The sequence below is a fragment of the Panthera uncia genome (genome assembly GCF_023721935.1).
Source record: "Panthera uncia isolate 11264 chromosome C1 unlocalized genomic scaffold, Puncia_PCG_1.0 HiC_scaffold_4, whole genome shotgun sequence".
NCBI lineage: Eukaryota > Metazoa > Chordata > Mammalia > Carnivora > Felidae > Panthera > Panthera uncia.
The window spans coordinates 3,749,641-3,821,729 of NW_026057585.1; the positions used below are offsets into that span (position 1 = coordinate 3,749,641).

Genomic DNA, 72,089 nt, shown 5'->3' on the forward strand with positions numbered 1-72,089 from the left:
AAGCACAGAGCCTGACGCTGGGCTCAAACTCACGAGCTGTGAGATCACGACCTGAGCCAAAGTCAGATGCTCAACCAACTGAGCCACCAAGGCGCCCCTGTCTTTTTCTTTTTTTTAAAACATTTATTCTTGAGAGACAGAGACAGGGAGACAGAGGATCTGAAGCAGGCTCTGTGCTGACAGAAAGAGCCTGACACAGGGTTCAAACTCCCAAACTGAGAGATCATGACCTGAGCTGAAGTCAGGCACTTAACCGACTGAGCCACTCAGGCACACGGGCCTTTTTTCTTACAGTTGTGTGGAAGCTCTTCCCACATTTTAAATTTTAATCTTTTGAAGGGGCACCTGGGTGGCTCAGTCGGTTAAGTGTCCAACTTCGGCTCAGGTCATGATCTCACAGTTAGTGCTGACAGCTCGGAGCCTGGAGCCTGCTTCAGATTCCGTGTCTCCTTCTCTCTCTGCCCCTCCCTCGCTCATGCTCTATCTCTCAAAAATAAACATTAAAAAAATTTTTTTTGTAATTTTAATCTTTTGTTTAAAACATTGCAATATGTTTTCCTGCTTGTAGCTTTTCTATATCCCTCATTTAGTATTATTTGTGTACAGAAGTTTTGAATTTCCATGTGTAAAACTTTTCCCTTACTGTTCTTAGTTAAAAGGCCTCCCTTTTCTCTCAGATTATATTTCCCTGTATTTTCTCCTAGTATTTCTCCAGTTTGTTTTTACATTTATCTCTGGAATTTATTTTTCAATACGTTAGAAAGTCAGGACCTAACTTTAACTTTTTCCCTAAATAGGTAATAATTGATAATTCATCCTTTTCTCCAAGGATTTCAAATATCATCTTTACTACAAACTAAATTCCTTTATATAATATGAGGCCATCTCTGTCTACAGCAATATCACACCATTTCAGTCATTATAATGTTTTAGTTTGCTTTATTTCTTTCCAATTTTTGTGTTCCTTTTAATTTTTTATACATTTTCTTTTCCAGTATTGAAAATAAATTTGAGAATCAACTTGTCAAGGTCCATAAAAAATGCAACTGGAGTTATTTAAATTGCCTTGACATTACCAATTAATGTTGGAAGGCTGGGAAACTTAATAATCTTTACAATACTAAAGCACTCTATCTGGGAACAAGGTATTTATCCAAGTCATATTTTAGGTCTTTCAGTCAGGTTTTATTGTTTTCCTCATATAAGTCTTGCATATTACTTTCTTATTTAGGAAATGTTTAGTTTTTCGTGCTATTGTTAATGGGCTCCTGTATTCCATTACTTTTTTTAATTGGCATATAGGAAAGACATTGATTTGTGTATGTTAATCTTATATTTTGCTTCTTTATTGAACTCTGTTTTTAGTACAAATAGTTACCCAGTTGATTCTTTTGGACTTTTGAAATTTCCCCTTATAAGGAAATGTTACTAAATGTTACTGTGACCTTAAGTGTGTGGTTTAAAAAGGTAAGATAAATGTGTTTTCAGCGCAAGAATGAGTCCATTATACCTAATAGAATGACAGATAACCATTAAAAAAATGCTTGTATATATAAGACCAGAAAGGATAAATAGCAACCATCCTATTTTATGGCACTAAGAGACATAGAATTGTGGGCTGTGTGGACCTTCAGTTTGACCCAAGATGAGTCCAACCTCTAATATATTTCAACTAATTTATTGTTTTAAAATTTACATATGGCAAATTCATGTGGGTTGGGTTTTGTTTGTTTGTTTGTTTGGGGTTTTTTTTGGTTTACTGTTCTATCAGTCTTACTGCATAGATTGTTATAACCACCACTACAAACAGGATACAGAACAACTCTAACACTCCTTCATCAGTCTCTCACTCCATCTCTAACCCTTAGAAACAATTGATCTGTTCATCATCCCTATAGTTTTATCTTTTCCAGAATGTCACATAAATGGAAATATACTGGCTTTTGAACCTGGCTTCTTTCACTTAGTATAATGCATTTCAGGTTCATCCATGTTGTTTATGTATTAATAGTTCATTCATTCTTACTGCTGAGTAGCATTCCCTTGTGTGGATACATCACACTGTTTATCCATTCAAATGTGAAAGAATATTTTGGGTTATTTTTAGTTTTGAGCAGTTATGAGTAATACAACTATGAACCTTCATGTACAAGTTTTTGTATGGACCTGTTTTCATTTTTCTAGACTAAGTATGTAGAAGCAGGATTTCTGGGTCATGTGGTTGGTGTTTAACTTTATATAATATAAACCTACCAAATTGATTCCCAGAATGACTGCTCCATTTTGCATTCTCACCAGCAATGTATGAGAGATCCAGTTGTTCTAGATCCTTACCTGCACTGGATATTGTCAGTATTTTTCATTTTCGCCATTCTAATAGGCATGTAATCGTTTCCCATTTGGTTTTAATTTTCATTTCCCCAAATGACTAATGAGTTCATTCGTGGTATTTGCTATCCATATGTCTTCTTTGGTGACGTATCTGTCCAAATCTTTTGCCTACTTTTTTTTTTAAATTGGGGTGTTTTTTTTTTCCATTTTAAGAGTTTTTTTATATATTCTAGGTAGAAGTTCTTTGTGAGATATATGATTAGTAAACTTTTTATCTGATCCATAGCTTGTCTTTTAATTCTCTTAATGTTTTTTGAGGAGAAGCTTTAAATTTTGACAAAGTTGGGGGCGCCTGGGTGGCTCTGTCGGTTGAGCGTCCGACTTCGGCTCAGGTCATGATCTCGCGGTCCATGAGTCGAGCCCCGCGGCAGGCTCTGTGCTGACCGCTCAGAGCCTGGAGCCTATTTCGGATTCTGTGTCTCCTTCTCTCTCTGACCCTCCCCCGTTCATGCTCTGTCTCTCTCTGTCTCAAAAATAAATAAACATAAAAAATTTTTTTTTTTAAATTTTTTTGACAAAGTTGGATTTATTAATTTGTTCTTTTATGGATCATGCTTTTGGTTTTATAGCCAAGAAATCTTTGCCCTACTCAAGGTCATGAAGATTTTCTCCTATATTTTCTTCTAAGAGTTTTATGGTTTTATATTTTACACTTAGGTCTTCCGTCCATTTTGAATTAATTTTGCGTATGGTGTCAGATATAGGTCAGTGTTCACTTTTTGTGTCTAGATGTCTACTTTTTCCAGGGCCATTGGTTAAAAAGACTGTCTTTTCTCCATTGAATTGCCCTTGTACTTTCCTTTTTTAAAATGATTAAATTTATTAAGGTCTATATCTGCAGTCTGTTCTGTCCCACTGATATAAGTGTCTTTTCTTTCACCAATAACACATGGTCTTCTCTTCTGTAGCTTGATGGTAGGTCTTAATAACATGTAATGTGTTCCTTCAACTTTGTTCTTGTTTTACAAAGTTGTTTTGGCTACTTTAGTTTATTAGCTTGTCTACATCTGCAAAGAATTCTGCTAGAATTTTAATTGGTATTGCATTAAGTCTTTATATCAGTTTAGGGAAAAGTGACATCTCAACCATGTTGAATCTTCCAGTCCATGAAAAGGATATGTCTCACCATTTATTTAGGTCTTCTCTAATTTCTTTCATTTGGATTTTTAAATTTTCAAAATATAGATCCTGCATATCCTACTATTATTATACCTATTATTTCATTTATGAAGAGCTGTTATAAATGGTACTGTTTTTAACTTTTGGATTCTAATTTTTTACTGCTGGTATATAGAAATGCAAGTTGATTTAAGAAAAGACATTTATTCAGTGTCAGACTATTACATTTAGCAATCAACAGCATGGGTGCAAAAAAAAAAAAAATCTACATTAAAACCCCTTGTTGGAATGCTTTATACTTTCCACAGAACAGAAACTAAAATAACCTATTATACAATTAGTTACAAATACAATCCTTGAGTTTTTTTGCCCATACACATGAGAATTGCCTAAAACATGTCTTCTTTGTAGCAGTTAGGCCCTGCCACCACAACTAAAGCCAACCCTGCTTGGCTGAGTTCACAAATCTTTTGTAACCTGTAGCTTCCCTGTCACTTCTCTGGCTCTCCTCTCCTGCTAAGTTTGGTCTTCTGGCAGTAATTAAAACCTTCTGCCACCACCATTGCTACCACTGCTGCTGGAACCACCATACCAACCTTAGTTTCATGGTTTGGCAAAGTTTTGGGCTCCACCACCTTAGGGGCCAGAGCTTTCAAAAATTTCCTCCTTTCATGGATCCAAAATTTGAAGTGTGATTGTTGTAATTGCCAAAATTATTAAAGCTTCCGCCATTTCCAAGTTGCTGCCATTGTTACCAAATCCATTATAGCCATCCCTACTTCCACCATATCCACCACCACCTTGACTGCCACAAAAGCTACCTCACCCACTGAAGTTTCTTCAATAACCAGAGTTGTCATTCCCACCAAGACCACCCCCATGACCACCAACAAAGTTTCCAGAACCACTTCGACCTTCACTAGCCATCTCTTGCTTAGAGATATCCTTACTTCACAGCTCTGGCCATTCACAGAATGGCTTTTTGAATAATAATCTTGTCTACAGAGTCATGGTCATCAAACGTTACAAAAGCAAAGCCTCTCTTTTGCCACTGCCTCAGTCAGTTATGATTTCAATCACTTCAATTTTCCCACACTGTTCAAAATAATCTCTTAGATGATGTTCTAATGCCACCAACAAAAATCTTTGTCACAGTTAAGTGGGCACCAGGTCTTCAAGAATCCTCTCTTGAGACCACCCTCTTTGGTTCCACAACTCTTCCACCCCACCTCCTCCATAGTGGCATATGTGACAAACCTAAGCCTCTGGAGTGTGAGGTGTTTGGATCTGTCATTACCACACAGTCTGTAAGCATTCTCCATTGCTCAAAATGCTCATTAGTTGTTTCAAAACTCAAACCTCCAAAGAAGAGCTCTTTGAACACAGATGTTCAAGCTCTTCAAGGCGCAGCTGTTCACAATGGCAGTGGGAGGGGAGACTTTTTTCTTTTTTTAAGTTTATTTATTTATTTTGAAAGACAGAGAAAGACAGAAAATTCCAAGCAGTGCCGGAGACCAGCTCCAGCAACCAGGGGTTCCCGAAGGAAGAACGGCGTCGGTGAAAATAAAATAAAACTAAAATAAAAAACTGGAAAATAAAAAACTGAAACTAAAATAAAACAGACACAGACAACAGCAGTGTGTTGAACTGGCCGATTTATTGCAGCAAACGTGGCATTATATATGCTAGTGATTTTCTTGCAACATACGTCATCTATGTTTTTCTAACATTACCCAATTTTAAAGTTGTTCCTTTGTATAATCACCCAACAATGAATAACATGATTGTTTTGTCATAACGTTCCCTCCTGCCCTTTGCTTATTGATTAATTTCTTTTATTGTTTTTATTATGTATCTATGTTTATTTATAATTTACAAAATATTTGCTTTGCTGTTTTCATGAAAGGCCATTTATCTCTCAACACCTCAAGTGGAACAGTTACAGGGACATGACCTCTTAGTTGTTTCCCTGAACCATTCATGGTTTTGAAGAACAAAAGTGTTCGCTTGGGTCCAAGGTGCCAGGAAGGGGGCCAAGAGGGCCTTAGAAACCCACACCTTATACATTCTCAGAGAGACAATGCACCTAGGAACCAATGAACGATTCTGTACTTTAACCGACTAGGTTCAATCATCATCTGGAATGCCTCCAGATTTGGCCACTGGGGGCCAAGTGGGCCCAGGGGTCAGAGTGACCTGTGTCCATAGATACACTCCTTAGTTACCAGAGTGGAGCTCTCGGATCCATGTGTCTCTCCTTCGTTGGCTGCCTTTGCTGGCTATCAGATGCTTAATTGACTGAGCCAACCAGGTGCCCCTGGACATAAGTTTTCCATTCTTTTGGGTAAATACCAAGGGTCATGATTGCTGCATGTATGGTTAGAGCATATATAGTTTGTGAGAAACCACCAAACTGTCTTCCAAAGTGGCTGTGCTGTTATGCATTCCCACCAGCAATGAATCAGAGTTCCTGTCACGCCACAGCCTTGTCAGCATTCGGTGTTGTCAGTGGTGTAGATTTTGGCCATTCTAATAGATGTGTGGCATTATCTCATTGTCAGTTTAATCTGCATTTACCTGATGACACATGATGTGGAACATCTTTCCATATGCTTCTTTGCCACCTATTCATCTTCTTTAGTGAGTCTTGTTCTTTTTTGGATGTCTTGGCCAAGATTTTAAAATCAGCCTCACACACATGTGCATGTGCACACGCACTCTCCTACATGTTGAGGTTTGATTGGCATTGCATTGAATTTGAAGACTAAGTTGCAGCGACCTGACACCTTTACAATATTGACTCCTACAACTCACCAACATGGTGTCTCATCCATCAATGTAGGTTTTTAACATTTTTTCCAATATTTTTCTCCACATTCTGCCTAGAGAACTTGCACATCTTTGGGGGTTTATCCCCAGGAATGTAATATTTTGATATGAGACAAATGGCATTTTTTAAATTTTCATTTCAAATTCTTTTAAAAGACTGTCTGCCGTGTAAAACAAGAAGGTTGTCAATGTATTGTAGGTTTCATAACATGTTGAAGTGAAATATATGACGATAATAACGAAATTCGGGGGAAATAAAATTATGAGCATACTGTTGTAATACTCTTATGTTGTGGAGCAATTAAAGAATAATTCAAGATAGACAGTAATAAATTAGGGATGCTTATTGTAATCATTAGAATAACCACTAAAAATGTAAAAAAAAATGATTTAAAAAGATAATAAAAGAGGAAAAATGAAGAACTAAAACATACTTTTTTTTTTTTAACTTGTTATTCTTTGAGAAAGAGAGAGAGCAAGCAGGGAAGGGGCAGTAAGAGGGTAGAAGAGAATCTTAAGCAGGCTCCATGCTCAGCACAGAGCTCAGCATGGGAATTCATTTCATTACCACGAGATCATGACCTGAGCCAAAATCAAGAGTCAGATGCTTAACCAGCTGGGCCACCCAGGCATCCCTAAGAACTAAAACACACTTGGTTAAGCGAAAGGAAAGGAGGAACAAACAAAGAAGAGATGTAAAATTTAAAAAATAAATCAGTTTTGGGTGCCTGGTGGCTCAGTCGGTTAAGCGTCTGACTTCGGCTCAGGTCATGATCTCATGGTTCGTGGGTTCGAGGCCCCTGTTGGGCTCTGTGCTGACAGCTCAGAGTCTGAAGCCAGTTTCAGATTCTGTGTCTCTTTCTCTCTCTGCCCCTCCCCCACTCACATTCTGTCTCTCTCCCTCTCTCAAAAATAAACAAACATTTAAAAAATAATAATAATAAATTAAAAATAAAAATAAATCAATTTCCAGTAACTGTATCAGTAATCACAATAAATTTAAAAGGACTAATTAGTCTTTAAAGTTTATTTATCTATTTGAGAGAGAGCACTTGTGTGAGCAGGGGACAGGCAGAGAGAGAGGGAGAGAGAGAATCACCAGCAGGCTCCTCACTGTCTGTGCAGACCCCGACACAGGACTTAATCTCAAGAACCATGTGATCATGACCTGAGTGGAAATCAAGAGTCACTTAACTGACTGAGTCATCCAGGCACCACAGCACTAATTACTCTTTAAAAAAAAAGACTGTCAGGGTGCTGGCTGGATCAGTTGGTAGAGCATGTGGCTCTTGATCTCAGGGCCATGAGTTCAAGCCCCACCTTGGGTGTAGAGCTTACTTATAATATAATAATAAATCTTAAAAAAAGAAAAGAAGATTGTCAGACTATTAAAAAAAAAAAAAAGACCCAACAATATCCTGCCTACAAAAAAACACACTTTAAATATAAGCAATTGATTTAAATATGAGTAACTGGAAATAAAATGAGAAAAAATATTCCATGCAAATAGAAACCACATGAAAATTGATATGGTTATATTAATAAATGTCAAAGTAAGTTTGAAGGAAGAAGTGAAAGAAAAAAGAAGGAAATTTATAACTAGAAGATACATTCCATAGAAAGAAGCCATAATCCTGAGTGTGTATGTACTTAGTAATATGACTTCAAAATTTATGAAGCAAATAATTAACAGAACTATATGGGAAAGACAAATTTAGAATTACACATGGAGATTTAACATACCTCCTTGATAATCAATACAGCAAGCAGACAAAACATCACTAAGGTTATAGGATATTTGAGCAACAATATCAAACAACTTAACCTAAGTCACAGTTGCGGAAGGTTACACAGTCTCTTCAAATGTATGTGAAACACTGAACACGATATAACATATGCTAAGCCATTAAACTAGTAATCAATTTCAAAGGATTAAAATCATACAAATTACATTCTTTAAAGGCAACAAAATTAAGTTGGAAATCATTAATGATAGAGTATCTAGAAAATCCCCAATTATTTGAAAATTAAGTCACTTCTAGGGGCACCTGGGTGGCTCAGTGGGCTGAGTGTCTGACTTTGACTCAAGTCATGATCTCGCGGTTCATGAGTTCAAGCCCTGCTTTGGGCTCACTGCTGTCATCACAGAGCCAGCTTGGGATCCTCTCCCCCTCTCTCTCTGTCCCTCCCCTACTGGCTCTCTCTCTCTCTCTCTCTCTCTCTCTCTCTCAAAACTAAATAAACATTAAAAACTTTTTAATAAAAACAAAGAAGATAATCCATTCATCAAAGATGAAATTACAGTGGAAATTAGAAAATAGTTGAAAGTAATAGTAATGAAAATACAACATATGAAAATTTGTGGGATGCAGATATAGTAGTTCTCAGATGGAGATTTGATTAAGTAAATATCTCTACAAGCTTAAGAAAGAGTGAATGCAGAATGAAAGAAATAATAAACATAAAATCAGAAATTAATGAAATAGAAAATAGATATAAAACAGAGATTATTAATGGAGCCAAAAGATGGTTCTTTAAAAAGATTAATAAAATTGACAAAATTGATCAAGGAAAAGGAAGAGTGAAAAAAACAGAAATACCTAATATTAGGAAAGGCAGGGACAACATCACTCTAGATGCCACACACTTTAAGAGAATAATATGGGGATGTCATGACTAATTTTATGCCAATAAGTTTGACAGACTAGATGAAATGGGCAACTTCCTAGAAAAACATAACTTACAGAAATTAGCACAAGAAGAGAGAAAATTGGAACAATCCCGTATCTTTCAATGAAATTAAATCCATAATTCAAAACATTCCAACAACAAAATGCTAGATCCAGATGGCTACACTGGTAAATGCTACCAAACGTTTAAGGAAAAAGATCAACAATGCTATACAAAATCTTTCAGACAGGCCAGCATAACCTTGATACCAAAACCTATCAGGGATATTACAAGGAAAAATAATTAGAGCAATATTCCTTTAGAATATAGACAGAAAAAAACTCAAAGTGAAAATTTAACAAATAAAATACAACGTTATATAAGAACTATACACATTATGGTTATGTGAGTTTATTCTAGAAAGACATAGGTGGCTTAACATTAAAAAAATCATTCAATATAATTTTAACAACAGGATCATCTTATCAGACACAGAAAAAGCATTTTATAAAATTCAACCCCCATTCATAATAAAAAGCCTTAGTTAACTAAGCATAGAGAGAAACTTCCTCAATTTGATAAGATTATTTACCTAAAATATACAAATCACATCACACTCAATGATAAAATAATGAATATTTCCCCCTAACAAGACAAGAATGTTTATTATCACCACTTCTATTCGATACTGTATTAGTGGTCCTAACCAGTGCAATAAGGACAGAAAAAAAATTTTTAATAAAAAATTGGAAAGAAAACAGTAGCATTTTATTCATAAATGACATGATTGTGTACATAGACTATACAAGAAATCTACAAAGTACTGGAAGTAATAGGTGAATTTAGCAAAGCCATGTGAAATAAAGTCAATATGCAAATATCAATTGTATTTCTTCATACTTGCAAGAAACAATTGGAAGATGAAAATGTAAAAACAATACCATTTACAATAGGATTTTAAAAATAAAATACACAGGACTAAATAAAGCATGCAAGATTCCACACTGAAAATTATGAAACAACATGGGGAAAAATCAAAGAAGACCTAATAATAGGAAAAAGAGTCTATTTTACAGATTAGAAGACTTATTTGTTAGGATGTCAGTTCTCCCCAGGTTGGTCTACACAATCAATGTAATCCTAATCAAAAGCCAGGAGACTTTTTTTGGTAGAAATTGATAGGTTAAATTTAAAATTTATGTGGAATTGAAAAAAACCTAGAAGAGTCAAAATCATATTTAAAATCAGCACAGGGGCGCCTGGGTGGCTCAGTCAGTCAAACATCCAACTCTTGATTTCAGCTCAGGTCATGATCTCACAGTTCATGAGTTCCAGCCCCACATTGGGCTCTGTGCAGACAGCACAGAGGCTGCTTGGGATTCTCTCTCTCTCCCTCTCTCTCTGCCCCTCCTCTTCTCATGCACTCTCTCTCTCTCAAAAATAAATAAACATTAAAAAATAAAATAAAATATGGGGCACCTGGGTGGCTCAGTTGGTTAAGTGTTTGACTTCAGCTCAGGTCATAATCTCATGGCTTGTGAGTTTGAGCCCCACATCGGGCTCTGTGTTGGCAGCTCAGAGCCTGGATCCTGTTTTGGATTCTCTCTCTCTCTCTCTCTCTCTCTCTCTGCCCCTCCCTTGCTCATGTTCTGTCTATGTCTCTCAAAAATAAATAGACATTTAAAAAAAAAATATATATATATATAATTAAATTAAATAAGTACAAAGATGGAAGATATATATAACTACTCTTCAAATTTTAGATTAAAGGTAAGTAATTAATACAATATGGTATAGGTTTAGGATAAACAAATAGATCAATGGAATAGAACAGAGTCCAGATATAGGTTCATACATATATGACCAATGACAAAGACACCAATACAATTTAAGGGGAAAGAAAATTCATAGAATAATACTGTTGGAAGAATGCAATATCCAGATGGAAAAAAAATTCACTTTGACCCTTACACTTATACCATTCATATTAATTTAAAATGCATCATAGGGGCATCTGGGTGGCTCAGATGGTTAGCATCCAACTCTTGATTTAGGCTCAGGTCATGATCTCAAGGTCATGAGATAGAGGCCCATGTCAGGCTCCATGCTGGGCGTGGAGCCTGCTTAAGATTCTCTCCCTCTCCCTCTGCCTCTACCGCTCTCAAAAAAGAAATAAAACAGATCATAGATCTAAATTTGAAATCTAAAATTATGAATCTTCTAGCTGGAAACACAAGACACTATATGAGCTTCGGATGTCAAAAATTTCTTAAATAGGAGTAAAAAGTACTAACTGTAAAAGAAAAACTGTTAAATAAATTTCATCAAAATTTAAAACTTCTGCTCATCAAAAGACACAAAGTGAAAAGTTATGTCACAGACTGGGAGAAAATATTTGAAATGTATAGTTATGTGAAGGGTTTGTAAGCAGACTGCAGTCTTTCAAATCAATAATAAGGCAACCCAGCTTTTAAATAATGACCAAAAGATTTTCACAAACACTTGGCAAAAAATATATATACTGGGGTCCCTGGGTGGCTCAGTCTGTTAAGCGTCCATCTTCGGCTCAGGTCATGATCTCAGAGTTCATGAATTCAAGCCCCGCATCGGGCTCTGTGCTGACATCTTGGAGCCTGGAGCCTGCTTGGGATTCTGTGTCTCCCTCTCTCTCTGCCCCTCCCCCACTCTCACTCTGTGTCTCTCTCTAAAAAATAAATAAATATTACAAATAAAAATACACACACACACACATACACACAAATGGCCAAAAAATTAAATGGAAAGAATTTCAACATCTTTAGTCATTAGGGAAATTAAAACACCATGAGATAGTATCACACACCCACATCAATGGTAATACTGCCAAGGGCTGAGAGGCTATGTAGCTACTGGAACTTTCATATACTGCTGGTAGGTGTGTATAATAGTACAACTTCTTTTGAAAATTTTTTTGCATTTTCAGCTAAAATTAAACATATACTGGGGCGCCTGAGTGGCTCTGTCGGTTAAGCGTCTGACTCTTGATTTCTGCTCAGGTCATAATCTCAAGGTTGTGAGATAGAGCCCAGCATCTGGCTGTGGGCTCAGCATGGAGCCTGCTTGAGTTTCTCTCTCTCTCCTTCTCCCCCTGCCCCTCCCCTGCTTGCACGCTCTCTCAAAAAAAAAAAAAAAATTTAAACATATGCCTACGTGATGACCTAGCAATTCCACTCGGGCACACGAGAAAAATGAGAACACATGTTCACACACACACAAACACACACGTGTACTCATGCACACACACAGAGACTTACAGAAAAATAAAAAGCCTTCTTCATAATACCAAAAAGTGAATTAATCCAAATGCTCATTAATAAGAGAATGAATAAACAAATTGTATATTCATAGAAAAAAAAAGAGCGAACTACAGTTACATACAAACCACTTGGATAAATCTTAAAAACATTAAGTTGTATAACAATACTGAGCACAAAGAGTACATACTGTATAATTCTATTTAAATAAAGTTCAAGAACAAATAAGACTCCTGGATGTTAACTGAACTTACTGTGATCATTTCACAATATATAAACATCAAGTCACTCTGCTGCATACCTGAAACTAATACATGTCAATTCTACCTCAATTTTTAAAAAGACTATGGTAATAGAAATAAGAATATCTCTTACATCTGGAGGTGGGTATTGGCTGGAAACATGCACAAGAAAATGCTCTATATGACACCTCTGTTCCACATCCGTTATCACATTCTATCTCTGAACCATACCCAGGATCCTCTACTTCTCCTGATCTCCACTGGTCCCACCCTAGTCCAAGTCTCAACTGTCTCTGATGTACATGCCAGAAAAAGGACCCTTCTGCCTGAGGAGTAAATGAGAGGACTCGTTAGGTAAGAATGGTGTTCTCTATGTGAATGAGTTGGAGCCATTACCACAAAACTTTCATTCCCTATTGATTCAGGATTTTAACTTAACCTGATTGTCTTTTGTGCTACTTTAAGATTTTTATGACTCTTCTGGAGCCTTAAGCATAGAATGTAACATTGTTTCTATGGGAAAATGCATTTTGATTTTCAACAATTGTTTAGAAAACTTTTTAGAACCCAATCATTCCCTCATTGGGGAGTTGTCCCTTGTTTGTTTTGTTTTGTTTTGTTTTGTTTTAATAGTTTTTTTTTTTTTATTCGAGAGAGAGAGTGAGCAGGGGAGAGGGACAGAGGGAGAGAGAGAGAATCCTAAGCAGACTCCAAACTCAGTGTGGAGCCTGATGCGGGGCTCCATCCCACAACCCTGGAATCAGGACCTGAGCCGAAATCAAAAGTCCGATGCCTGGGTAGCTCAGTTGGTTAAGCACTCAGCTCTTGATTTTGGGTCAGGTCATGATATCACAGTTCCTGGGATCAAGCTACGCATAGGGTTCCATGCTGACAGTGCAGATCCTACTTGGATTTTCCTTCCCTCCCTCTCTTTCTCTCTCTCTCTCTCTCTCTCTCTCTCTGCACCCCTCCCCCACTTTGTCTCTAAAAAAGAAAAAAGAGTTGGACACTCAACCAACTGAGCCACCCAAGTGCCCCATTAATAGTATTTTAAAATATCTTTAAATCTTTTAAATGGATTTATAGTCTGTGTTTCTAACCATCTTTGAAAATCACGAAGGGCAGGGTCTTCCATTGCTCGTTCTATAACAGTATGGCGTGCAGCCAGGAGCCATGGGAAGCACAGCATGGCTGCTTGCCCCACGTTTCATCTCAAGTAAGCTGATTCACAGAATGTGTCCTTCAGATTACGCTTGAACGAATCTCTGTATCCGCATCTTGTGCAAGGGTTTACCACATCTGAATTTATTTCTTAGAGCAGCTCTAACTGCCATAAGTTTAGTGGCTTGAAACAATACAAATTTATTCTCTTACATTTCTGGAGACCAGAAACCCAAAATGGTATCTTTGCGCCCCAAATCACAGTGTCTGTACAGCTGTGCTCCCTCCAGAGGTTCTAGGGGAGAATCCGTGTCCTTACTTTTTCCAGCTTCTAGAGTTGCATTCTGTGGTTCCTGGGCCCTTCCTCCGTCTTCAAAGTCAGCAGCATACCATCCGCCTTCAACCATCCACGTGGCCTTCTGTCTCAAAAATCAAACCTTCCTCACTTTCCCTTTTATGGGGACACCTCTGATTACATTAGCCTCCCTGGATAATCCAGGATAATCTCATGATCTGAAAGATCCTTACCTTAACCGCATCTGCAAAGTCTCTTTTGTCATATAAGGTAACATCCACAGGTTCTTTGGATTAGAACATGGACCTCTTTGGGACCATGTTTTCAGTCTACCACAATGCCTGTGCTTTATCTCCTCAGGTCCTTTCGGTATGATTTTTCCCTCCCTCTTCTGTGCCTAACAAAAAACCTAGCCCACAGCAGGCGTAGAATAGCTGCTGCTATGCTGTAAGTGACTCCTGTACTAGCCAGGGTTAATTGATGCAAGCGTTACTACCATAACAAATCTCCAAGTGTTAATTCAACAAATGTATATTTCTCACTCATGTCACAGTCCGGTGCTGATCAGGCAGCTTTCCTTGGAAGTTCTTCAAACAAGATCTAAGCTAAGCTCCTTCTTTTACGGCTGCCATCTTAAAAGAAGTGGCCTCCAAAGCGCAATATTTATTGAATGAATGTAAAATGCAGACTTAACAGAAAGAATTAGGACATGGGAGAACCTCTGACTAGAGGTAAGGCTATGTTGTTCAAAAGCCCCTCCTGGGTTAGACCTTTGCAGAAACTCCTCTGGACAATTCCACATGTATGCACACACACATGCATACATGCATGTACACACACTCCTTCAAAAGCCTCATATATATTACCTTGGAATTAGTCACTGTCATCTATCCTGTTATTTGTGTTACTGTTCTTTCCCAATAGCATGAGTAACTGGGTAGAACCTACCCGTATTTTAGTTTGTACGTATTGTTACAGCCCAGTGAAGAAATCCTCTCATTTGCAGACTGGCAGTTAGATGAAACAGAATTTGAGTCAAGGTTTAAAACATTTTACAAGTAATTTAAAAATAATACAAAACGTATTTTCCAAATTTAAAAGTAATTGGGTGGCTCAGTTGGCTAAGCATCCAACTCTCGGTTTTGGCTTAGGTCATGATCTCACAGTTTCCTGAGTTTGAGGCCTGTGTGGGGCTCTGTGCTGACAGAGCAGAGTCTGCTTAGGATTCTCCCTCTTCTCCCTCTTTCTGCCCCTCCTCCGCTCATGCTGTCTCTGTCTCTAAATAAATAAATAAACTAAAAAAATTGTTTTTAAATGTTTATTTATTTTTGAGAGAGAAAGAGCACAAGCAGGGGAGGAGCGGAGAAAGAGGGAGACACAGAATCTGAAGCAGGCTCCACGTTCTCAGCTGTCAGCACAGAGCCCAAGGCAGGGCTTGAACTCACAAACTATGAGATCATGACCTGAGCTGAAGTCGGACGCTTAACCACTTAACAAACTGAGCCATCCAGGTGCTCCTAAAAAAAAATTGTTTTTTGAGTAATTGACCTAATTATTTGTAATTGACTGCAAAACACTAAGTAGTAAAGAACTAAAGTAAAATTACATTTTAAAATATTAAGTTTTAAAAGTAATTCTTGCATTGTTCTGAAATTGTAAAAGTAAATCAATAAGGGAGAGATTAATATGCAGTTTGTAAAAGTATTCACTCTTTTCCTGAACCTAGGCATCTCTAGTACATTCAAAATTATCCAATTTATGAATAACTCATTTGTAAATTAAACTGTGTGGTTTGCATCCTTGCCTTTCCACTTACTGGGAAGATGAGGGTGATGATATGCTTGCCTCATGGGGTTGCTGAGAAATTACATGGGTTCATTCCCATCAGGCTTTTTGAAACACACAAGGTGAGTCCTTGAGAAATGATAATTATTGGTCCATGGAGGATGCTTTGGGGGAGGCCAGCAAGTCAAAACCCAGGGCTGACATTATTGACATCAAACCATCTTAAGCCAAGTTGACTGAGGGAGTAAGTAGAAGGTAAACAGATGGATGGCATCAGCCACTGCTTATCTCCAACAACCCCTCACATCTATCAGAGCAGACTCCTGGGTTGGACAGGCGCTGATTCTGACTTGGTGTGTGAAATCCTACATCCCTTACACTGGCCTCCTCTGCATGATTTTATATTTGAAAAAAATTGTTTTTAATTTGTTTTTTTAATGTTTATTTTTGACAGACAGAGAGACAAAGCATGAGCAGGGGAGAGGTAGAGAGGGAGAGAGAGACAGAATCCAAAGCAGCTCCAGGCTCCAAGCTGTCAGCACAGAGCTGGATGCACGTGCAGGAGGGGCTAGAACTCACTGGCCTGATCTGTAAGATCATGACCTGACCCAAAGTCAGATTCTTGACCACCGACTGAGCCACACAGGCGCCCCTCAAGTTCTATTTTCAAAGTGGATATTTATGTTTTTAATCACATATGTAACTGTGTGAGAGAAACCACTTTTAAAAAGTTTTTCTATTTTATTGAAATTCTGTTTATGTTTGGACTTCTCTGCTAAACTATAAGCTTCTCTAAGGAGGAAACAATCCCTTTCTCACTGAACCCCAGCAGCCAGCTCAGTGCACAGGTATTGTAAGTAAATTTCTACCACCAGCGGGGAACTAAAGAGCCACTCTGTGAGGTGAGAGTGGGGTGGGAGGGGGAAGGAGGGTGCTGGGGTCTGTTTTAACAGATCTCCTGAAAGGCGTTCTCCACTCAAGCCTTTAGAGCGTGACTTGCTTTGGGGTTGTCGCTGGTTTCCCTTCACCAGGAGGAGTTTGTCACTTTAAGGCAGATACCAGGAAGTTAAAAGTGGATGTGGAAGGGCGGGGAGGGATAGAGACACAGGGCCACTCTGTCTCCAGGGAGGGTAGTTGCGTGTCTGGGCGGCCACAGCTGAAAAATAAAGGTTGTAGGATTTTTTTCTGCCCAAAGCAGGGTTGGCCCACGTTATATTTTCGCTGCAGGAGGGAGTGGGTGCCGCTGAGTGGCTGGGCTTTGGCTGGAGGGAGGTGGAGAGGAATGGCTCCTCTCCATTGGCTGTTGCTGTTTGCACTCACTTTATATGTCTTTGATAACAGCTGAAGTGCAGAGTAGCCCCTGCATGACAGCTGAAAGATCGGCCAAGTGCTGCAAAAGACAGTGAGATGGGTTACCGCAGTGGGGCTCTCAGCTCTGGGTCTTGCAAACGCAGGGCTCCCATATCCCTTGCGCAGCCATTCCCTACAGCCAAAGGGAAGGCAGAATCTGGCTTCCCCCAAAGCACCTGTTGAGGCAGCATTTATTTGGATGCGGAGACCAAGGTCTCTCTTCCTCGAAATGTGTTAACTGATGTGTGCTTTCTGTCTTTTGTCCGTTTTTTGTTTTTGTTTTTTGTTGTTGTTGTTGTTGTTGTTGTTGTTGTTGTTTTTGGACAGGTTACATTGATCCAGCCTGGTGAAGACATCTGGAGACCATGACCAAGAAAAGAATTGCTGTGATTGGAGGAGGTGCAAGCGGGCTCTCTTCTATCAAGTGCTGCCTGGAAGAAGGCTTGGAACCAGTCTGTTTTGAAAGGACTCATGACATCGGAGGACTCTGGAGGTTCCAGGTAAGTCTCCTGGTTCTTTAATACTTGTAAACCTCTCTGCCACTAAGGGCCCCACAGGAGTGTTAGTCTGCAACCTCAGGAGCTCCCCAGGTGCAATCTGAAACTTGAGCACACAGAAAGACCCAAAAAAGTGGCAGGCCACTCCAGGTTGGTAGGTGGCAGGTTTAAATAAGCAAGGGACCTTAAATATGAGGCTTGTCCTGGGCAGCAGTAATACACGTAGATCTCTGCACCCACCACATGTTAAAAATTCATATAGAGGCGTCAACTGGCTTCCATCAGTACCATGCACATGGTCTCAAAACCACATCACTAGGAAGGCAAGCAGAATACACATCCCAAGAAGTCTCTGAGGGTCCAATTTCTGGGTCAACCTGTGGTCACATCCTCTCGATGACCTCCTCCCAACATGCCACTTCTCCTGACCAGCTTTTACGGGGGGGGGGGGGGAGTGTCACACAACCCCCTCTTCCATAGTGTCCCCTAAGCAGTCAGCAAGGGGTTTCAGTATCACGGAGGTGGTTCATTTGGTGTCTGTCTGCACTGGGGGGCAGATACCATAGGAACAGTGCGGTTACATGCAAAAGAAAACACAGATTAAGATAATGATTCTCAAAACAATTATTTTTTCCACCAAGAGCTGCATGATTCCAACAACTGATTTATTAAGTTCCCTAGCTTGGGGGTGGCTCCTTCAGGGATTCACTTGTGTTCTCATGTGATTTAGTAAAGGTGATACATTAGCAGACTCATCAGGTATGAACACACAGCATACCTGTTCGGATAATGGCACGGGTGCCTCCTTTTGAGACAAAAATAATGCCCGAAGCCATTCTATTTTGGAGGGCAATTCTTCTCACTAGAGATATTTCAGTATTCAGTAAGGACAAGTTTTGTTGGTTATCATTTAATATTTCCTGGATGAATTTAGTAAGGGCATCTATATGTGCTATAACATCCACCGAACCAATGGAGGAAACAAAGACAACAGCCACAGCCAAATAATCCATGTCAGTGAAAGACACGGTGTACCTACCTAGTCTTGAGAAGAGAGAAATTGGCAACTATTGTTACCATGGTGGTGGGGAGGGGGGCGATTCTCCCCTGTGCCAAGGGAAAACCCACAGTGCAGTGGTCCCACCACCCAGGTGGGAGCCATAGCCAAAGATTTGTACCACTGAGCCCCTTTGGGTGGCTGCCCAATAAATACCCAGGTGATGTGACCAGTCAGTGCCAAACCAGTCACTTTCCCTTAATATGACAGGATGATTACACAGTTCCCATGATGTCTGTCTCATATTCCTGTTACAGCTGGGTTGGTTCTGTTTAGAATAACTTTTCTCTTACTAATAAAGGGGTGCCCAGGTGTTCGAATGCCCATAAACTCATCCCAGATCTGGCTCAGTGGTGGTATTTCTAGAACCAATCCATTCAGCAGTTCAATAAATGTGTAGTTTAATTCATAGAAAAAGAAGACCCATGCCCAGTGTTATTGATCGTGTGTGCCATGGGCCAGGTTTCCAGATTAGTACTGGTAACATCAGATGAAATCAAGAGTGCTAGTCCTAGCTCATCCTTCTTAATGTACTGTGTTAGGGCCTTTCAGTCCCTTTCCTGGAAAGGCGATACCCACCGTGGCAAGCCTGAGGAGCTAGAGGGGGACAGCTGCCCACATACCCATCGGTTGGATTGACTTCTTTGTTGGACATAGGAGTGGGCCCACTGTAGAAAGGTATTTCCATCAGGTGCCCATCCTGCAACTGGACACCAAAGGAGCAGCAGAGTCTAAGGTCAAACAGATGTTTAGTAGGAAATTGTATGGGGAGGTGTTTCCCTGCTACAAGAATGCCAAGGCCTCATCTTTAGATGTTAGTGTGGCTACAGTTTTAGGACTTTGACCAAGTCAGGTATACCATACATGTTGGCCAGGGGAGGCGGCACTGTCAGGCGTGAGATGGATTAGGGGTGGGTTATGCCAGAGCAAGACCCCCATCTTCTCCCCCTCTTTTAATGGTACCTGTTCCATTGCAGGTATAGTATGTTTCAACAACAGGTTAAGCTTATAGCAGAACAATGGGATCCCAGAGGAGACTGAGTAGTTCCTCCTCACCCAGGAGTGCAAAATAACCTACCAATCCCAGCAGAACTTCCCACTGCAAATTCCAGTAGATAATGCCTTTCCCAGGTGTGATGGGATTTGGTGTTTTCAGCAGCATAACTTGTTGATTCTTGGTATGAGTTGGGGCAACAGGTCTTACTGGTTGATCATGAAAATGTGTTAATGCCTGGAATGGTACCTTAGTCTACTTGGCCAAGGTGGTTTTACCTGTTAGTAATGTCATCTGCTCCTTTAATATTCCATTTTTCTTTTCTACCAACCCTGCTGCTTGGGAGCAGGAACCTCTTTTTACTGTCAAGACTCTTTTTTTAATGTTTATTTATTTTGAGAGGGAGAGAGAATCCCAAGCAGGCTCCATGCTGTCAGCACAGAGCCCGATGTGGGACTTGATCTCACAAACCATGAGCCAAAATCAAGAGTCAAATGCTTAACTGACTGAGCCACCCAGGCACTCCTCACTGTCATAACTTTGACCAGTCTTGCACATCATGACCCTTGAAATGGGACCCTCCCCCCCACCATCACATCTATTGATGAGGGTATCCATACATGATATTCAGTTTCTATAATCCCCTAATGGTGACAGCCTGGTTTGCATAGTGCCAGGGGAAAGTTTGGACTAGGCCAGACGCCAGTGTCCACACAAACCAGGGCATATGTACAACCTTCACACAGAGGGACGGAGATGATATAATCAATTTGCCAGTCCCATACTGGTTGAGAATGCTGGTGGGTGACTCAAGATTCCTTTGGTATTTACCTTTGGCATTGTTTAGAACACACAAAACATGAGTCACTATAGTTCAAGGGCAATACGGGCTAAGGTATCAGCTTCCTGATTGCCAGGGGATGTCATACTTTATAAGCAGGGATGTAGAAGACAGCCTGTACCACAGCCCCTTGTAGGTAGACCCAAACGTCTTTTTACATATCCTGATCCCCACAAGGGCTTATTTATAATCATCCACCCCTCGGCTTCCCAATGTCCAAGCCATGGGTCTCATCCCTTTAAAACAATCCAATTGTCAGTGCAAAGGGTTAACAAAGGATTAACAGCTAGAACTTACGAGCGATTGATCGCCAGCCAAGCATTCTGAGTTCAGCCCACTGGCTGCTGAACTTTGTTCTTTGTTCCTGTTTTCATCCAGATGGTGTCATTACTGGGTTAAGTAGTGACTGCAGTCCTCACAGAGGGATTTCCTGGACTAGACCCATCTGTGTACCAGACATCAGCCAAAATTTCCCCACTACCTCCCCACAGGCTACAGGGACACAACAGGTATAGGGGCAGGGGCACTTGGAGGATCGATATACCCCACAGGTCCTAACTGTACCTGCATTTCTAGTAGGCTGGTGGACAGGGCGCTCCTCTGCTGCAAACAGGCATGCCACTCAATCACAGTGGGAGTTTGAGCCATAGCAGAGGTGGGTCAATGGAACGTATTCTCAACCCATCCCTTCATAGGTAGGGAAGCTCTTACCACAATGTGCTGTTCCTTAGTGAGAGGCTTAACCTGAAGGGGACCTTGGTATGCTGATAGGAGCTGTTGCTCTATGGTGGTATGTCAGGTTGTTGCCTGCTTCCAGAGCTGAGACAAAATCCTAGGAGTACTCTCCCCTTCTCGTTTCTGCCAGTGTCCAGCTCATATATTCCGGAGTCACAGACCCATCTAATTCAAATGGCAGTCTTGCTTGAGCGATGCTCAGAACTAACCTGCCTTCTAGCATTTTGGCCTTTCAAAGACAGCTTACTGCTCTGATCCCCAGTTGGGGGGGGGGTGTCTTACTGTTCTTTACCAGGTGATATAGTCCTCCAAAGCCCCTAAATCCCTACAAAGACTGGCATCTCATTCACATTCTTAGGGGTTGGATAGGCTTGCACCTATCTGGGACAACAGAAGTCTTATACGACCAGACAACTCCCAAAAACTTTACAGTGATGTCTTGGCCTTGAATTTTGTGGGTTCACTGCCCATCCTCTCTCTCTCCAATAAAGCTTCCAGGGTGTCCTGCAGCAGAAGCAAGTCTTCCCATGTTAACATTGTATTATCAATGTAATGGGCCCATTTTAGTGATATGGAGAAGGAGACCAGGGTGGGTCTCAGGCTCCCATCCCATGACATAGGGTAGGGCTGTGCAGGTAACCTTGGAGAAGCACTTGGAAGGCCCATTGTTGCCTCTCCCATGTAAACGCCAATTGGTCTTGTGACTCAGTGGTCAGGGGTGTACTGAAAAAAGGCATTTGCTAAGTCCAGTGCAGCACAGTGCACTCCTAGGACTCTGGCCAAGGTATCTAAGATGGTGGCAATGTTGGGCACCGCTGTCTGGATGGGGACGCACTACCTTGTTCAATTCTAGGTAGTGTGCAGTCATTCACCATGAGCCATCTGACTCTTCCACTGGCAATGTTGGGCTGTTGAAAGCACTATGGTCACTTACTGCAGTTTTTGATTGCTTCTCCTAGTTCCTTGTGCCCCACAGGCAATTTATATTGTTTCACAGTTACCAGTCTGCAAGGATGACAGGCTTACTGGTTGCCAGTTGACCCTTCTCCTCAGCACTTGTTTGATTTACCCAGAATTCAATGGAGATTTGCCCAAAGATAGGAGAAGGGGTGAGGAGCCTCCAATTGCCTAAGCCTAGCCTTTTAGTCAACCAGTGATCATTACCTCTTGATGACCTCCTCCAACAACAAGATATTTTATCTTTCATCAGGAAATGTATGATGGGTTTAACAATGATTAAACTTGGAAGAATTCAACCTGCTGACCTCTTCTCAGCTGCTACCACCTCAGGTGCTATTCAGGTTCTTCTTTCCCTATGCTGGCAGCAAAATAGGACACAGGTTTCTTTACTGATGTCTATGAAAATGCCCCAGAGATCATTTTCATTTAATGAGTTTTGCTGCTATCTGAAAGAGAGTAACAATGTTGCGGGTGGGCAGTGTGAGGGTGGAGTGTAAAAAAATAACAAATATTAGAAAATGTAAAGTGGTGGGGTGCCTGGGTGGCTCAGTTGGTGAAGGGTCATTCACATGATCCCACGGTTCTTGAGTTCAAGCCCTACATCAGGCTCTGTGCTGACAGCTTGGAGCCTAGAGCCTGCTTCAGATTCTGTGTCTCCCTCTCTCTCTCTGCCCCTCTGCTGCACTTCCTCTCCGTCTTTCTGTTTCATATAAATAAACATTTTTAAAAAAGAAAAGAAAAGAAAATGTAAAGTAGTTAGAAAATTTAGAGTGGTTGCTCCTGGTCTGCATTAATAAGTAAGTGATCTTGAAATACCTGCTTACAACTCCTTCCAGGGATCCCCTTTTCAGTCCTAACTTTATGATCCTTCCACTCCCCTCTCGTCCCCTCTCCTTCTTTCAGTTCTGGTTCAATGTAAAAAACTTTTTTTATGTTTTTATAACTTATTTTTGAGAGAGAGAGACAGAGCATGAGCAGTGGGAGAGGCAGAGAGAGAGAGGGAGACAGAGTCCGAAGCAGGCTCCAGGTTCTGAGCTGTCAGCACAGAGTCCGATGTCACGGAGCCCGATGTTACAGAGCCTGATGCTCGAATCACAGACTGCTAGGTCATGAGCCGAAGTCAGAAGCTTAACCGACTGAGCCATCCAGGCGCCCCAAGGATTTATTTATAAAGCATAAATATATTTGCTGTGTGCTCCAAGTCAGCACAGAGCCCAATACGGGGCTCAAACTCACGGCCTGTCTTAAGAGGGCAGAGGGTGCCTGCAACTGGGATTTCTTGTCCTTGCATATATTCAGTTTTAAAATTGAGTTATTAATATGTACATCCAGTCCTACAACTTGTTACTAAGTTTAGGTATCATCTACTTAAAAGATAGTTAAAATAATTATATGCCAAAGAATACCAACCTCCTTTACTGATCTTCAAAGTGGCATGCATTTGGGTTTGCTTTTCAAATCACTTTTTAGGGGCACCTGGGTGGCTCAGTTGGTTAAGCGTCTGACTTCAGCTCAGGTCATGATCTCATGGTTTGTGAGTTTGAGCCCTGCATTGGGTGGGCTCTGTGCTGACAGCTCAGAGCCTGGAGCCTGCCTCCCTCTGTCTCTGCCCCTTCCCTGCTCACACTCAGTCTCTGTCTGTCTCTCAAAGATAAACAAACATTAAAAAATAAAATAAAATCACTTTCTAAACCAATGAATGGCATTAAGGTGTCCAGATGTGTTTCAGATTTCATAAAAGAAGACAATGTTGACCAACTGCTTAAAAATGGCTTTATAGCATCTTGACTGTCTTGAGGAACAAACTCTATTTGACAATAGTCCTTATTCAGACCTAGAGTGAATACTCCTTGGCAGAACCCCCATGCCTTAGTTTTGGGCACAAGCTGAAAAGGCTGTTAATTAGTGTTTGGTAATTACTAGAAAATCATACTTTTGAAATCCAGCCAGAACTTAGTATAGAGGTTAAAATCACAGCCTGCGTTCAAATCCTGTGTCTGTACCTACTAGCAGAAAAAAATCAAGAGTCAGAAGTTTAAATGTCTGAGGCACCCAGGTGCCCCTATTATTATTATTATTATTATTATTATTATTACTCAGAGACCCTGGAGTGGGGCCCAAGCTTTTGGTGTCTTTGGCAAGCATCACAGCCAGGTTTGGCAATGACTGATCAGGCATGAAATCACTTCAGGACCCCATTCTACCTGATTATCAGGTTTCTGGCTTTTAATTCCAAAGTGGTTTAAACTTGTTCTCTGTTAAAAACTTAACTTGAGGGGCGACTAGATGGCTCAGTCAGTTAAGCGTCCAACTTTGGCTCAGGTCATGATCTCATGGATCATGAGTTCAAGTCCTGCATCGGGCTTTGCTTCCTTAAAAATAAATAAGCTATATTTCATCATAACTCTCTAACCTCTGTTAAGACAGACTACATCTGTGCCCATTATTATATTGTATGTAATATACTTACACATATACACACATGTACACACACACACAGTGGGTTTCCGTAGTGTAGTGGTTATCACGTTCGCCTCACACTATATTTCTAGAGCCAAGTGTAATGCTTGGCACATGTTAAGTGTCAAATACATTTATGCTTTATAAATAAATCCTTGGGGCGCCTGGGTGGCTCAGTCGGTTAAGCTTCTGACTTCGGCTCATGACCTCGCAGTCTGTAATTCGAGCCCCGCATCAGGCTCTGTGCTTACAGCTCAGACACTGGAGCCTGCTTCGGATTCTGTCTCCCTCTCTCTTCCCTGCTTGGCTCTGTCTCTCTCTCTCTCAAAAATAAATAAACATTAAGAAAAATTTTTTTAAATTCCTCGAGAAGCACAATGTCTTGATTGGCTGCTTAGAATACTTGTGGAGGGACACCTGGGTGGTGAACTGATTTCAGTTCAGGTTGTGATCTCACCATTTGTGGGTTCGAGCCCCGTGTCAGGCTCTGCGCTTGATAGCATGGAGCTGATTGGGATTTTCTGTGTCTCCCTCTGTCTTTGCTCCCACCCCACTCATGAGCGTGCAGGCTCTCTCTCTCTCTCTCTCTTTCTCTCTCTCTCAAAATAAACAAACATTTAAAAAAAAAAAGAATGCTTATGGAAATAGAGACTTTCATTCTCATATATTCCACAGTTATACAGTTGTGGGTCCTGAGGTATTATAAACATCCATTAATTTGGAAATAAACATCTCTTACATGCCAATGTTGTTTTGTCAAGAATTTCCTCTGAGATCTGTTTCTACCACCCCCTTGCTTATTATTTGGAGTCCTGCTTCCTCGCCCCCACAACCTTTCTGTGATTCACTGGGGGTTTCACACATAGGATCATCCCAAGCACTTTGGAATTCTACCATTGCTGCCACGTGTCCAGTAAGACATCGGGCACTGAGGGCTGCCATTTTCTTTTTCTTGTGATAGGTCTTAGAGATTCAGCATACATGTTTTTCTTCTCAGACACTGTTGCTTGCACTCTCCCATCTCTTTTCCTATGTCTCCATTCCACTTGCAAAACAGGAGTAGGATTCAGTCTCCACTTGCCTTCTTCTTGTTATTGCTGAATACTTTGCAGTAATAATTACTTATAAGTTCTCAAGACATTAATTTCAGTCATTTCTTGGTCTCCTCATTAACATTAGATCAGACTGATAGTGGAAAGTAGGTGCTAATGGGAGATGTATCTTTTTGATTCTTCACACTTTAATATTACTTTAGGAGTGAAATAGCTTTAAAATGATAAACTCCTTATGAATGCTGAGGATTTAATACGTATTTAATGCTGGAAAATACTTTTTTCAGAGTCTTTAGTCAATCTGAGTTTTCTAAATCCTTAAAGCATACCAAAGCAGTGCTTTTCGAACTTTAATGTGCATATGAATCACTGGAGATTTTGCCAAAATGCATTCTGATTCATTAAACTGGAGTGCTGCCAAAATTCTGCATTTCTTTCTTAAATTTTTTCTTCTAAAATTTTATTTAGATTCAAGTTAGTTGTGTACATATAGTGTAGTACTGGTTCCAGGGGTAGAATTTAGTGACTCATCACTTACATATAACACCCAGTGCTCATCACAAGTGCCCTCCTTAATGCCCATCACACATTTAGCCCATCCCCCCCACCCACCTCCCCTCCAGCTACTGTCACTTTGTTCTCCATAATTAAGAATCTCTTAGGGTTTGCTTCCCTCTCTGTTTTTATATCTTATTTCATTTTTCCTTCCCTTCCCCTTTTAAGAAACAAATGTTCGTCATTTGTTTCTTAAATTCCATATGAGTGAAATAATATGATATTTGTCTTTCTGTGACCAATTTTGCTTAGCATAATACCCTCTAGCTCCATCCATGTCATTGCAAATGGCAAGATTTCATTCTTTTTGATGGCCGAGTAATATGCCATTGTACATATATACCACATCTTTATCCATTCATCAGTCGATGAATCAGTTTGGGTTCTTTCCATACTTGGGCTATCACTGATAGTGCTGCTATAAACATTAGGGTGCATGTGCTCCTTCAAAGATTCTGCATATCTGATAAGCCCCTAGGTTATACAGATGCTGCTAATCTGAGAACTACATTTCCAGTTGTAAAGCTCTAAACAGCATATGTAGGGGTGCGTGACTGGCTCAGTCAGTAGAGCATGTGATTCTTGATCTCAGGGTTGTAAGTTTGAGCCCCAGGTTGGGTGTAGAGATTACTTAAAAATAGTATCTTAAAAAACAGAGTATATATATATATATGTAATATAAAGAAAGATACCATGTGTATACAATATAATGTAAAATGTGGTGTATTGATAAATGTTAATTTAAAATATAAAAACATTATTTTTAATTTAAAAAAATTTTTTTAATGTTTATTTATTTTTGAGAAAGAGTGAGACACAGCGTGAGCAGGGGAGGGCCAGAGAGACAGCGAGACACAGAATCCGAAGCAGACTCCAGGCTCTGAGCTGTCAGTGCAGAGCCCAACGTGGGACTCAAACCACGAACTGTGAGATCATGACCTGAGCTAAAGTTAGACGCTCAACTGACTGAGCCACCCAGGAGCCCCTATTTATTTTTGAGAGGGAGAGAGAGAGAGCACAAGCAGGGGAAGGGCAGAGAGAAAGGGAGGTAGAGAGAATCCCAAGCAGGTTCCACGCTGTTAGTGAATAGCCTTACGAAGGGCTCAATCCCATTAACTGTGAGATCATGACACTAGCCAAAATCAAGAGTCGGGTGTTTAACTGACTGAGCCACCCAGGCATCCCTAAAATATAAAGTTAAGTAATAAATACCCTTATATGAGTAGCTTTAAAAAAATTTAGGGGCACCTGGGTGGCTCAGTTAAGCCCATGACATTGGCTCAGGTCACGAATTTACAGTTCATGAGTTCAAGCCCTGTATCAGGCTCTGTGCTGACAGCTCAGAGCCTGAAGGCTGCTTCAGATTCTGTGTCTCCCTCTCTCTCTGCCCCTACCTTGCTTGCCCTCTGTCTCTCTCTCTCGCAAAAATAAACATTAAAAAATAAATAAATAAATAATTCTTAAATTTATTAACTCTCTTCCCACCAAAAAAAAAAAAAAAAAAAATGAATGAATACAGAAGCACTCCAAAGAGGGTATAGAGCAGTGGTGCTCAGCAGTGGCTGTACTGTGAAGAGTTACCTGGGAAACTTTAACAAATACTGATGTCAGTGCATCCAGAGATTCTTCTTTTATTGGTCTGTGGTCTCAATAAAGCTCTCCATTACTTATTTCTCATTGCAATTGATGTGGAGACCTTTTCCCTATAGTTTTTACCCCAGCTTTCCCAGGTGATAAATGAGGATGACATTGTACCTTTTTTTAAATGTTTATTTATTTATTTTGAAAGACAGAGAGAGACAGTGCATGCACATGGGTTCCCATGAGCAGGGCAGGCACACAGAGGGAGGGAGAGAGGGAATCTCAAGCAGGCTCCACACTGTCAGCACACAGCTCTACACGAGGCTTCAACTCACAAACCATGAGAGCATGACCTGAGCTGAAGTCGGACGCTTAACCCACTGAGCCACCTAGGCACCCTATCAGGCTTCCCTTGTTTTGATGACCTTGACAGTTTTGAGGATTATTAGTTATTTTATAGAATGTCCCTCAGTCGGGATTTGCCTGATGTTTTTATCACCGTTAGACTGCGGCTATGGATTTGGGGGAAGAAGACCATAGAGGTAAAGTAACATTCTCATCATATCACATCAGTAGTATGTACTCTCAATATGACTTACCACTATTGATGTTAACCTTGATGACCTTGTGTTTGTCAGATTTTGCCACTGTAAAGTCCCTCGTCTTTTTTTCTCCCTTGCCATACTATACACTCCTTCCCATACTCTACTCTTTGAAAGAAAGTCACTATGCACAGTATACACTTAAGGACAAAGTTGGCTTTTCTAGGCCTTTTGTCTTTCAATATAAACTTTAGTATCAAGTTGTCACTGTCTACAAAATACCTTGCTGGGATGTTGGTTGGGATTGCACTGAACCTATAGATCACCTTAAGAAGAACTGATATCTTAACAATGTTGAGTCCTTCAATCTACAAGCACCAAAGATCTTTCTACTTATTTAGAACTTTGATTTTTTTCATCTGTGTTTTATAGTTTCTGCATATAAGTCTTACACATATTTTATTAGATTCATGACTAAGTATTTAGTTTTGTGGGTCCAATTGTAAATAGTATTTTTTTTGTAAATTTAAATCCAATCACTCATTTCTGGCATATAGGAAAGTAATTGGCTTTGTATATTAACCTTGTATCCTCCAACCCTGCTATACTTGCTTATTAGTTCCAGGTTGTTGTGGGTTTTTTTTTCTGTTTTTTTAATCCATTGGGATTTTCTACATAAACGGTGATGTCACCTATGGATAAAAATAGTTTTATTTCTTCATCCCAATCTGTATACTTTTATTTCCTTTCCTTTTTTTTTTTTTTTTGCTTTAATGCCACTTTATTTATCTTTGTTTATTTATTATGTTTTTATTTATATTCCAGTTAGTTAACATACAGTGTAATATTACTTTCAGGTAAACAATATAGTGATTCAACACATCCATAAAACACCCATTGCTCATCACGACAAGTACACTCCTTAATCCCCATCACCTATTTAACCCATCACCCTACCCACCTTTTCTCTGGTAACCATCAGTTTGTTCTCTGTAGTTAAGAATCTGTTTCTTGGTTTACCTCTCTTTTTTTCCCCTTTGCTTGTTTGTTTTGTTTCTTAAATTCCACATGTGAGTTAAATCATATGGCATTTGTCTTTCTCTGGCTTCTTTGATTATGTCATTATGACTTAGCATAATACTCTCTATCTCCATCCACATTGTTGCAAATGGCAAGATTTCATTCTTTTTATGGTTATTATTCCAGTGTGTGTGTGTGTGTGTGTGTGTGTGTACACACACACATACCATGCTTTCTTTATCCATTCATCAGTCTATGAACACTTGGGCTATTTCCATAGTTTGGCTACTGTAGATACCATTCCTGTAAACATTGGGGTGCATGTATCCCTTTGAATTAGTATTTTTGTATTCTTTGGATAAGTACCCAGTAGTGCAATTGCTGTATCATAGGATAGTTCTATTTTTAACTTTATTGGAACCTCCATACTATTTTCCCCAAATAGCTAAAGCAATCTTGAAAAAGAAAAGCAAAAATGGAGGCATCACAATTCCAGACTTCAAGTTATATTGAATATAATATATATATATATATTATATATATAGTGATCCAAATAGTATGGTACTGCTACAAAAACAGACATATGGATCAATAGAACAAAATAGAAAAACCAGAAAGGAACCCACAACTATATGGTCAATTAATGTTTGACAAAGCAGGAAAGAATATCCAACAGGAAAAAGTCTCTTCAAAAATGGTGCTGGGAAAACTGGGCAGCAATGTGCAAAAGAATTAAAATGGACCACTTTCTTACACCACACAGACAAATAAATTCAAGGGGTGCCTGGGTGGCTCAGTCGGTTGAGCGTCCGACTTCAGCTCAGGTCATGATCTCACAGTTCGTGAGTTCGAGCCTCGCGTCAGGCCCTGTGCTGACAGCTCGGAGCCTGGAGCCTGCTTCTGATTCTGTGTCTCCCTCTCTCTCTGCCCCTCCCAAGCTCATGCTCTGTCTCTCTCACTCTCAAAAATGAATAAATGTTTAAAAAAAATTTTTTTAAAGAAAAAAATTCAAAATGAATTAAAGACCTAAATGTGAGACATAAAACCATAAAAATCCTAGAGGAGAACATGAGCAGTAACCTCTTTGACATCAGCCATAGCAACTTCTTTCTAGATATGTCTTCTAAGGCAAGGGAAACAAAAACAAAAATAAACTCTGGGGACCTCATGAAAATAAAAAGCTTCTGCACAGCAAAGGAAACAATCAAGAAAACTAAAAGGCAACCTTCAGAATGGAAGAAGATATCTGCAGATGACATATCTGATAAAGGGCTAGTATCCAAAATATATAAAGAACTTATAAAATTCAACATCCAAAAAACAATCCAATTTCAAAATGGACAGAAGACATGAATAGACATTTTCCAAGGAAGACATACAGATAGCCAACAGACACATGAAAAGATGCTCAACATCACTTATAATCAGAGAAACACAAATGAAAACTACATGAGATATCACCTCACACTTGTCAGAATGGCTAAAATCAACAACACAAGAAACAACAGGTGCTGGTGAAGATGTGGACAAAGGGGAACCTTCTTGCATTGTTGGTGGGAATGCAATCTGGTACAGCCACTATTTCCTTTTCCTGTCTTATTGCACCAACTAGGATTTCTAGTATAGTGTTGAACATGAGTGGTGAGAGAGGACATCTTTGCCTTGTTCCCAACTGTAGGGGGAAATTGTCCATTTTCTCACTATTAAGTTATGAAGTTAGCTGTAGGTATTTTGTCAGTTGTTTTTATCAAATTGAAGAAATTTTCTCTTTTCTTAGTTTGCTGAAGGCTTTTTTTTTTTTAAAGTCATGTATGGGTGTCATATAAACAACATTTCACAAAAACAGAAGAAAAAAATACTACCTCCTTAGTAAATCAACTTGTTTTTCCTATTTTCAGGCTATACTGACTTAAAAATAAATGAAATAGGGGCACTGGGGGGCTCAGTCATTTGAGTGTCTGACTTCAGCTCAGGTCATGAGCTGCGGTCAGTGAGTTAGAGCCCTGCGTCGTGCTGGGCAGCACAGCCCTGTCTGTGCTGACGGCTCAGAGCCTGGAGCCTGCTTCCAATTCTGTGTCTCCCTCTCTCTCTGCCCCTCCCCTGCTTGTGCTGTCTCTGTATCAAAAATTAATAAACAGGGGCGCCTGGGTGGCGCAGTCGGTTAAGCGTCCGACTTCAGCCAGGTCACGATCTCGCGGTCCGTGAGTTCGAGCCCTGCGTCAGGCTCTGGGCTGATGGCTCGGAGCCTGGAGCCTGTTTCCGATTCTGTGTCTCCCTCTCTCTCTGCTCCTCCCCCGTTCATGCTCTGTCTCTCTCTGTCCCAAAAATAAAAAACGTTGAAAAAAAAAATTAAAAAAAAAAAATTAATAAACATTAAAAAAATTAAAAATAAATAAATAAGTGAAATATATTCAGAGAGAACTACCTAACAGGAGAGAACTTATACAATGTATAATTATATAAATGTGGGTAGACATAGGTATACAATTGCCCTATGCATACATAGTTTTATGCATTTGGTGGTGAGAATGTGAATTTAATTTTGTAATATTACCTTTTTAACTAAAAATCATATCATAGGCCATTTTCAGTGTTCCTACATAGATTTGAAAGTTATAGTTTAGGGGCATCTGGGTGGCTCAGTTGGTTAAGTGTGCGACTTCAACTCAGGTCATGATCTCATGGCTCATGGGTCCAAGCCCCACGTCAGGCTCTGTGCTGACAGCTTAGAGCCTGGAACCTGCTTCAGGTTCTGTCTCCATCTCTCTCTGCCCCTCCCCTGCTCACATTCTTTCTCTTTCTCTCTCTCTGTCTCTCTCTCAAATATAAATAAACATTAAAAAATTTTTTTAAAGAAAATTATAGTTTAGATGTCTCCAAATTCATTTTCTGCTATGGTCTCTTCACTCACATATTTAGAACTTCAGCTGGGATAAATGGAATTTCCAAGGGCTAGCTGCATATCTCTGTTTCCCAAACATTCTCTTCATGTGGCTGACTTGGGCTTACTCACAGAATGGTGGCTTAAGGTAGTTGGACTTCTTACATAACTGCTGAATCCTGCCAGATCAAGCTTTCTAAGAGACAGAGGCCAAAAGCTGCAAGACTCCTTAGGACTGTCTTGGAAGCTATTGGGTATCATTCCAACTTCATGCTGTTGGTCAAAAACAAGTCATAGAGACCACTCAGATTCAAGGGGAAGAGACTACCCAAGGGCACAAATACCTGGAGGTGTGAAGGGATGTATGTGTCTGTATAACTTTTTCATTGGCATTTCTTTCAGAAAACTTTTTCAAATGTTTAGTGACTGTTTATAAACCATAAAGTTAATTCTCAAGTTGCTATGAATGCTTCTTATTTACTGTAGGAAAATCCTGAAGAAGGAAGGGCCAGCATTTACAAATCAGTGATCATCAACACTTCTAAGGAGATGATGTGCTTCAGTGACTATCCCATCCCAGATCATTATCCTAACTTCATGCACAACTCCCAGGTCCTGGAGTATTTCAGGATGTATGCCAAAGAATTTGATCTTCTAAAATATATTCGATTGAAGGTAGGAAATTTTGTGAGTGTCTTTGTGTTTGAAGTTGTCAAATAAATGAATAATGTGGTTTCATTTACCAGTGTTTACAAGTAAAGACTGGCTTAATATGCCCACATATCTATCCTATCCAGACAACAACTCTATTCTTATGTCTTCTCTGTGCCTGAAATATATCCATGGAAAGGTCCTTTTTCTGTATATTTTGGGCTTCAGATCTTGGAAGCCACCTGCCAGAATGGTTCCATTCCTTCATTTTATACTATCTAATTGCAATAAAACAAATGAGGGGAAATGCTTTCCCAGTTAGAGAGGGGAACTGACAGATATGGGAATTTAAAACCTTCTCAGTCCGCCACAACTTACCTGCTACTGCTTAGCCTTTTATACTTTCTGAAGTACTTGCCAATGCATTAGTTTTATGTGATCACAACAACCCAGTGAAGCAGTTATCGGGAACTTATTGAGGAAGCCAAGAAGTTAACTCTGGTGTAGAAGAAAGAACACTGAAATGGGGAATGAAAATTTGAGTTCTAGTCTTTGCTCTACCACTAATCAACTTGTGACCTCAGGCAAGTAAGTTCCTAAACTTTGATGTCTCTTGTTTGTAAAAATTTTCTTGTTTGTAAAACAAGATGGTTGTACTAGATCACTCCAATGGTTCCTTACTGTTAAGTCTTCCATGATTTTTCTGTCATCTTTAACCATGGCCATAAAAAACAAAACAACAACAACAACACAGATATTTCTGACAACTGGCAAAAAGCCTAAATCTTCTACCTTTTTGTTTCCCCCTGTGATGAGAACTATTTGGATCTACTCTCTCAACAACTTTTTTTTAATTTTTTTTTTTAGTGTTTTATTTATTTTTGAGACAGAGAGAGACTGAGCACGAGCAGGGGAGGGGCAGAGAGAGAGGGAGACACAGAATCCGAAGCAGGCTCCAGGCTCTGAGCTGTCAGCACAGAGCCTGACGCAGGGCTCGAACTCACAAACCGCAAGATCATGACCTGCACAGAAATCAGACACTTAACTGACTGAGCCACCCAGGTGCCCCAGAGCTACCCAGGCACCCCTCAACAACTTTCAAATAGGACTTGTCTGGAGGTCAGGGGAGGAATAGGCACTTAATGCATGGGGTGTCTCAGAAGCACTGGAGAAGCCGAAGTTCTATTCGAGTGTTGCATGACATCTTAGGTACTGGTCTAAGAGAACTAGTAATTTGCACTTTTCTAGAAGCAGGGGAGAGTGCGGCATTATCCTGCCATTTTATTTCGCCTGCCTCACGGGAGTTTTCTCACTCTGACCCCAGCCCCAAACAAAAAAGTTCTTATTTGTGAAATATGAAAATTAAATATTCCTGCATTAGCTCTATTATGTGATATCATACTTGTGATATCATATGTGATATCATATGTGTTAATACCCTGCAAAGAGAGACATGTCAGGGAAGATGTCCACTGTACAGGCTATGGTTACAGTCTCCCGTAGCTATCACTTTTCTTTCAGACCACTGTGTGCAGTGTGAAGAAGCAGCCTGATTTCTCCACTTCAGGCCAATGGGAGGTAGTTACAGAATCTGAAGGGGAAAAGGAGGTAAATGTCTTTGATGGAGTCATGGTTTGCACCGGCCATCACACCAATGCTCACTTACCCTTGGAAAGCTTCCCTGGTGAGTAGTCTACAAGGAGGGAAGCCTGTGTGCCATGCCCGTGATTGATCTCTGAGGAATGGGAAAATGGTGGTCTAAGTGATTCCTACCTTGGGATGAAAAAAGGGCTTATAATAATTCTACATGTTCCCCTAAAAGATGTTGGGGTGACTTTGATTATTGCCATTTGGGAGGCAGAAATAACATTATTTTCGGGGACTAGAGAAAAATTAGAAGGCTCTATCTTTGGTTTCACAACAACCTTAGTTTTTCTAAGGATCAAAAGAAAGAACATGAACTTGAAGGTTGAAGGATTTTTCAGCAATTGAGGAAACAAATGAATATTGAGTTTCTAAGGAAGAAATTAAAACTTCAAGAAAGAAGTTAATTATAGTCTTTGACCTGGATTTTCATTTTGAAAAAAACAAAGCACTCTATTTATTATATTCTAGAGTATATGAAAACATATAACTCCAATTGAAATGGAAGTATTTAATTTTATTTCTTTTGAGACAGAAAGAGAGAGAGAGAATGCACACGAGCATGTGTGTGTGCACACATGAACAGGGGAGGGGCAGAGGGAGAGGGAGAGAGAGAACCCCAAGCAGGCTCCTCACCCTCGGCATGGAGCAGCCTGACTCAGGGCTTGATCTGCAAACCGTGAGATCATGACCTGAGGGAAATCAAGTCAGTTGGCTTAACCAGCTGAGCCACCCAGGCACCCCAAAAATAGGTATTTAAAGAGGATGAAAAGACAAAAGATAATGGAGATTTTCTGAAGGAGTTTGGATTTGGGAGTCCACAAGTCCAAAATATAAACAGATCCTGAGTTAAGCCGACTATTCATGATAAGGAAATCACAAGATTCTGCTCTGAGACTGTGAGAAAAGAAAATAGGCAAATATATTCAGAAAGGCAAGAGTGCGGCTGTGTAAAGGGAGACTATATGGAGATGTGTGCTTAAACTCTACACACCGCTAACAGAATGAATGATTTGACAAATGATAGCAGATAAACCTCATCGGATAATTCTTTTCCCTTCCCTTGCAGGAATTGAGAAGTTCAAAGGACAGTACTTCCACAGCCGGGACTATAAGAATCCAGAGAGTTTCACTGGAAAGAGAGTCATTGTAATTGGCATTGGAAATTCTGGAGGGGATCTGGCTGTGGAAATTTCCCACACAGCCAAGCAGGTTTGAATCAGTAAATTACTTTGCTTCACCAAAGAAGCTGTATGTGGACCCAACATAGAGTATAAATACCTCTTCATATAGCCCATATAGCAGCGAACACAGGGCTTGGCTCTGTGACCTCAGTTGGCAACATTATGTTGATGATATGAGGGAGCCAACATTCCCTGTTAGATTCCCATCATTCAGTTGACCTCACACTAAAGAATCCCAGTGATCCCAATCAGCTGTCTCTTCTGAATGTGCCTCTGACTTTAAAGACCATGCAGTTCCTTGGGGAGTTTGGTCGAATGCAGCCTTCAGAGTGTGGCTCTTGTTTAGGACAGCAGAAGTGCCACAGTCTTACTTGAAGGAAAGCACACTGGTTTAGCTGAAGGCTTTGTGCTCATAGGATGGTGGGTGGGGGAATTTTCCTCTTCTCTCCCCAAATGGAAAAAAAGAAGCAGTCTAATCTTTCCGAAGATAACGTGGATATCAGTATGGAAAGCATCCACACTGTGGTACATGGAAGTTCGCCTCAGCTCTGCATACAGTTCAGTAATAGAAGGACATTCACCCTAAAGCAATTTCTATGTCCTAGAGGTCTTTTTTGTTTTGTTTTGTTTTTTATCATAGATTTTGAACTAGGAAGAGAGTCCCTTCATTGTAAATTCCTAGAAAAAGATGTGTCGTTGTTACATTTTGTTATTCGTATCTTTATCGAATCATAACTTTATTGGCAATAGGGGAATGTCTGATTGTTTTCTAGTAACTTTAATTAAGCTGTGTTTCTCCACAAATATGTTTTAAATTACTATTTTTCAATAGAAGTTTAATGCTGCAACTTTGTTAAGTGACCTTTACTCAGAAACTCCATTCAATAACACTTCTCAGTACTATCCCCATCCATCACCACAAAAGTAATTTCATATGTTATTCCATGCATCAATTCAACAAGCTTTATCAGGAAATTGGTATTAAAAAAAGGGTTAAAATGTGTGTAGGTGTAATGATGAAAGATTGTGCAAGGTATATGGTGGGGATCCAAACATGTTGAATGGTCAGTTATAAGGGCGCTGAGACTTCCATGCACTGAGGAACTGTAGATTGGCAAAGAATAAAGCATCTAGAGCGGGTGGAGATAAGGTGGCTGTGTCTGAGAAAGGCCGGGACAATGCACAGCAAAACCATGTCTGCGTGGCAGGGGCAGTGCCGACATCCCACAAAGCAAGCCAAAGACACTCACTTGCCAGGTTCTAACTTTTTGCTTTATGTATTAAATTGTATTTATTAGAATTTGTAAATCAAAAAATTTAAGTGGATCTGTAAGTTTCAGTATATCAAGGAAGTTTTGGTATAATAATTCTTGTGGTAAAATGCTTTTGTGAAGAGAACATATCTGTTTCTTATAAAACAACTTTCCTCACATTTTTTCTTATAAATCCATTTTTCTTATAAATATGGTGGTAAAACAAGGTATAGATAGAAAACTGAAATAAGAAGTATGATGATAACCATTAAGCATTTATTGAATATTTACCATATGCCACACCCTTTGCAAAAACACTAATTCTGACAACAGCCTTGCGATGCATTATTGTCACAATTTTGTATGTAGGGAGCCTTTTAATTGAGACTCTGAGCATTTATAGGACTCATATACTTTTATAACAAAAGTTATACAGACTGCACATAAAGCTGTGTGATTCCTAGGACCACGCATACTCTTTAGACTATGATATGTCAAAGTGCTCAATAATGAGAGCCCATGCGGTTACCATCAGTGAGAAGGTATGTGTGAAGTACATTATCATCCCTCTGTAGACAGGTCACCGTTTTATGGAAGAGCTTAGACAAAAGACCATAAAGCAGGTACTTACATCCCCAGAGAGTCTTGTAGAGAAGGAGGTACTTTTGCCAAGTAACTGAATATCAAAACTGTATCAGCTTCCTGTTGTTTGACTAGCGATCTACAGTTTTTCCTTTAAGCAGTCAGTGAAACAATTCTTCAGCAGCACAGGATTTGGGGTGACTCAGACCTGAGTTGGATATTCAGCCCTTCCATTTACTAGCTGTATGATCTCAGGCAAGTTATTCATCTTCTCATGCATAAAATGAGGATAAGAAGAACTACCTCAAGGGACTGTTGTATTGATTAAATAAAATATAGATAAAGGCCCTGGCACAATCACTTACAGGTCATAATTCTCAATAAATGGAAACAATAAATGGAAACAATGAGGATGATGTGTTGGGGAGACTAGAAGATGTGTATGCTAGACCCCCCACCGTGGAGGAAACACATTTGGAGAGACAGAAATGAGTGTAAAAAGTTTAATATGGATATAAATGATAAATAACAGGTGTGGGTTTGTTTTGGGGTTTTTGGGGGTGTTTTGTTTTGTGTTGGTAATAGTGCTAACAATGTCAAAGGCAAAAAAGGCTGAAGGTTTTGGATTAAATGATGTGCAATTGCTTTCAGCTCAACTGCTCCATAATTTTAAATGAGTTGGACAGGTGGTAAGTGCTAGAGTAGCTCAGAGGATGGAGAGAAAATTGTCAGCCAGAATGGTCAGTAGTGTCTTATGGAGGAGGCAGATTTGATCTGGATCTTAACAATAAATAGGCTTTGGAGAATTAAGAGGATAGGCGACTTTTCAAGGAGGCATAATACCATTAAGCAGAAATGCAGTGGTGGTTCAGAGCAAGACACATTATTAGTGAATGCCCTAATCTAATTGTACACATAGTGTTTGAGAAGGAAAACTGCAGAAAATAAAACAGAGATCGTGCAGGGACTAAAAAGAGAGATGAATGAGTCTGGACTTAATCTTGAAGAGAGCAGGTGCTATCAAAGGATTATGAGCCAGAATGGCAAAAGCAAACCATTTTTTTTTTCCATGCCCCAGGTTTTCCTCAGCACCAGGAGAGGGTCTTGGATCCTGAATCGTGTAGCAGACTATGGATATCCCCTTGATGTGTTAGTCTCTTCTCGATTTAAACATTTTCTTTTGAATATCTGTGGTCAATCATTAGCAAACAATTTTTTGGAGAAAAAGATGAACCAAAGGTTTGACCATGAAATGTTTGGCCTAAAGCCTAAACACAGGTATGTTACCAGGATGGGGGTGGGACAGTAATAGCCAAGGCACAAGAACAAGGACTGTTGGCACAGGTTAACAGAACTACCCCTACCCATACATTAAGAAAACCCACAGATCTGTGGGGCACCTGGCTGGCTCAGTTGGAAGAGCATGCAACTCTTAATCTCAGGGTTGTGCGTTTGAGGCCCACATTGAGTGCAAAGATTCCTAAAAAGAAGAAAAAGAAAAAGAAAGAAAATCCACAGATCTGAGATCAGATTTGTATTTTGCCCTCATAGGAGTCCAAGATCTACTCATCTGTAATCTTCAAGCTATAACTCTCCTTGACCTTAACCATTTTATTATTTCCTCAGATACAACTTCTTTTTAATTTTTTTAAGGTTTCATTTTATTTTTGAGAGAGAGAGAGAGAGAGAGAGAGCAAGCAGGGGAGTGGCAGAGAGAGAGGGAGACCCAGAATCCAAAGCAGGTTCCAGGCTCTGAACTGTAAGCACAGAGCTGAACGCAGGGCATGAACTCACGAACCATGAGATCATGACCTGAGCTGAAGGTGGATGCTTAACCCACTGAGCCACCCAGGCACCCCACAAGTTGTTTTTACATGATGCCCAGTAAAAACAACAAAATGGGAGCAGAGGGCAGTGTTCATTCATTTATCCAACAAATACTGAACACGCGTAATGAGCCAAGCATTATACCGGGCATGAGAACACAGAGACTAAAGACCTAATAGTAATGCTAATACAAATAACAACACTTTATTTTTGAGGACTTTATAGAAGACAAGCACAGTGCTAGACTGGAGTTAAATACATTATCTCATTTAATCCTCATTACAACCCTAAAGGTTAGTACTATTTTTCATTTCCATTTTGCAGTTATAAAAATTGACACTTAGAGAAACTAATTTGTCTGAGGTCACACAATAAATGTCAGACTCTAAAAATGGATTTTACCTTAAATACTCTAAGGAGGAGACAGACAATAGAATATGATGAATGCATGGAGTGCTATGGGGTTATGAAGGATGGGAGTCCACACAGTCAAGGAGGTAGAGACTATGAAAGCATTTCTAGAAGCTGATTTTGAATGCTTTATTCCCTCCAATTTTTTTAATTTATTTTTTTTAAATTTATATCCAAGTTAGTTAGCATATGGTGCAACAATGATTTCAGGAGTAGATTCCTTAAGCCCCTCACCCATTTAGCCCATTCCCCTCCCACAACCCCTCCCACCACCCCTCCAGTAACCCTCTGTTTGTTCTCCATATTTAAGAGTCTCTTATGTTTTGTCCCCCTCCCTGTTTTTATATTATTTTTGCTTCCCTTCCCTCATGTTCATCTGTTTTGTATCTTAAAGTCCTCATATGAGTGAAGTCATATATTTGTCTTTCTCTGACTAATTTCACTTAGCATAATACCCTCTAGTTCCATCCACGTAGTTGCAAATGGCAAGATTTCATTCTTTTTGATTGCCAACTAATACTCCATTGTATATATATACTACATCTTCTTTATCCATTCATCCGTCAATGGACATTTGGGCTCTTTCCATACTTTGGCTATTGTTGATAGTGCTGCTATAAACATTGGGGTGCATGTGTCCCTTTGAAACAGCATACCCTTTGGGTAAATACCTTGTAGTGCAATTTCTGGGTCGTAGGGTAGTTCTATTTTTAGCTTTTTGAGGAACCTCCATACTGTTTTCCAGAGTGGCTGCACCAGTTTGCATTCCCACCAGCAGTGCAAAAGAGATCCTCTTTCTCCGCATCCTCGCCAACATCTGTTGTTGCCTGAGTTGTTAATGTTAGCCATTCTGACAGGTGTGAGGTGGTATCTCATTATAGTTTTTATTTGTATTTCCCTCATGATGAGTGATGTTGAGCATTTTTTCATGTGTCGGTTGGCCATCTGGATGTCTTCTTTGAAGAAGCATCTATTCATGTCTTTTGCCCATTTCTTCACTGGATTATTTGTTTTTTGGGTGTTGAGTTTGATATATTCCCTCCAATTTTTTATCATTTTAAATGCTCAGATTTACTTCCTACAAACAGTAAGTACAATGTGCACCCATACACCTTTCACTTAGATTCACCTGTTAGTAACAGTTTGCTATATTTGCTTTCTCTCTCTCCCTTTCTCTGAAGATAGGTAAATCCCATCTATCCATCTGATTATATCACATCCATCCATCCATCCATAGATGAATACTACATATTCTTTCCTGAACCATTTGAGAGTATGTTACAGCCACTCTAACACACTTTACCCTACATTCTTTAGCATATATTGCCTAAGAAATAGGGCATTCTCCTACATAAACATAATACAATGATCACATGGGAAGTTCAGCATTAATAAAATACTATTATCTAATGTATCACATTCAAATTTCCTAAATTGTCCCAATAATACTATTTATAGCTCTTTTATTTTTAAATCCAGGATCCTTTCGGGTATTACCCCACTGCATTTTTTTTTTAACTTTCAAGTTTTATTTATTATACCCCACACATTGACATTAGATTCCCAGGCTCCTCCCCACCCCCATTCATGTCTAAATATACAGCATTGCATATATATTTGTGCAACATTATATTAACATTAAAATAAATTATAACATTAAATTATATTAAAATAAAACATTAAACATTAAATTATATTTTAAATAGCAATTGATCATACCATGCTGCTCCTGAAATTCTTCCTACTTATACATTGTGTAAAACAATTGTTTCAGGTTCCTGCCTTTTTAAATAATTTTTAATTTAATTTTAATTAAAAATTTTTTGTTTTTGTTTTAATGTTGAGTCATAGACGTCCTTTCCATATTTTAGATTTTATTCTTTTATTGGATATGTCATTTATGAGTATTTCTTCCCATTCAGTAGGTTGCTTTTTAATTTTGTTGATGATTTCTTTCACTGCGCAAAAGTTTCTTATTTTGGTGTAGTCCCAAAACTTTATTTTTGCTTTTGTTTCCTTGCCTGTGAAACCTATCCAGAAAAATATTGCTAAGACTGTCAAAGAGATTAATGTCCATGTTTTCTACTACGACATTTATGGTTTCAGGTCTCACATTTAGGTCTTTAAGTTTATTTATGTTTATGATATAAGAAAGTGGTGCAGTTTCATTCTTTTGCATGTAGTTGTCCAAATTTCCCAGTACCATTTGTTGAAGAGACTGTCTCTTCCCCATTTCAGATTCTTGCCTCCTTTGTTACAGATTAATTGATCATGTAAGTGTGGGTTTGTTTTTTTTTTTAATTTTATTTTTTATTTTTTAAAATTTACATCCAAATTAGTTAGCATATAGTGCAACAATAATTTCAGGAGTAGATTCCTTAGTGCCCCTTACCCATTTATCCCCCCCACACAGCCCCTCCAGTAACCCGGTTTGTTCTCCATGTTTAAGAATCTCTTATGTTTTGTCCCCCTCCCTGTTTTTATATTATTTTTGCTTCCCTTTCCTTGTGTTCATCTGTTCTGTGTCTTAAAGTCCTTATATGTGTGAAGTGATATGATTTTTGTCTTTCTCTGACTAATTCCACTTAGCATAATACCCTCCAGTTCCATCCACATAGTTACAAATGGCAAGATTTCGTTCTTTTTGATTGCCGAGTAATACTCCATTGTATATATATACCACATCTTCTTTATCCATTCATCTGTCGATGGACATTTGGGCTCTTTCCATACTTTGGCTATTGTTGATAGTGCTGCTATAAACATGGGGGTGCATGTGTCCCTTCAAAACAGCACACCTCTATCCCATGGATAAAGGCCTAGTAGTGCAATTGCTGGGTTGTAGGGTAGTTCCATTTTTACTTTTTTGAGGAACTTCCATACTGTTTTCCAGAGTAGCTGCACCAGCTTGCATTCCCATTACCCCATTGCATTTTATTGTCATATCTCTTTAATCTCTTCAATTGAAATAATTCACCATTTTTTGACATAGATTTTTTTTAAAAGAATCGAGCCACTTGTTTTATAAAAAGTCTCAAAATTTGGGCTTGCATAGTTGTTCTACCTTTACTATATTCAAGGGAAACATTTTTGCTACAAATATTTACAGGTTTTGCCTTCTTGGTAGATCACATCAGGAGCCACATGACGTATTAATGATGTTAAATTTGATGCCTTGAATAAGGTGGCACATACCAGGTTTCTCCTTTGTAAAGATTTTCTTCCTTTGAAATTAATCAGTTGGGTGATAGTTTGAGACTACGTTCTTCAACAACTTTTCACTCATTTATTTCACCCAATTATGGAAATTGTAGCATCCATGACTTCAGTGATTACAAAATGAATTGGGGTTTTAGAACAATAAGACATAGTCAAGCAAATAGGGTAAGGAAGTAGCATTCTAAGTACAAGGTCTTAGAATAATGAAAAATACATTTTGCTCTTGGACTTGCACGTAGCCTGGTTTGGCTGGACTATAATAAAATGGCAAAGATCAAAGAGTGATTGAGTACCTCTCCAGCCTCACTGAACAGGTACATTAAAACCTGTGTATCCTCTGCTAAATAAAACTTTTGAATCGAAGACAGTCCAGAGTCATTGAAAGATTTTAAACAAGTGAGTAACCTAATAATAAATACATTTTGGAACAACTACTCCGAAAATGATGTAGAAGATAACTGAAGGGGAATGGAGAAGGAGGCCCTTGTAACAGTCCAGGTAACACAGAGAATAGATAAAACTATTCTGAGGATATTAAGAGGAGAAAGGGAAAGCCCATGTGAACAGGTAGAAGACTCACAGTTTTATGGCTTGGAAAACTATGTGGATTGTGGTACTATTTGTGAAAAAGAATAAGTTTGGAGAGAAAGATAAATGCTGTTTCTAGGAAATATTACTTAACAGGCAGGCCCAGGGGATCCCAAGGGAATTAATAAAAAAAAAAAAAACATTTTGATATAAAATTTCAAATCCTAGACTGTATGTAACCTTGGGCAAGCCACTTAACTTCTTTAGGCCTCAATTTCCTCATCTCTAAAACCTGGATAATGACACCTGTGCTGGGTCTTTCACTGAGTTTATGTAAGACTCAAATAAATGAGTGTATATATAATCCATTTACAAATTGCTAAATACATGTAATTCATTATACAGCTTGCAAAATGATGGTCTAATTCTAGCTCGTGGTGGTTTGAAAGTGGAAATGAGACTCAAAAGAATGCTGATAGTCCAGTCTTACAGACCTATTGATATATGGATAGAAACTATAGGCCTGTGGCCATTTCATATTACTATTCCTTGAGCAACCATAGATACACTCTTCAAATAAGACCATTTTTCTTTTACTTCTCCAACATCTTCTCTTTCAGTGCCATCTAGGGCCCAACTTCTGCTCTGAGATCCAGATCTGTTCCAAGCTGGTATATGTTAGACCTTTCCCACATTTCATGGATAGACCAAGAGAGAGACCATTGACATATTGTTTAACTACTTCCATCAAAGTAGAATTTTACTTACATGTTACTAACATTCTATCTCTCATTTCTCCTTTTGATCTTTATCACCACTCACAGAGCTCTGAGTCAGCATCCAACAGTGAATGATGAACTGCCAAATCGTATAATTTCTGGCTTGGTGAAGGTGAAAGGAAATGTGAAGGAGTTCACAGAGACAGCCGCCCTATTTGAAGATGGCTCCAGGGAGGATGACATTGATGCTGTTATCTTTGCCACAGGCTATACTTTTGCCTTTCCTTTTCTTGAAGATTCTGTTCAAGTAGTCAAAAACAAGATATCCCTATATAAAAATGTCTTCCCTCCTAACCTGGAAAAGCCAACTCTTGCAATCATAGGCTTGATCCAGCCTTTGGGTGCCATTATGCCGATTTCAGAGCTCCAAGGACGCTGGGTCACTCAAGTATTTAAAGGTAAGTGACCAGACAAGTTGACTAATTACTTAATGGTATGTTTAATTATGTTTATGTTCTTGCTTTTAAATAGGTAGAAAGTATGTATGACTGTAATAGTGCCTGGCATAAAATTAGTGCTCAAAAATTATTCTTGAGTGAATATAAAGTAATAATTTATAACCATAGACATATATTGGAATCCCCTGGAAAATCTTGCCCAAAATAGGCATGCTTTGCCTGGTGATGTTTATTTTAAAAGTCTGGGGTAGGCCAGACATAGATCGCTAAGAAAGTGTTCCTCAGTTGATTCCAATGTGCACTCCAGACTAGAATCCACTCATCTATATTTTAGACAACTGATATATATATATATTTGTGAAGCAAAAGTCATTATAGAGAAAAGCAAATACAGAAATGGTGTGATTGATTTCAGCCAAAAATTAAGACCTGGTTAAAGACTAGTCCAGAATGTATAAGATTCAACCTCTCAAATTCTTACTTTCCCCCTTTAACATCCCCTGTTTCAGTTTTGGCTAGGAGAACATGAGAAAAAACTTTAGGATTTGGGATAGTAGGCTCAACATGAATCAGGAGAATGATATGGCTTCTAAACGGCCTAATTATATCTAGCATCATTAAAGAATTGTAATATCCTATAATTTACAACTATTCTTCTCTAAACTGGTCAGCCCATACCCAAAGACATATTTTACAAGTGAAACTGGAGTGCATGAAAAGGAGAGAGACAAGAATGGTTCAGGGATTTGAAAATGCACCTACCATTTGAAGTACAACTGAAGGAGCTGGAGAGGTTTACCTACAGAAGATTCAGGAGAGACAGAAGAGTTCCCTTCAAATATTTCAAGAATGTCCCATGCCAGGGGCAGCTGGGTGGCTCAGTAGGTTAAGCATCCAACTCTTGGTTTCAGCTCAGGTCATGATCTCACAGTTTGTGGGTTCGAGCCCCACATCGGGCTCTGTGCTATCAGCACAGAGGGATTTTCTCTCTCTCTCTCTCTCTCTCTCTCTCTCTCTCTCTCTCTCTGCACCACCCCATGCTCTCTCTCTCCCTCTCTCTCAAAATAAACATTAAAAAAAAAAAAAGAGAATGCCCATGGCAGAAGGATTTGATTTGCTCAGTATCACTTCAAAGGGTTCACCAAAGGAGTGAAACTTTTAGGGCTGTGCAAAATCAGTGTAAAATTAAAAACAACTACGCCAACTGTTTTTTGTCAGCTGTTGCCATTTCAAGATGAAATGGGCTGCCTCTGAAATTGTGAAAAATCCAAACAGAAGAGGAAAGCCTTATCTTTCATAGGACTTTAGTCATAAAATGGGATCAAGAGTTCATTTTTACTTCCTTCTCTCTGTGGTAAAGCCTGTTTGTTACTAAGAGTACAAATGTACCCTGCCCTTTATTTTGCTCTTTATTTTTCACATACTTTTGGGGCCATTTATCATTTCCTTATGTCCATATTTCATTTCCCAATTGGAAGATGGAGGAGGAAGATATTGATTGGAAGACAGAATCAGAGAAATCTCTCCCAAAGAGATAGAATAGAGTAAGTTACTGTCCTTAATGGCATCATATTGTGGTGGTGATAGGGGAAGGTGATCCAGTGAATTGTAACCTACTCGAGTACAAAAAATTATTTTGTATTTCTTTGAATTCGCCATGGCATAGTAATTGTTAATAGGATTATTGTTGTCAGTGAGGTAATCTTACACTTAAAATTTTGATTTTTCTCTTTAGGGCTAAAGACATTGCCCTCACAAAGCAAAATGAAAGCAGAGATAGCTAAGACTCAAGAGCAAATGGCAAAAAGGTAAGAGAGTGTGTGGTAATTTCCTTCTTAGTTCTTAATTAGAGCAACATTGGACTATGTTTATCTTCCTCGTGTTATTTTAAGGATTTAGATTATATTTTTTTTATTTTTTTAATGTCTATTAATTTTTGAGAGACAGAGACAAAGCACAAGTGGGGGAGGGACAGAGAGAGAAGGAGACACAATCTGAAACAGGCTCCAGGCTCCGAGCTGTCAGCACAGAGCCTGATGTGGGGCTCAAACTCATGAACTGTGAAATCATGACCTGAGCCGAAGTCAGATGCTTAACTGACTGAACCACCCAGGTGGTCCAGGATTTAGATTATATTTTGAAGGGAAGGGAAATGATAGTTTGTGTGGCAATAAAATTGGGAAATAGCACCAAATGGTTTGAATATGCATGGAAAAGAACAGAAAGGCATTTAAAATCCTACGATTAGAACCTGAAAGAAAGATAGGAAAAAGCACATGGAGGGAAAATCAGGTATATTAATTTTGGCAGGATTACTTGAAATGCTAGTGGAGCTGCCAGACAAAGGAAGAGGGTCAATGATTTAATGGGAAGAAGATATGGCCCAGTCACAAATCTGTAGGTATATCTACAAATCAGCACAGGTGAGCACAGGGGTGGCTCAGTTGGTAGAATATCAGACTCTTGATCTCTGGGTCACGAGTTCAAGCCCCACACTGGGCATAGAGACTCCTTAAAGAAAAACAAAAAAACCAACCAGCATAGGCTACCTTGTCAACTGTCATCATGTAACAGCACCCTCAGGTCACAGCAGCTCATGGTGTGAACAGTCTTTGTGATTTGGGAAGGTGATAACATCAGCTAGTTGCTTAGTGCTTGGGCCAACATGGTAATTTAGCCATCTGAATTTCGGAACTTGAGTTTATACACTAGGTGATTTTTATCTGGACAAAGTGGAAGTTGATGGTAAGTTCCTAAATTTTTGTGCAAAAGTTAGGGGTATAATCATTCCAGGCCCAAAGAGGTGGTTTTCTTTCATTGATTTTACTAGCATAACTCTCCCCTGTCTGGGAAGAGGAGAAAGTTTTTAATTAACCCTGATAGCCTTTCCAGGTATTCTGCTGTTTTTCTCCTTTCACTGCCAGATTTCTACAATAAATATTCTACATTATATGCTCTAAATTCTCATTCTTTTCTTCCTCCTAAGCCTCCTGTATTGTAACTTCTATCCTTCTGCAACTGTTCTCTTGAAGGTCATCTATGACCAATTCCATTTTTCTTCTCACTGGTGAGTTTGGTGCTTGTAAATGTCTCTTCCTTCTTGGAGTGCTTTCTTTCCTTGCTTTTCTGGCAGTAAATATCCTATTTCAACTTCCCGCCTCTCTTTCCCCTGACTTATTTTTGTCTAACTACCTTTTGACTGTGAGCAGTCCCCAAAGATACAATTTAACGTTTATCGTTTTATCGAGGGTCAACTGTGTATGCACACTACGTGTTTTATATGCATGGCTTCATTTAATCCTCCCAACAACCCTACAAGGCTGGTACAAGTGAATCCCTTTTGATAAACCTTTATGAATACTCAGCTCTTGACCCACCACTGAAGGATAAATGTATGCCTACAGACCCTTCAGCCAACATAACATCCATAAGGGGAAGCTCTCAAATTCTTTCCTGTCTTCACTTCTCTTTGAAACTAGTCCCATTTCAGGAAATTGCTATTTGACCATCTGTCAGTTCCTCTGAAATTCTATCTCACTAATTCTACCTCAAATTTATTTTCTATCATTTTTTTCCTGTCCCTGTTTTTGGATTCCTCAAGCAATCCCATCTAATCTCAATTAGTTTGACTGGGTTTTTCTCTTCCTTCCTTTCTGTCCTACTCTTCTTTGTTTTATTTTCATTATAGGAAGAAAAGTTACCAGTGAGCTCTCTAAATCCCACTCCTGCCACAAGTATCTGTTACCACATTTTCCCTCTAAAAAGTTCTAGCTCTTCAAATCTGCACTTGGTGTAATGCCTCCACCTGGCTCTGTTTGGACGTCCACTACCTCTTGTGGGATAAGTCATCCCCCCACTCCTTTCAGGATTCCAAATTAGCACTGGCCCAGGGAAGTCCTGCTCTGTGGACTCCACTACCACTGCCTCATAAAACAATTGAGGATCCCAAATTTGAGAATTTTTTGTGGTGAGTTTTCTCATAACATCAGTCTTCTCTGAATCTGCTATATTTGCCTCTCTCTATCCATCTTTGTTTTCCACAACATGCCTCTTCTACTGTAGGTAGCACCCACAGATATTCTATGCTCATATTCCACACTCATTCCTGCTTTATTCCTTTACTCTGCTGCTCCCCTGACTTGTAACACTTTGCTGTTTGCTAGCAGATATGTCTTCCACATCTTTCAAGGACATACTGCTCTATTTTAACTACCCTCTTCTAACATTTCTATTTAGCAATCTAAAACCACACAATATACCAAAAATCTTATATTCTCTTGTGCTTTATGTGTATCTATCTTCTATCTTCCAGTAGATTATAAGGTCCTTAAGGATAAAGACAATGTCTTTCCTTTCTTCTTTGTTTTCTACAGCTCCTAGCCAAATACGGAGCCAATAACAGGCAATCAGAAAGCACTGATTAATTGACTGAATTATTGACAGGCCATGGCTTCTGTCTTCTCTGCTTCAGGTATGTGGAGAGCCAACGCCATACCATTCAGGGAGACTATATAGATACCATGGAAGAGCTGGCTGATCTGGTGGGTGTCAGGCCCAGTCTGCTGTCTCTGGCCTTCACTGACCCCAAATTGGCAATACAGATCATCTGGGGACCCTGCACTCCAATCCAGTATCGTCTGCAAGGCCCTGGAAAATGGGATGGAGCCCGAAAAGCTATCCTCACCACAGAAGATCGTATCAGGAAGCCACTGATGACAAGAGTTATCGAACACACTAATTCCACGACTTCAACAATAACAATGGCTAAGTGTATGCTGGCTGTTGTTTTCTTTGCTATAATTGTGACCTACTTTTAGCTGTCCCATTTGTCATTGCCCCAGTTTTCTTTGGAAAGCTGCATCTAGAGATGCCTTCAGAATCTGATGAGATTGAACAGCTCTCGGCTTCACATTGTTCAGGAATCTACTTTTCTCTTGCCAAAGCATTAATCTTCTTTCCTCTTTTCCCTACAGTGAGACTCTAGCTTTTCATTCATATTGATTTCCCTCCCGTCCTCTTGTGACCCACCACTTTTTCCTTTCAATAACCCCTGGACTATGAGCTCAAGTATCCTTTCAGTCATCTTTGTAAGTCCTTAGCAGACTTCTTGACATGTGGTATGTGCTTAATAAATGTTGTCAATATTATGGTGGGGAGAAGTCAATATCTGTATACTGGGTGACTGCATGGAACTCTGCTGCTGATAGGATTTGATATTCTATTAGAAGTTCAATCTTGGAGCACCTGGGTGGCTCAGTCGGTTCAGTGTCCAACTCTTGATTTCAGCTCAGGTCATGAACCCAGGGTTGTAAGATCAAGCCCAGTGTCAGGCTCCATGCTGAGCGTGAAGCCTGTTTAAGATCTCTCTCTCCCTGTGCCCCTCTGTTGAGTGTGCTCTTGCTCTCTCTCTCTCTCTCTCTCTCTCTCTAAGGAAAAAAAAAATAGCTCAATGTTTTGTTTTTAATACTGTAACTAAATGTAGGTTTCCTGAGAGATCAGAGAATTAATGGTCTTATATTCATCTAAGATAAGATATATAGACACTTAAAACATTTTATTTCACTAGTGATTCACTAGTGTGTCTGATACCTCGTCCTTTTTACTCTTTTCCCCTAAGCAATCTCTCTTTATTTTCTCAATGAAGAAACTACCTTCAACTTTCTATGCTCAGGGGTCATCCTAATAATCCAGCATCTGTGAATAGATTTGACTTGGCTGAAAAACTTGGGATTTTAAGTTAGCTGTCTGATCTTCTTTTGATCTCTTAGTTCCCATATTAGGATCCAACAAGACTTTGCCTTAGAAAATGTGATCCATAGCTGCCAACTTTTGTGGTATGGCCTACAAATGTCATTTGTCTCCCCTCACTCCTACTTTCTCCTCTCCACTCCCTCACACACACAGAGTCTAAGTAGTCAATATTCAAAGAGGTTATTTATGTATTAAAACATGATTGATACTAACTAAATACAGGGGCAGTCTGCTTAAAACAGTTCTCTTAGGGGCGCCTGGGTGGCTCAGTCGGTTGAGTGTCTGACTTCGGCTCAGGTCATGATCTCACAGCTCGTGAGTTTGAGCCCCGCATCAGGCTCTGTGCTGACAGCTCAGAGCCTGGAGCCTGCTTCTGCTTCTGTGTCTCCCTCTCTCTCTGCCCCTAACCCACTCGCATTCTGTCTCTGTCTCTCTCAAAAATAAAATAAACATTAAAAAAAACTTAAAAAAAAAACAGTTCTCTTAATGGCATACAATGTAGTTCTGAAAAGCAGCAAATGAAAAGCAGAGACTCCCGTTTATGTCCCAGGACTGCTGTTGATCCTGTTTTCTCATTTGTAGAAGCTCTATTCTGTTCTTGTCTCACAGAGTTAAACAAGCGTTAGCTATTGGGCACACCAAATTTCATCAACAATGGGACTAGATGTACCAGCCAGGTTTGTATTCATAAATAAGCTGTCATGCAATACATTTTCACATTGCTGCCTGTCATATAACCAAAGGACAAATCTGAACAGCTAAAGAAACATTAGAAATCATTATTTCCCAATGTAAATGCACATAAGAGAACCAGAAATGTAAGAACTACAACTTGCTCCTAATCATTTAACTATTTGCTCATTTGACTATTTGCTGTTTAACTATTGGCCTAATTTACAGGTAGAAATGTCTTTTGAAAATTAGAGAACAAAGAAATGGTATTACTTCTTAGGTCTTTTTCCTTCCCTAAAATTTGTGATACTGGTGATTTATCATCTTTTAAAAATGGACTCAATATCTTACAATCTGCAGATTATTCTAGTCCAAAAGTAAAGGTTGCTTACTTCTTTTTCATTTCCTTCTTTTAACATATAAATTTGCCTTTTTTAACATGTAAGCTTATTGAATGAACAGCCCTTTGATAATGTAATTACCAGTTATCAGCAATAAGTACCCCAATTTCCTCTTTAAATAAAAGTATGTAATTATAACTTCATTGACTCTCTCATTTTATTTATAATATGCAAGGTTACAGAAAAAATCATTGGTTAACTTGTAAACCAAGCTAAAAGTAAGATATGAATAGGAAACCAAACTAAAAACAACTCCAGATACAAAGCCCTCACTGCTGATGAATGTGTACTAATATTCATCACTTTACCATCCTTTGCTTTTGTAATTATGTTGAAAGGTTATATCACTTTCCCATTATATCACTTTCCCATCATATTACACACACACACACACACACACACACACACACACACACAGAGTCTTATTATGCCAAGAAAGTAAGAAAGTGCTCAAAAAACAAACTGATGGGGGTATGTCAAAGGGATACAGAAGCCAACCTAAAGTGGTCTCAATGGCCAAAGGTAGAACAATCTGAGCCACAAAACAGATGACCTAATATTGGATTATAATAAAGTATAAAAAATATCAATGAATCCATACAGATATATATAAATGAGTAATTTAATAAGTGGAGTAGAACAGACAAATTTCCCATACAGAAGAATTCTAAACAATTTATATAAATATTCTACCCTCAAGGAAATGGGGCACAACTCCCCACTCCTTAAGTATAGGCTACAGAGAGTATATTCCTTCCAAAGAGAACAGTATGGAAAGGGGAAAAAAAATAACATTACAGTGGAGAGATCTGACAAACACTGCCTCAGGTGCATGATCAAAATGAACATAACCAGTGAGTCATGTTGATAGTCATGCAGCCTTAATATGTGATGACAAGGGTACTTTATCCCTGTGGTCTTCCTCCCCAAAAATGATAGCACCATCTAATCATAAGAAAACGTCAGACAAACCCAAGTTCAGGAATATCTTACAAAATAGCTAACCATGTTGAAACTATCAAGATCATCAAAAACAAGGAAAGTCTGAGAAATTGTCATAGTACAGAGGACCCTAAAGAGACCTGACATCTAAATGTAATGTATCTAAAAACAACTCAAGATACAAAGCCCTCATTGCTGATGAATGTGTACTAATATTCATCACTTTACCATCCTTTGCGTTTGTAATAATGTTGAAAGGTTATATCCCTTTCCCATTGTATCATTTGCATATAAGAACATTGGATAGGATCCTGGAACATACAAAGGACACCAAGTAAAAATTACAGAAATATCAGGCATGTGAGTGTGTTCTGGAGGTACCACTGCCAGCACCACCACCACCCAGAGCCTGAGCAGAGCCACAGCACAGCCACTGTGTAGGGGAGGGAGGGAGGAGGAGGCCCAGACCCAAGTGGGGGATAGATTCCCAGAAGTGGGATGACTGGATCAGAGGGTGTTTACTCTGTGTATAACAGTGTGTGTGTCACTGTAACTTCAGTGGTATTGAGTAGATTGTCAGGATTCAAACAGACCAGGTCATGTGTGAGTATAAGCTAGTGGTCCTTGGTTCAGGAGGCATGGGAAATCTGATCTCACAGTTCAGTTTGTTCCCAGAATTTTTGTTGAAAAATATGACCCAACAATAGAAGATTCCTCCAGAATTCTTCAGAAAGCAAGCTAAAGTAGATTGCCAACGGTGTATGCTTGAAATCCTGGACACAGCAGGACAGAGGAATTTATAGCAATGAGGGATTTGTGTATGAACAACGGCCAAAGGTTTGCACTAGCATATCCTATTACAGCTCAGTCCGTGTTTCATGACTTATAGGACCTGAAGGAACTGATTGTATGGGTTAAGGATGCAGAAGATGTCCAATGATTTTAGCTGGCAATAATGTGACCTGGAAGATGAGCAAGTAGTTGGCAAAGAACAGGGTCAGAATTTAGCCAGATGGTTAAAAAAAAAAAAAAAAAAAAGGAAAAAAGGGTTAGGAAGATGGTGGTATGACCATGCCTTTTTAGAATCTACTACAAAGTTAAAGATCAACATTAATAAGATCTTTTATGACCTGGTCAGACAGATAAATAGAAAAACACCAGTGGGGAGAGGCGCCTGGGTGGCCCAGTCAGCTAAGTGTTTGACTTCTGCTCAGGTCATGATCTCACAGCTTGTGAGTTTGAGTCCTGCTTCGGGCTCTGTGCTGACAGCTGGGAGTCTGGAGCCTGCTTCGGATTCTGTGTCTCCCTCTCGCTCTCTGCCCCTCCCCAACTCACACTCTGTCTCTCTCTGTCTCTTTCTCTAAAAAATAAACATCAAAAAAAAAATTTTTTTTTAAGAAAAAAGAAAAACACCAGTGGAAAAGAAGAAGCCCAAAAAGAAATACTGTCTGCCGCTTTAGACCCGCAGTAAGCAGCAGCTCTGGGCCAGATTACAGGAATGAACTGTGGCCTAACTGGGAAATACGAGCATTCCAGACTTCAGAAATTAAATCTGAAGAGGCTTCTCCTGTTTTATATATTAGGTGAAGAATTTAAATCTTGTATTGGGTTGCACAATTTCCCTGGAGAAAAAAAAAATTGCTCTCTGTATTATCACTTGGAAAATAATAGTATGTCTCCTTTGTAATAGCAGTTATAACAGATGTGAAAATAAATATACTTGACTCTAATATGATTACAAAAAAAGAGCATGGATGCATTTCAAATGTTAGATAGTACTACTGTAATCAAATGATTTCATATTGACCTCTTTATCATGATTCTTCCCTGTCCAGCACTAAAAAAGTTGAACCATTATACTTCATATCTGTAATGATACATATTATGAAATTTCCCCTCAAACCCATTGCACCAGATAACTTTTTGAGTCACTGGCTTCATTTTGTATTTAAAAAATTATGGGGGCACCTGGGTGGCTCAGTCCGTTAAGCATTCTATTTCAGCTCAGGTCATCATCTTACAGTTTGTGAGTTCGAGCGCCACATATAGGGCTCTGTGCTGACAGCTCAGCCTGCTTCGGATTCTACGTCTCCCTCTCTCTCTCTGCCCCTCCCCCACTCGTGGTCGGTCTCTCTCAAAACTAAATTATGAAATACCCTTGTCATTATATTCTAATTAAAATTGTGCATAATCTTTTGCAAAAGTGAGTCTTTTACAGGAAAAAAACTGGGATAACTGATTTCTATAGTTTTCAAAGCTAAAATATATAATAAATCAACTCTAATATTGCTTTTGGTATTTTACCATCAGATTAAATGACAGCTTTTATGAATGATTAAATTTTAGTACATTTTCAAAAAAACTAAAGAAATATTAATAAAGTATGGATTTTGGTTAATAAGAATGTACCATTATTGGTTTATTAGTTGTGACAAATATACCATAGTAATGGGAGATGTTAACAATAAAGGAAATTGGCTGTGGGGTATATAGGAACTCTACTATTTTTGCAACTTTTCTTAAATCTAAAATGATTCTAAAGTTTAAAAATTATTTAAAAAAATAAAGAAATACTTTTTTTTTTTTGGTTCAGGGCTTGACCCAGAGCCACATTGTAGTGAAACTTTCTCAGAGAGAGGAAGAATATTGGATAGTATCATTCATTTAAATTACTATGTTTTCCCTTAATTATATATTAAGTTGTTCTAATAAAGCATAATATAACTTACTTTAGCAATTTTGTTTTCTTTGCTGAATATAGACTACAATTGTAGAGAGGAGAAAACAGTGAAATAAGGTCAAAAGAGACCTCTTGAAATCACTTAGATAAGTTCTTTCCTGTAGCTGAGCAGATTGAGCTAATAGTCTCCACTAGCAAGATTTATGGTATATTAATGGTAAGTACATTCATAAATGAGATGATTTTGCTTAATACTGAGTCTGCGCCCCTGTTACTTTTGTCAATGGCAATATAATATACAATAGGATATAAACATCCTCCATACTGCTTACTTGGAATTTTCCGAAGTGCTGTGTTTTTCCATGCTTGTCTAAACATTCTTTTGCTGTACCCTCCTGTTGGTAAATTCTCCACTTGCCCTAATGGCTAGCACTTCTTTTACCCTCAAGATTCACTTCATCTGTTATCTTCCAGGAATCTCTCACTGATCTCCAATTTGAAACAGGTGACCTTTTGCACCCTTATCGTACCCGGTATGTTGCTTAATTTTATTTGGTGAATATTTTTGGCACCTATGTAATATCAATTGGTTCTTTCCCCTGTTTCCTCCTTGAACTACTAATTCTTTGGAGGAAGAGACTTTGTAATTACTCTGTATGTTCCCAGGGCTGCTTAAAACACAGTAAGACCTCAGTAAATTAGTAATTAATTGAATGAATAAATTCAACGTATTTTTTAAAATAGGAATGTTTTTAAAGGATTAAATAAAATTGTGAATATACCTCAATACACACATACATAAAAATAAAATAATAATACTTTTATTAAAAAGTGATTGAGGAGCTTAAGGATGCTTAACATGTTGAAATGTCTTTCAGTACCTTGACACTTTAAGAAACATTTTTTTAACACTTACTTATTTTTGAGAGACAGTGTGAGACAGAGCATGAGCACGGGAGGGGCCATTTCTCCCAAGAGTCCTGATTCCTCTTATTCAAGAATTATATTAGAACCCAAAAACTAGGTGCTAGGTGTGCTCATTGCTACTGGGATGTTTTTTCTAGGCCCTTCACAGGCCAGAACTTGAAAATACATGTGCATATACTAACACATGAATACACACATATTCATAATTATTTCTGTATTTGTCCATCTGTATCTATGAGTAAGGTAAACATGAATTCATATTGATGTCTTCAAATCTAACCCAGGATTTAGAGATGGACATGTACACTCCTCTCATCGTACAGATAGAAAATTTATAACTAGAAAGATAAAGATACTTATCCTAAGTCAAACAGTTCACAGTTAGCAGTCTCTTTGTACCAAATCAGTACTCATGTGGTGATACTATATACATGTGTGTATGTGTGTGTCTGTATATATATATATATATATATATATATATATATATGCTTATTAATTAAGATGCTAATCGAAATACTAATTCTTCAAATAATCTAAGTTTATACTTTTGGAAAAGGAAATTCTCAGTAAGTGTTTAGTCATAAGTATCACTATAGACATTTATGTGCCTTTAAGTGCCAGGTTTGGGGTCATACCTAGCTGGAGTCATGGTCACTCCTTTGAAGATGTCAAGGTTGTGAGCAACTGAAGAGCAGGGGGCACTTAGTACTAGGCCCTTGTCAAGTTCTAAAAAATGAATGAGGTACACATATCATTTTTGGAAATACTGGCTAAATATTTAACCTGAGCCTTGTTTATAAAATGAGATATGATTATTCATTCAGCTTACCCTCATGGGGCAGTTTTGAGATCACATGATATAATTCATATGCAAATTCTTTGGAATCTGAAAGAAAGAATTATGACAATATGGTGAGGAAAATTCTGGACCCTTTAATTTCGTTCCTCTTCCTTTGGGTGGACAGAATGTAAGAATATCACCACCATTTCTGGGCAGAATAAAATTATTTTAAAATAAAAAATAAGAAACCACAGAAGACCCCAAATAGGCAAAGGAATCTTGAGAAAGGTGAACAGAACTGGAGGTATATTCCTGATTTCAAACTACTATAATCAAAATAGTATGGTACATATATAAAAATAGATACACAGATCAAAGGAGAGAGTATAGGGCCACCTGGGTGACTCAGTTGGTTGGGCTTCCCACTTCAGCTCAGGTCATAACCTTGCAGTTCGTGAGTTTGAGCCCTGCATCAGGCTCTGTGCTGACAGCTCAGAGCCTGGAGCCTGCTTTGGATTCTATGTTTCCCTCTCTCTCTGCCCCTCACCCTCTCATTCTCTCTCTCATTCTCTCTCTCTCTCTCTCTGCCTCTCCTTGGCTTACACTCTCTCTCAAAAATAAATAAAAACATTGAAAAAATTTTTAATTAAAAAAAAAAAAAAAAGGAAGAGAATAGAGTCCAGAAATAAACCCACCTATATACAGTCAACTAATCTTTGACAAGGGCACAAAGAACACAAAATTCTGAGAGAGTCTCTTTAATAAGTGGTACTGGGAAAACTGAATATCCACATACAAAAACAAAAACAAAAACAAAAAACCTCTACCTTATAACCTTATACCACTCACAAAAACTAACTCAAAGTGGATTAAAGATTTGAATTAAGACCTGAAACTATAAAACTCCTCAAAGAAAACATAGAGGGTAGACTCCCTGACTTTGGTCTTGGTGATATTTTTTGGACTGGACACCAACAGCAAAGGTAATAAAAGCAAAAATAAACAAGAGGAACTACATCAAACTAAAAAGTTTCTGCACAGCAAAGGAAGCCATCAACAATACGAAAAGGTGACCTTTGGAGTAGGAGAAAATATTTATCTGATATTGAACGATATATCTAATCTATCTGATAAGGGATTAATATCCAAAATATATAAGGAATTCAGACAATTTAACAGCAAGAAAACAATCCAACTAAAATATATGCAAAGGTCCTTAGGGTTCTGGTCACCAATTCCAACGTTGGCATACCAACAAACAATTCTCAGGACATGTGGGAAATCAAATAGCTATGTCCTGGTAAAGGAGATTATAGGCAACGTGTTACACTGCTTTCTGGCCATCTGAGAGGAGGGTTGAGGGGCTGATCCTTCCAACCCCTGGTATGGTTTAATCAGACGGGCAGGTGCCCAGCATGATCCTAATGGGAGAACACATGCCTATCCCCTTCCCCAAGTTATCAATTCATAAAGTCCTTTCCATGAATTATCACCTTGTATGTCTTTGAGTAAAACCTTGGCTAGTATAGTAGAACTGGGAGGTGGTGCAAAAGCCACTTGGCAGCTGTATGGACTTTAGAATATCAAGTGGGTTGCACAACACAGGCAATTCATAATCAAGATTTAGGTATTCTGATAGGAGTGGAAATGCTCCAGACCATTATATCATGCCCAAGCGGATCATAGGTTATTCCAACAGTGCTCTACTATTGCAGTTGCTGCCTGGTCCCGAGTCCCTGACATAAAAACAAAAACAGGTTTCTTTGCCACCATATGGCAGGGAGCCACTGAGCCTTAGGTTGATTTCGTGAATAGGTTACAACAGTATTTCCAGGCACATAGATAATGAAGAAACTGCTCAAGTTTTATTGCAGCAATTGGCCTATGAAAATGCTAATGCGGACTGGCAGGCCGCTCTCTCTGGCATACGTACTCAAGCCAAAGGTATCCCTGAATTCATTAGGGCGTGCCAAAATGTGGGAACTGAGACACATAGCACACAAATTCTTGCAGCTATTATGAGGCCGTCTCCAGCCTCTCATGCCTGCTTTAAATGTGGAAAACCAGGGCACATGCAAAAGGACGGTCACCAACGAACAGGGGACAAACCAGTAAGTTACCCAATAAAGATAGTCCCAGATGTAGAAAAGGAAAACACTGGGCAAATCAACGCCGATCTAAATTTGATAAGGAAGGAGGATCCCTCTTGGGAAACGAGGAAAAGGGCATCAGCTCCCATGCCCCCAGTCCCAAGTGGAGCAAAACCATACAGAACCCTGTTCCTCAGGTTTTCTTTTAATTTTTTTTTTTTAATGTTTATTTATTTTTGAGAGAGACAGAGACAGAATGCAAGTGGGTTAGGGGCAGAGAGAGAGGGAGACACAGAATCCGAAGCAGGCTTCAGGCTCTGAGCTGTCAGCACAGAGCCTGACACGGGGCTCGAACTCACGAGCTGTGAGATCATGAGCTGTGAGATCATGACCTGAGCTGAAGTCGGTCGCCTAACCAGCTGAGCCACACAGGCGCCCCTCAGGTTTTCTTAAACCAGGTCAAGGTTGGGTTACAGACTTGCAGGCAGCCACCACTGGAGATTAAGCTATTGATAAAATTTCCTTTCTCTGGTAATTTACTAAAACATTTGTAAACTTATGAAGACTCATGTCCTGCATGACTGTGATCTCTATCAGTTAACTGTTTGTTTTCTTTCCTTTGTTCTTGGGCAGCCAGGAGTGCCTGAGGAATGTCACACATGTCCTACCACAGGGGGAGGGAGGTGGGCAGGTGGGGTTGTGGGTGTTAGCTCGTGCTTTGCCCTCAGATTGTTTTTGGCTCCCTCATCAATATGATCCACCAATCCCACTTCTGGGTATATATCCAAAGGAAATGAAACCAGGATCTCAAATAGGTACCTGCACTCCCGTATTTGTTGCAGCATTATTTACAATTGCCAAGATATGGAAGCAACCTAAGTGTCCACGGATGAAGGGATAAAAAAAATGTGTTACATAAAGTGGAAAATTATTCAGCCATGAGAAAAAAGAAAATCTTGCCATTTACAACATCATGGATAGACCTTAAGGGCATTATGCTAAGTGAAATGTCAGAGAAAGGAAATAAGTCAAACAGAGAAAGACAAATACCACACGATCTCACTTCTACACAGAATCTAAAAAAAAAAAAACAAAAACAAAAAAGTCAAACTCAGGGAAACAGGGATAGAATAGTAGTTGCCAGGGACTAATTGGTGGAAAAAAGGGTGAGATGTTGCTATAAGGGTATAAACTTTTAGTTATGAGTAAGAATATCTAATGCACAGCATGGTGTCTATAGTAAATAATAACTATTAGGATATTTGCTAAAATTGTAAATCCTAAGAAGTATCACCACATACACACAAAGTTAACTGTGGATCAATGGGTGTGTTAATTAACTTGATTGTGATAATCATTCCACGCTGTTTATATATACCGTCATTATGTTGCACACTTTAAATATATATAATTTTGTCAATTATACCTCAATAAAGCTGGAAAAATTTTTTAAATAAAACCAATGGTATTTGTTTTTAAAAATAATTGGTTTCCACAATGATTGAGTATTCTCTTATGTGTGTAAACTTGTATCTTTCCTTTTGCTAAAGCCGATTTTTAAAATAGTATTAAATTTTTGTTTTTGGGGGCGCCTGGGTGGCTCAGTCGGTTAAGCATCCAACTTCGGCTCAGGTCATGATCTTAAGGTTTTTGAGTTGGAGCCCCACATCAGGCTGTATCAGCAGGGAGCCAGCTTCGGATCCTCTGTTGTCCTTTCTCTCTGCCCCTTCCCAGCTTGCTCTCTCTCTCTCTCCAAAATAAACACTTAAAAACTTTTTTATTTTTTATTGAGGTATAATTTTCATACCATAACACTCACCCTTTTAAGTGTACCATACTGTGCTTTGGCAGATGCACACAACCACTACAATCAGGATTTAGAACTGTTCTCTATCCCCTAAAATTCCTTTGTGTTCCTTTGTACTCAACCCTTTCTCCCATCTTCAACTCCTAGAAGGCAGGGTTCTGTTTCTGATCCTCTGCTTTTTCCAGAATGTCATGTAAATGGAGTCTGGCTTCTTTCACACCCCATAACACATGTGCAATTCATCCATGTGTGCATGGAGTTTAATCCTTTTTATTGCTGAGTAGTTTTCCATTTACAGTTCTGCCACATTTTGTTTATTGATTCACCAGGTGAAGGACATTTGTGTTGTTTCCATTTGGGGATAAATAGAATAAAGCAACATATATTTGTACAAATAAACATTTGTATACAGGCTTTTGTGTGAACTTATTTTTATTTCACCTGGATAAATACTTAGGAGTGGGATTACTAAACTACATGTTAAGTGAATGTTTAACTTTATAAAAACTATCAATCAGGCTGTTGGGGCGCCTGGGTGGCTCAGTCGGTTAAGCGCCAGACTTTGGCTCAGGTCATGATCTCACGGTTTGTGGGTTCGAGCCCCAGGTCAGGCTCTGTGCTGACAGCTCAGAGCCTGGAGCCTGCTTCAGATTCCGTGTCTCCCTCTCTCTGCCCCTCCCCTGCTTGTGCTCTATCTCTCTCTCAAAAAAAAAAAAATAAACATTAAAAAAAAATTTTAAACATCAGGCTGTTTTTTGAAATGGAAATCACCAAGATGACATGTCCTACCCCTCCCTGATCACAAATGGGAGGGGAGATGGGGATGTAAACCTCCAGATGCTCCATCTAACCTGCCATCAAGTTCTGTAAAATCAGTACACTCTTCTCCCATTCCCAAGTCCTCACCTCTCAGAGGAAGGACACCTTTAGCAGTGCACATAAAAGTTTACCGTGCTATGAGGTGTCCCAGGCTGTTATTTTCCTCTGTTTATCAGGCAGAATGGCTGATTTGAAGAGATCAGTGGCAATGACATCTGAGACACAGTAACATCCAGCAAACCCCCACCAACTACTTTGCCTATTACCTCCTTTTCCTTCCCTCTGTAAAGAAAGAGAGAACATCGGGACACCAACAATAAAACTAAATGGAGAAATTATACTCGTATTGGTTAAGAGATCTTGTTTCTTTACCTAGTCATTCATGAGTCTACGAAAACAAACTTGGGACTAGAAAGAAGCAGTTAATCCTTCCTATGGTGTCAATTACTTCCATCCTGTGTCTAAATATGCAATATGCAGAGTTGACTTAATGTTAACTATTGCCTGATTTATAAATGCTACTAGAGCAGAACAGTGTCATGGACTAATTCCCCAAAGGAGAAAACCCAAAAATCACTTCTATTTAGTTTTACAAGTTTATTTCTTAATAAGTTTCGCTTGTCCAGTATAACACTTGGTTTCCTTCTCCTATGCTGATTTGACTGTTGTAAAGTAATACACACCAGGGACATATTATTTGGCATAGAGAAACCACCCTGGGGTTAGAGAGCTGAATAGTGCACAAGGTTGAATGTATTACTCCTTCAAGGGCCTTGCTTCACATCCCATGGAAAGAATAAAATGAACTGGCAGGGAGGGAAATGGTAGGGACCAAAGAGGAGACAGCCAGGAAGTCAAGATTTTGGAGGGATGAGCAAAAGGCTGCTGTAAAAATGTACCTTTTTTTCTGCAAATTGTCTTTGGTTAAAAGCCAGAGAATAACTGAGTTCATTAGAGGCAGAGGAAAGACAAAAGGCAGAGAAGTGGATTTGTTGAACTTAAGTGGATGGGTTTTCAATTTAAAATAAACTTTTCAACAAACAGAGCTACTCATTCAGAAAGGGTGGTCTTGGGGCACCTGGGTGGCTCAGCCCATTAAGCCTCTAACCTCAGCTCTGGTCATGATCTTGCAGTTTGTGAGTTCCAGTCCCCAGTCCCGCTCTGTGCTGACAGCTCAGAGCCTAGAGCCTGCTTGGGATTCTGTGTCTCCCTCCCTTGCTGCCCCTCCCCCCCAAATAAATAAACATTAAAAATTTCAAAAAGAAAATAAAGGGTGGCTTTGTACAACTTGGATTCCCCATCACCGGTTGTTTAAGTGGTATTATCTTGTTAGAAATGTAGTAAACAGTATTCATGTATCCCTCATTGGGTAAATGTGTATTAAAAGCTTACTCTGTACAAGGCGCATGCAGAATATGAAGAGGAATCATCCAGATTTGCTCTCTGCCAGCTGTCAAAGCAGTGCTTCTTACACTCCAGTATGTATACACATTCCCCTGAGGATCTTGTTAAAAGGCAGATTCTGATTGTGTAGTTAAGGCCTCAGATTCTACACCTGTAACAAGTGCCCAGGTGATGCCAATGTTGCTGGGCTGGGTTAACACATACTGAGTGATAAGGGTTTCTCGTAGGGAATTAGGCATGCACATAATTATACAAGGTAAGAATTAGTAAATACCATAGAAGTTCCATTAATTATCAGTAAAAACCTAGATCTGTCCCAATCCTAGAACTATCTTTGTCCTTTTCTGCCTTCTGTCTTCCTTGTTTTTGTTGTTGCTCTTTCTCAAATTTTATTTCTTCCGGGGTTGCTCATTGTATATGCTGTCTCTTAGCTTAGAATAGCTTTCTCCGCCTCTTCAGACTAACGTTTCACTAATTTGTCAAGGTTTATCTCTTAATCACCCGTTATTCCCTGGGCCCCAGTCGAGGCTGACTGCTCCCCACATCAGTTAGTTTGAACCCCAAGCGATTGCCGCTACTTCCTTCTGACTCCAGTAGGAAGTCTGGTTTTTAATTCCCCATCGGAACCCACCTCTTCGGGCCTATCCTAAGAACCCTGCCCAGAAAACGTTTTGGCGAACCTGAAGCCGTGTCGGGCGGCCGGGAAGACAGCAGCGCCGCTTCTCCGGGTACAGGACACCCGAGCCCAGCGAGGCGGTTCTAAGTGTCACCTGGAGACCACGCCCATAAAGGAAGGCCAGGGGGCTGACCGCGACAATGATTCCTGGTCCAGGGCCCCCGAGCGGACATCCCAGCCCCGGCGCGAGGCTAACTGCGGAGCTGGCGCCCCCGCCTGGCGCAGGAGGCTGCCCACCACCGAGGCGCTGGCGGCTAGAGAGGCCGGCGAGCTCCCGGTGCCGTCGCCGCGCGGCCGCAGGGAACGCGCGGGGCGGGCCTCGCGCCACTGGCCTTGTAGCCATTTTAGGAGGAAATCAGGTTTGCTAGCCCGGGGCGCGGCTTCAATTTCAATAACTTTATTGGTGGCCTTATCCGCAGAACAACCATCGCACTGGTGGCTAGGGGAGGAGGGAGAGCATCGCGGGAGGTGATTGGGGTGGGGGCGCGCCTGGGCAGTGCGCGCGGGGATGCGGGGAGTTCCCCAAAGTGGGTTTCCTGAGCAGCAGGCATCCAGAGGGTTTGGAGTGGGGGGGGTTCCGGGCGCCCCTGGAGGCTGGGGGAGGAGGGGTCCCCGGGCTCGGCTTCCCTGGGGCGGGGATTCCCTTGCCCGAATCCCCAGGCGCAGGGGCGGAGCCAGGGGCGCCCCTGACGCGGCCGCCGGGGTGTTCCTAGTCCGGTGTTGTTCCCCACGGCAGGTGGCCCTGGACTCGAGCTGCAGCCATGGGAAACACCACCAGCGACCGGGTGGCTGGGGAGCGCCACGGCGCCAAGGCTGCACGCTCCGAGGGTGCCGGCGGCCATGCGCCGGGTAAGGAGCACAAAATCATGGTGGGGAGTACCGACGATCCCAGCGTCTTCAGCCTGCCGGACTCCAAGGTGAGCGTTCCCCACGCCCCCAGCGGGCGCTGCAGCAGCGGGCTGGGTGTCAGCGCTCCTCCTCTCTTGGTTCTTTCTTAGCACGCTGACCTAGCTTACGGTTTTCTGAATTAAAGGGATTTTTCGGGCACGGAGATGTTAGATGGTAACTACTCCTGCGGTGCTGCCTCAAAATAGAATAGAGGCGGAGTTTTTGTTTTTCGACTAATCTGTTGGCCATGATTACGATGGGGACTGTAGACACCCCCACCCCCAATATCTGGTTTTCCTAACAGGCAGGTGCCCTCTTCTAGAGTATTGATGAATTTATAGGTTGTAAGTTGCCTGAGTTGCTGACCATAGGCAGCAGTTTCTCAAATTTGACCTGAGGTGGGTAAGTGACTTTATTTTTCCTGACAACTTATATGTATCAGTATCATTTTGCCCTTCTAAGAACTCAGCACTTCTTTTTTTTATTTATTTAAATTCAAGTTAGTTAACATACAGTGTAGTATTGGCTTTAAGAACTCAGCATTTCTGATCCTCTTGCCCTTTGCATGGCTGTGAGCCATGCAACCACTTGCTTATTTGATACAATCTCCTAATCTTGGGGATCAATAAAGGACCTTCTTTGGTTGACTGCTCAGTGTTCATCTCATACTTTATAGTTGTGGTAGTTCAGGTGGTGTTTCTTTCATGCCCAGCTGCTCCTCAAGTGGGAGAGCAGATGATTCCAGGATTTCTCCACTTCCTGTTAGTAGTTCATAACGATACCATCGCTGAAAACAGACAGCCCACAGCTGTCCCCGGGACCTTGAACTCAAATCCAAGGACTTTGAGAAAAGTGGCAACTTGTGTTCACCAGTAGAGATAGATGGAGCTGACAGCAATGTGATTACCAACCGAATGTTCCTAGTCACATTGAGAGCTGTCAGCATGATAAACAATAATTCCTCCAGACAGTCTGAGTGGGGTGAAGTAGAAAAATGGAGGGATTGAGGAGATTGGGGTGTGTTTGATTTTTTTTTTTTTTTTTTTTTTGTCTTTATCACTACAAACCTTTCACCAAACTGGAGTTTTACAGAGTAAAGAATGACTTGCCCAGTCGGTGGCACGTGAAATTTGGATTCTGTTTATTTTCTTGAATCCCAATTGAGAACATAACCACAGAAAAAGAAGTCAAGTTGATTAAAAGGACCACTTCTTGGTGTTTCTTCTCCATTCCTTTCTTCATTTTCCCACTCCAGGACTTCTTCCTCAAAATATGAGCTGTCTACCCAGTCACTTGAATTTACTTCTTCAAAGCTTTTTCAAGGTGGTCCATCTCGTAATTTAACCCTTTTCCTACATCGATGACTCAGGATTTAAGTACAGTGAGTGTGTTTGTCAAACTGTGACTGCAGTAACCGGTGTCCTGATTAAAAGCCAGGTTCCTCCATCTGAAATGGAACCTTTTTGGGGTCATTCTTTCCCTTTACCTCAGTCTTGCCATTTGTGAATAAGAAAATCGGTTCAGATAATTCCTCAGGTCTCTTCTACATCTAAAATTGTATAGTTCTCAAGCTAGTCTCTTTACTTCTTCCTTCAGTGTTTCACTTAAACATTTTCAAACTATAATTCTCATTGTTTTGCCTCTTTTCCTGATGATCTTGCTGACTATTTAACTTGGAGTAAATGGTCTTTCCGCTAGTCAGCTGCACTAAGGCCTGCCTCAGAAATGTCATGTCATATGTGGGAGGGCTTTCTTCCAAAGCTAGGCATATTAATAGTTTGTAGCTTTCAAACTCTAAACTGAAAATACTAAATCATGAAGGTAACTCATAGGAACAGTGGCAGTGGGGCCTGCATTCCTTCAAATGCCAGTAGTCTCGGTGGACCAGTTCAGTAGTTCTCAATCCTATTTGCACATTAGAATCACTTGAGATTTGTTTAAACACTATATGGAAAATTGGAAACATTTTCCACATTTCAAAGTAGGGAGAACAGTGTAATGAACTCCTATATACCCATCACCCAGTTTAAATCATGATCAAATTGTGAACAAATTTATATCATCTATACCCCAATCCACTCCCCCCCCCCAATTATTTTGAAGCAAATTCCAGACATCCTAGCAAATATTATTTTGTCTGTAAATATTTTAGGATGTATCTCTAAAGATGAGGTTTTTTTCTTTATTTTAACTTAATCACAGTATTGTTATTATTCTGTGAGCCTTTTTAAAAATAGATTCCTAGGCCCTGTATCTAAATCAGAATCTGAGAGTTACTCTTAGGCATGTGTAAAAACTTCTGTGATTTTAATGCAGCCAGTTAGGCAAGAGTGCATTGCTTTCAGAATATGGAGATCAAGGTTTTCACTTAAGTCACTTATGTAATATGAAAGTCCCTTCAATTCTGTTTCTCAGTTTACTTCAGTTTATGCTGCTACTGGTGTCTCATAGTGTAGTTTTGAGGAATATTGAGAGACAATATGTAAGGTAGACTACCTTAGCCATTTTGAAAGTAAAGCCCAAATGAATAAGTTAATCCTTTTTTTTAACCCACATTATTTTATTTGCTAAATGTTTTGACTTGATACAGTACAGTCCTGTTTACCTATTTAACAAAGTCATTTAAGCCGGTCTAAAGTGGGGATCAGCAAACTTTTTCTGCAAGGGACCAGACAGTAAATATTTTAGACTTTGTGGCCATATAGGTTTTGTCACAACATTCAATACTGCTACTACAGCGTGAAAGCAGCTGTAGATAATATATAAATGAATGTGTGTGGCTATTTTCCAATAAAAGCTTATTTATAAAAGCATCTGGCTCACCGGCCATAATCTGCCAACTCTTGTTCTAAAGGATGGAAATGAAAAGAAACTAAGTAAGGAGACATTTGTTTTTAGAATCCTACAGACCTCATTTGATATTACAACCACTTTTGTTAAAGGAAGCTGGGTTACTTTAACCAGTTGGGTTACTTCTTGAGAGTCCAGAATTTTCATCCCTACTCCTGAAATAATTAGTATAAACTTGGCAGAAGTGAGCAAGTCAAGATTTCATAACACTTCCCAAAATTTAAGAAACGAATGATGATGATTTTTTATATTTTTAGTGTCCTTTTTGTAACCTGTTTGCTAAAATGAAGTTTGTGAATTATTTATGAATTTCAGTATTTCTAACTTCCATTACAACTGATCATTGAAAACTGTTCCTATTTACATGTGAAAAATACATGGCTAACTTTATTGCTTTTTATAGAAGCATACTTTTTTTTCATATTTTTTCTCTTAAGAGGTACTCAGAAGCATGTCATAATTGCCTGCCTGTGAGTTAATCTGGTAACAGCCAGTAAGCTTCCCCCCCATCTTTTTTTTTTTTTTTTAATGTTTTTTATTTTTGAGAGAGAGAGAGAGAGAGAGCGCATGAACGGGGGAGAGACAGAGAGGGAGACACAGAATTGGAAGTAGGCTCCAGGCTCTGAGCTGTCAGCACAGAGCCAGATGTGGGGCTCGAACTGACGAATCATGAGATCATGAGCTGAGCTGGAGCCGGATGCTTAACTGACTGAGCCACGCAGGTGCCCCAATCCCCCTTTCTTTTTTTTTTTTTTTTTTAAAGGGAGATCCTAAGGCTCTGAAAGGGTGGGTGATGTATGCAGCCTGTAAAGTTAGGCTGTGATTTGGGCAACCCTTGAGCATAAGCCATTTGACTATTTTGGTCCTCGATGAGTTCTTTATAGTTTATTCAAAATGTGATTTAGTTGCCAATTTCAAGGCTTACTGATCCTTAGTAGAAACCTAGCACCCCTCTGTAAGCTAGGGGCGAAAGTGACCTTTTAAGAATTCCTGGGTCACAATTTAGGGATGACCTAATCCTTCTTACAGCTCCCTGGGGACAAAGAATTTGTATCATGGCAACAAGATTTGGAGGACTCCGTAAAGCATACACAGCAGGCCCGGCCCACTGTTATCCGCTGGTCTGAAGGAGGCAAGGAGGTCTTCATCTCTGGGTCCTTCAACAATTGGAGCACCAAGATTCCACTGATTAAGAGGTGAAGACAAGTGTCTTGGTTGAGTCTACATGAGTCTACAAAGGAAACCAGAGACCTGATTTCCTTTCTCAGGAGAGAGACCTGGCTGTACTGCTCCTCTCCACCTGCTAGGGACTCTCTCTACAACATTTTCTGTGACCAATGACTACATTTGTGACATTTTTTTTTTTTTAAGCCTTGTAGTGAGTCAGAGATGTTTTACCCATTAGAATATCACTGCCTCAGAGGAACTTAGCGTAACAGCTTTGTGGGTACATTCTTTAGGACTGTTAACACAAATCCTATCTATGCTTGTGGGAAGTCATTTGTAACTGGCTGAGTCCACTTGTTCTGACTTCTGCATCAAAACAAAGTACAACATGACATCTAGTTACTAATGTGAGTTGTTGCTTGCAGAGCAGTAATGAATTATTTGGTAATCAGAATGGCCCTTTACATGTAGATCATTTTTCAGAAAATGCTCACCAAAATGTGGAAAGGGTACCTGAGGCATTTCTGTATCCTGAGGCTACCTGCTATCTTCTTTATACTTGTGAGGGGTCTGTTCCTACTGAAGCATATTAGTTGTGCTAAGGCAAACCATTTTGGGGATTAACATCTCTATCATTCTTTTCCAGATATTAGTTAAGAACTAAAGTTATTGGGAGGGGCTGGTAAATAAGTCTTCAAGGTAATACAGAAAAGGAGAATGGGTCTATAAATTATTTTCTATTCCGGGGGACAATTGCTTAGGAATGTGGGAGGCCATTGGTATGATGTTGTGAAAGTCTCATGGTTTTTACATTAACATTCTGTCTTCTAATAGGAACTTGGCCTGCTTAACTTTCTGTTTTCTTCTGTAGCCATAATGACTTTGTTGCCATCTTAGACCTCCCTGAGGGAGAGCACCAGTACAAGTTTTTTGTGGATGGACAATGGGTTCATGATCCGTCAGAGGTAAGGCCTTGATTTCCAAGGGTAACCATTAACTTAACTGTGTCCTTTTGGCTATTATTCCCCTTGGTGTCAAATGTCATTGCTGTCAGGATTGATGGGGCCCTACACTGGAGGATTTCTCTCTTGATTAAAGATGGAAGTGCTGAGTATGATCATTTTTAAAATAGGAGAATTAGATGGAAGAGATGAATTTGAAACCGGGTTTATGAATTGTTTCCATCCATTGTTTCAGCCTGTGGTTACCAGTCAGCTTGGCACGATTAACAATTTGATCCATGTCAAGAAATCTGACTTTGAGGTGTTTGATGCTTTAAAGCTAGATTCAATGGAAAGCTCAGAGACATCTTGTCGAGGTAAGTTTGTAGTATTTGCTCTTTCTTGATGTGTTCTTATAACGCATGTTCCTTCCCAAGGGTAGTTTTCGTTCTTTTGCTTTAATGTTTATTTATTTTGAGAGAGAGAGAGAGAGAGAGAGAGAGAGAGAGAATGAATGGGGGAGGGGGAGAGAGAGAGTGAGAGTTCCAAGCAGGCTTTTTGCTGTCAGTGCAGAGCCCGATGTGGGGCTTGATCCATGAACTGTGAGGTCATGACCCGAGCCAAAAAGCAAAAATCAGATGCTCAACAAGCTGAGCCACCTAAGCACCCCTTGTTTGTTTTTTCCTTTTCTCCTTAGGAATCTTCTTTTTTTTTTTTTTTTTTTTTTTATCCTCAGGAATCTTCTGAATCATATATATGTTTTATATACATATAATTTGTATAAATTTTTGGGCAACCCTTGAGCATAAGCCATTTGTCCATTTTGGTCCTAGATGAGTATATGTGTGTGTATGCGTAAATATATATGTATATATACATGTATACGTAAATATATATGTATATATACGTATATATATTTACGTATACATGTATATATGTGTGTGTATACATATGTATATATACAAATACACATGTATATATGTATATATATGCATACACACAACATATATATGAATCGTATATATGTTTTATATATGTATATATGTAAAATTTGTTAATATATATATTTTTGTCTATATACGTGTTTGTCCTGTAAACATTTAGGTCTCCTCTGAGACAAGAAAAACCTCAGTCTAGTGAATTTCATTTCAAACTTTTTTTTTTAATGTTTAATGTTAGTTTATTTTTTGAGAGAGAGAGAGAGAGAGAGCGCGCGTGCATGAGCAGGGAAGGGGCAAAGAGAGAAGACCCCTAATCTGAAGCAGGCTCCAGGCTCTGAGCCCAATGCAGGGCTCAAATTCACAAGGCGTGAGATTATGACCTGAGCCAAAGTTGGATACTTACGGACTGAGCCACCCAGGCGCCCTCATTTCAAATTTTTTAATGAGGATCTACAGCAAGACATTTGTTTTACATTGTAACCCAATTCTCTCCCTCCCTCCCTCTCTCTCTCTCCCCCCCTCCCTCTCTCTCTCTCCCTCCCTCCTTCTCTCTCTCTCCCTCCCTCCTTCTCTCTCTCTCTTGCTCACTCACTCGCACATACACATACACACCTGTAACACAAGTCTCATAGCAGAATGTGTGCCTTTGTTACATGCAATGTACTCTATTTTCTGTTTTATCCTTTCTTTCATAGGCCTATAGTTTAAAAAGCTATTTCTAGGGACACATGGGTAGCTAAGTGCATGGTTAAGTAAGTGCATGGCTAAGTTAAGCGTCTGACTCTTGATTTTGGCTCAGGTCATGATTTCATGATCATGAGATCGAGCCCCTCACTGGGACCCACACTGAGCATGGAGCCCGTTTCAGATTCCCTCTCCCTCTCCCTCTGCTTTTCCCTCGCTCACAGACTTTCACATGGGCTTTGAAAAAAATCAATAGTGGAGGCGCCTGGGTGGCTCAGTAAGTTGAGCATCCGACTTCAGCTCAGGTCATGATCTCACAGTTCGTGAGTTCGAGCCCCGCGTCGGGCTCTATGCTGACAGCTCAGGTCCTGGAGCCTGCTTCAGATTCTGTGCCTCCCTCTCTCTGCTCTTCCCCTGCTCATACTCTGTCTCTCTCTCAAAATAAAGATTAAAAAAAAAATTTTTTTTTCATAAAAAAATAAATAGTGAAATAAAAGCCTATTTCTAGTAATATTTCAAGTTTTCATTGACCCTTTGGCAGTATCACTCAGCTGAGGCTAGTTGTGTCTGGTTTGCCTTGTTTAGATGCATTAGCTTAATCCTGCTGGTTTGATAGCTTAGCTGGCAGTTTTATAGGGCCCTCCAAGTATGGCAGTCTTCAGGCGGGGGTGAAGGGAGGGAGGGTTACAAAAACCCCACAATTCTTTTGTGTGTATATTAACTGCATTATAAGTTTTGGGTTAAAAAAAAAAAAAATTCCTTAGGGGCACCTGGGTGGCTATGTCGGTTGGGCATCTGACTTCGGCTCAGTTCGTGATCTCACACTCTGAGTTTGAGCCCCACGTCAGGGTCTGTGCTGACAGCTCAGAGCCTGGAGCCTGC

General features: G+C 39.7%; 2 protein-coding genes and 1 pseudogene across 3 annotated transcripts in view; all 3 read left to right on the forward strand.

Moving 5' to 3' along the window:
• The first annotated feature begins 16,864 nt into the window (after positions 1–16,864).
• Positions 16,865–51,709, forward strand: FMO5 (flavin containing dimethylaniline monoxygenase 5). The gene is made up of 8 exons (XM_049618367.1): positions 16,865–17,635; positions 32,797–32,985; positions 34,483–34,645; positions 35,675–35,817; positions 38,703–38,902; positions 44,434–44,786; positions 46,522–46,594; positions 49,258–51,709. The coding sequence occupies exons 1-8, from the start codon at positions 17,501–17,503 to the stop codon at positions 49,601–49,603; spliced, it is 1,602 nt and encodes a 533-aa protein (XP_049474324.1). The 5' UTR covers positions 16,865–17,500; the 3' UTR covers positions 49,604–51,709.
• A 1,442-nt stretch (positions 51,710–53,151) lies between these two features.
• Positions 53,152–54,110, forward strand: LOC125913269 (ras-related protein Rap-1A-like; annotated as a pseudogene).
• A 10,130-nt stretch (positions 54,111–64,240) lies between these two features.
• PRKAB2 (protein kinase AMP-activated non-catalytic subunit beta 2) overlaps positions 64,241–72,089 on the forward strand; it is a 17,815-nt gene continuing 9,966 nt past the window's right edge. Inside the window, exons 1-4 of one of the 2 annotated variants that reach the window (XM_049618369.1) lie at positions 64,241–64,653; positions 68,504–68,670; positions 69,513–69,606; positions 69,839–69,959. In XM_049618369.1, the coding sequence (XP_049474326.1) occupies positions 64,498–64,653; positions 68,504–68,670; positions 69,513–69,606; positions 69,839–69,959 (538 nt within the window). In that variant the 5' untranslated portion in view covers positions 64,241–64,497. The remainder of the gene's footprint in view (positions 64,654–68,503; positions 68,671–69,512; positions 69,607–69,838; positions 69,960–72,089) is intronic. The other variant, XM_049618368.1, reaches the window with a different exon arrangement.

What these genes read in the sequence shown, in the direction of transcription:
- FMO5 (XM_049618367.1), top strand. Translation starts at nt 17,501, where the DNA reads ATGACCAAGAAAAGAATTGCTGTGATTGGAGGAGGTGCAAGCGGGCTC. An exon ending in GAGGACTCTGGAGGTTCCAG is followed by an intron (nt 17,636 to 32,796) that starts GTAAGTCTCCTG and finishes TATTTACTGTAG; the next exon opens with GAAAATCCTGAAGAAGGAAG. An exon ending in CAAGAGCAAATGGCAAAAAG is followed by an intron (nt 46,595 to 49,257) that starts GTAAGAGAGTGT and finishes TCTCTGCTTCAG; the next exon opens with GTATGTGGAGAGCCAACGCC.